Genomic DNA, 71,501 nt, shown 5'->3' on the forward strand with positions numbered 1-71,501 from the left:
ATCAAATGTGAGACTTTCACTTTATGCGGGCTAAGGCGTCCCTTCTTGGGTTTCCCCATCTCCAAAGCTGACGCAAAAATCCCTCCCAGCGAGGCCCGACTCAATACTCCGATTTCATCCCCTTGACTTATCTCTCCGACGTCCTGAGATGTGAATCCACCTGGGACGCAAAAGAAGACCGCCTCACCATCCCGGAAGCTCCTACCATCGCCGGGCTTTTGTCTTTTAGACGGCTACAATAAAGAAAACCAAACATCAGTACAGGAACTTCGTGGCACATTGGCCAAGCCCCCAACAGTTCCACTACTCACCGTCTCCTAAGAAGGCCGGGGAAGTCGGACCACACGCTTTGGCCACGCCCCGAGGCCGATACCATCACCGCAGGGTATACCTGACTTAAGAGGAGAGGAGGTGATGCGGGACTGCTGAAACTTGAGCGGACCCTCGCTCCCCCACCCTCCCTCCCCGACACGCCGCAACTCCTCGGCCGTCGCCAAAGGCTACCGGGACGGTACCTTCACATGGAAAAGGTAAAGGCTTCATCGCAGAGTCCCATGATACTTGCGGAGGACTCATGAGGGCGGCAAGACAAGCCTGTCAGCCAGGCGGCGAGGAGTTCGCTGTAATACAAGGGGACTACCTGAAACACACAAATGATAATGGATGCTTAGAGCTGTACCAGAACTTGGCACCCAAGGCATAACAAGTGGTTCTTCCCACCAGTGACTACTTACCTCATTCACTTGACCTTGACTGCTAAGATCTGGCTTTACCGCCTAAGAACAAAGACAAAGAACAATCCTGTAACACAGCCACCATTTAAGTTTGCCCTGCAAAGACAAACGGTGACCAACCTTCAGGTGGGAACCCCCTCACACGGTATGGGGTGCTCTGCCGCAGATTTAATCCGTCTGCATCTGCAAGAAAGTGATGACAAAAGTCAAAGAGCTGCATTAGAACTTCACAGCTCCAGCCATCCTGTATGAGTCTAGGAATACTATCTTGAGGCCAAACTACAACCTACACCACAAATTCCACAGCCCCAGGCCTTGTCCTATTACATCCATACTCCACAGTATGCTGCAGGGCAGAGCAGCTCTGGGCCAAACCCACTCAGGCACCCGTGACACAGAAGATGACAAACAAGGGGACATAACAAGGAGAGAAAACTCTAGGCTAGATTATCACAAGGACCGGGCAAATGAGAAGTGAGATGACCGCGGCGAGACCGACGGTGAGCCAACAAGGCTGCAAGAACCCTGGCAGAGGAGGATGATAACAGAAGGGCTTAGTCCAAGAACCGCAAAGATGGATGCCCGAGAATTGGACGGGTGGAATCCTCCAGCTATCTTCACATTCTTACAAGCCTTCATCCTCTATAATGGATCATTGCAGGGCACAGCTGACAATGCAGCTCAGAACAAGACCTGAAAAGACACCCGACTCAACCTCGCTGAAGAGAGACATGATCCTGATGCACCTCCAAGCTCACGAGTCAAATGATCAATGGTATCGGCACCACACTGAGGAGCACCAAGAACAGAGATGCTAAGAATAATGCCCAGCCTTTGCGATAAGCATCTCAAAGGGCTAAGGCAAAAGACCTGTGACACGAGATGCACAAAAGACAGAGAACGCACAATAGACAGGTGACATGTACCAGGCCTGCTCTGCCCTGCGCACCTCGGCACTGTGATCAAAAGCAAGACTTAAGCTTTATGGGGCCTAAGGGGCCCCTTCTTGGGTATCCCCACCTCCAAATCTGACTCAAAAATACCTCCTGGTGAGGCCCAACTCAACACCCCGCTTTCACCCCTACTGTGGGTCACAGGTCTCAACTTATCTCTTGGATGTCTGGGGATGTCAATCTGCCTCGGGTGCAAAAGAAGGCTGCATCACCATGCGGGAAGCTCGTGCCTTCACCGGGCTCGTTCGCTCTTAGTCAGCTACAATAAAGAAAACCAGACAAACATCAGTGCATGAACTTAGTGGCACCTCAGCCAAAACCTGTCAATTCTGCCACTCACCGTCTCCTAAAAAGGCTGGCCTCCTCAGGCCGCACGCTTTGGCCACGCTCTGAGGCCAACGCCATCGTCATCGTCACAGAGTATACCTGGGTTAAGAGGAGACGAGGTGATGCGGCATTGCCGAAACTTGAGTGGGCCCTCGCTCCTCCTTCCCTCCGCAACTCACTGCAACTACCCGGCCGTTGCCGAAGGCAACCTGGACGGCACGTTCAAATGGAAAAGGTAAAGGCTTCGTCACAGAGTCCTGTAATACTTCCGGTGGGCTAATGACAGCGGCGAGCCAGGTCCATCAGCCAGTTGGCAAGGAGTTTCACCATAATACATGGGGACTGCCTAAGCACACAAATGACAATGGATGCTTAAAGCTTAGAGTGACAGAACTTGGCTTCGAAACAATAACAACCAGTTCAGTACACCGGTCACCACTTACCTCACTAACTCGACTTTGACTGCTGAGATCTGGCTTTACCTCCTAAAAACAAAGACAAAGAACGATGCTGTAACACAGCCACCAATTACACGTGCCCCGCAAACAAACGGTGACTGACCTTCCGGCAGGAAACCCCCTCACCTGGTATGGGGCGCTCTGCCACGGATTTAATCTGTCTGCACCTGCAAGAAAGTGATGACAAAAGTCAAAGGGCTGCATGAGAACTTCACAGCTCCAGCCATCTTGGGACAATCTAGGAATATCATCTAGAGGCCAGACTACACCATACATTACGGATTTAAAGGCCTTGGGCCTTGTTCTATTACACCTATATGCCAGAGTATGCAGCAGGGCAGAGCAGCTCTGGGCCAAACCCACTCAGGCACCCGTGACACAGGAGACGACAAAAGAGGGGATGCAATGAGGAGAGAGAACTCTCGGCGAAAAGCATGACTGCAAGCACATCAAAGGGCTAAGGCAAAAGACCTGTGACAAGATGCCCAAAAGACACGGCATGCACAATAGACAAGTGACGCAACATGCACTGCGATTGCTCTGCCCTGCGCACCTCAGCATTGCGATCAAATGTGAGGCTTTCCCATTATGCAGGCTAAGGGGCCCCTTCTTGGACATCCCCATCTCCAAAGCTGACTCAAAACTCCCTCCCCGAGAGACCAAGCCCGACACCCCGCTCTCATTCCCTCCTTGGGTCATATCCCTCAACTTATCTCTCGGACATCTGGGGATGTGAATCTTCCTGGGGCGCAAAAGAAGGCGGCCTCTCGCCGGCCCAGAAGCTCCTGCCATTGCCAGGCTGTTGTCTCTCAGTCAGCTACAATAAAGACAACCAAACATCAGTATATGAGCTTAGTGGCATGTCAGCCAAAACCCAACAATTCCACTACTCACCGTCCACCAAGAGAGCCCGGGTCCTCAGGCCGCACGCTCTGGCCGCGCTCCAAGGCCGACGCCATCATCGCAGGGTACACCTGGGTTGAGTGGAGACGAGGTTATGCAGCATTGCTGAAACTTGAGTGGACCCTTGTTCCTCCTCCCTCCCCGACATGCTGCAACTCCTCGGCCATTGCTGAAGGCTACCCAGACGGTACCTTCGCATGGAAAAGGTAAAGGCTTCATCGCAGAGTCCCATGATACTTGCAGAGGACTCAGGAGGGCAGCGAGCCAGGTCCATCAGCCAGTCGGTGAGGGGTTTCAGTGTAATACAAGAGGAGCGCCTGAAACACACAAATGACAAAGGATGCTTAGAGCTGTACCAGAACTTGGCACCCAAGAAATAACAAGTGGTTCTTTCCACCAGTGACTTCTTACCTCATTCACTTGACCTTGACTGCCGAGATCTGGCTTTACCTCCTAAGAACAAAGACAAAGAACAATGCTGTAACAAAGCCACCAGTTACACTTGCTGAGGAAACACAAACAGTGACTGACCTTCCTGGGGGAACCCCCTCACCCGGTATAGGGCGCTCTGGCATGGATTTAATCTGTCTGCATCTGCAAGAAAGTGATGACAAAAGTCAAAGGGCTGCATGAAAGCTTCACAGCTCCAGGCATCTTCTGACAATCTAGAAATATCATCTAGAGGACAAACTGCACCCTACATTACAAATTTAAAGGCCTTGGGCCTTGTTCTATTACATTGATATGCCAGGGTATGCAGCAGGGCAGAGCAGCTCTGGGCCATTCCATGCAGGCACCCGTGACACAGGAGATGACAATCAAGGGGATGCAACAAAGAGAGAGAACTCTCGGCAAAAAGCATGACTGCAAGCACATCAAAGGGCTAAGGCAAAAGACCTGTGACACAAGATGCCCAAAAGACACGGCATGCACAATAGACAAGTGACGCAACATGCACTGCGATTGCTCTGCCCTGCGCACCTCAGCATTGCAATCAAATGTGAGGCTTTCCCATTATGTGGGCTAAGGGGCCCCTTCTTGGATATCCCCATCTCCAAAGCTGACTCAAAACTCCCTCCCAGCAAGCCCCGACCCGACACCCCGCTCTCATTCCCTCCGTGGGTCATATCCCTCAACTTATCTCTCGGACATCTGGGGATGTGAATCTTTCTGGGGCGCAAAAGAAGGCCGCCTCTCGCTGTCCCAGAAGCTGCTGCCATTGCCAGGCTGTTGTCTCTCAGTCAGCTACAATAAAGACAACCAAACATCAGTATATGAGCTACATGGCATGTCAGCCAAAACCCAACAATTCCACTACTCACTGTCTACTAAGAGAGCCCGGGTCCTCAGGCCGCGCTCCAAGGCCGACGCCATCATGGCAGTGTATACCGGGGTTGAGTGGAGACGAGGTATACAGCATTGCTGAAACTTGAGTGGACCCTCGTTCCTCCTCCCTCCCTGACATCCTGCAACTCCTCGGCCATTGCTGAAGGCTACCCAGACGGTTCCCTTACATGGAAAATGTAAAGGCTTCATCGCAGAGTCCCATGATACTTGCAGAGGACTCATGAGGGCAGCAAGCCAGGTCCATCAGCCAGTCGGTGAGGGGTTTCAGTGTAATACAAGGGGACCGCCTGAAACACACAAATGACAATGGATGCTTAGAGCTGTACCAGAACTTGGCACCCAAGAAATAACAAGTGGTTCTTTCCACCAGTGACTTCTTACCTCGTTCACTTGACCTTGACTGCTGAGATCTAGCTTCACCGCCTAAGAACAAAGAAAGAATAATGCTGTAACACAGCCACCATTTATGTTTGCCCTGCAAAGACAAACAGTGACCGACCTTCCTGCGGGAACCCCCTCACCCAGTATGGGGCGCTCTGCCATGGATTTAATCCGTCTGCATCTACAAGAAAGTGAAGACAAAAGTCAAAGAGCTGCATGAGAACTTCACAGCTCCAGCCATCCTGTATGAGTCTAGGAATACCATCTTGAGGCAAAACTACAACCTACACCACAAATTCCACAGCCCCAGGCCTTGTCCTATTACACCCATACTCCACAGTATGCTGCAGGGCAGAGCAGCTCTGGGCCAAACCCACTCAGGCACCCGTGACACAGAAGATGACAAACAAGGGGACACAACAAGGAGAGAGAACTCTGGGCTAGACAATCACAAGGACCGAGCAAATGAGAAATGAGATGACCGCGGCGAGACCGACGGTGAGCCAACGCGGCTGCAAGAACCCTGGCAGAGGAGGATGATAACAGAAGGGCTTATTCCAAGAACCGCAAAGATGGATGCCCAAGAACTGGACGGGTGGAATCCTCTAGCTAGCTTCACATTCTTAAAAGTCCTCATCCTCTATAATGGATCATTGCAGTGCACAGCTGACAATGCAGCTCAGAACAAGACCTGAAAAGACACCCGACTCAACATCACTGAAGAGAGATGTGGTTTTGATGCACCTCCAAGCTCACGAGTCAAAGGATCAATGGTACCGGCAACGCACTGAGGAACACCAAGAACAGAGATGCTAAGAATAATGCCCAGCATTTGCAATAAGCATCTCAAAGGGCTAAGGCAAAAGGCCTGTGACAGAAGATGCACAAAAGACAGAGAACGCACAATAGACACGTGACATGTACCAGGCCTGCTCTGCCCTGCGCACCTCGGCACTGTAGTCAAAAGCAAGACTTAAGCTTTCTGGGGCCTAAGGGGCCCCTTCTTGGGTATCCCCCCCTCCAAATCTGACTCAAAAATATCTCCCGGTGAGTCCCAACTCAACACCCAGCTTTCACTCCCTCTGTGGGTCACAGGTCTCGACTTATCTCTTGGATGTCTGAGGATGTCAATCTGCCTCGGGTGCAAAAGAAGGCCACCTCACCATGCAGGAAGCTCATGCCTTCATCGGGCTGGTTATCTCTTGGCAAACTACAATAAACAAAACGAAACAGACATCAGTGCATGAACTTAGCGGCACCTCAGCCAAAACCTGTCAATTCTGCCACTCACCATCTCCTAAAAAGGCTGGGGTCCTCGGGCTGCACGCTTTGGCCAAGCTCCAAGGCCAATGCCATCGCCATTGTCACAGGGTATACTGGGGTTAAGAGGAGACAAGGTGATGCAACACTGCCGAAACTTGAGGGGGCCCTCAATCCTCCCTCCCTCCACAACTCACTGCAACTAATTGGCCGCTGCCGAAGGCTTCCCAGACGGTGCCTTCACATGGAGAAGGTAAAGGCTTCGTTGCGGAGTCCCGTAATGCTTCTGGAGGGCTCACCAGGGCAGCAAGCTGGGTCTGTCGGCCGGTCAGCGAGAGGTTTTGATGTAATACAAGCAGAAGATCTAAAACACACAAATGACAGTGGATGCTTAGAGCTGTACCAGAACTTGGCACCCAAGGATTAACAAGTGGTTCTTTCCACCAGTGACTTCTTACCTCGTTCACTTGACCTTGACTGCTGACATCTGGCTTTACCTCCTAAGAACAAAGACAAAGAACAATGCTGTAACACAGAAACCATTTACACTTGCTCTGCAAAGACAAACAGCGACCGACCTTAATGCAGGAATCCCCTCACCTGGTATGGGGCGCTCTGGCACGGATTTAATCTGCCTGCATCTGCAAGAAAGTGATGACAAAAGTCAAAGGGCTGCATGAGAACTTCACAGCTCCAGCCATCTTGGGACAATCTAGGCATATTATCTAGAGGCAAAAATACACCCTACATTACAGATTTAAAGGCCTTGGGCCTTGTTCTATTACACCTATATGCCTGGGTATGCAGCAGGGCAGAGCAGCTCTGGGCCAAACCCATGCAGGCACCCGTGACACAGGAGAAGACACAAACAAGGGGATGCAACGAGGAGAGAGAACTCTCAGCAGAAAGCATGACTGCAAGCACATTAAAGGGCTGAGGCCAAAGACCTGTGACAAGATGCCCAAAAGACACAGCATGCACAATAGACAAGTGACACATCATGCACTCAGGTTGCTCTGCCCTGCGCACCTCAGCATTGCGATCAAGTGTGAGACTTTTCCATTATGTGGGCTAAGGCACCCCTTCCTGGGTATCCCCATCTCCAAAGATGACTCAAAACTCCCTCCCCGAGAGCCCCAACCCAACGCCCCGCTTTCATTCCCTCCGTGGGTCGCAGCCCTTCAACTTATCTCTCAGACGTCTGGGAATGTGAATCTTCCTGGGGCGCAAAAGAAGGCCACCTCTTGCCATCCCAGAAGCTGCTGCCATTGCCAGGCTGTTGTCTCTCAGTCAGCTACAATAAAGACAACCGAACATCAGTACACGAGCTTAGTGGCACGTCAGCCAAAACGCAACAATTCCACTACTCACCGACTCCTAAGAGGGCCCAGGTCCTCGGGCCGCACACTCTGGCCGCGCTCCGAGGCCAACGCCATCATCGCAGGGTATGCCTGTCTTGAGTGGAAATGCGGTTATGCAGCATTGCTGAAACTTGAGGGGATGCTCGCTCCTCCTCCCTCCCTGACTTGCCGCAACTCCTTGGCCGTTGCCGAAGGCTACCCGGATGGTACCTTCACATGGAAAAGGTAAAGGCTTCATCGCAGAGTCTCATGATACTTGCAGAGGACTCACAAGGGCGGCAAGACGGGTCCATCAGCCAGTTGGTGAGGAGTTTCAGCGTAATACAAGGGGAGCGCCTGAAACACACAAATGACAAAGGATGCTTAGAGCTGTACCAGAACTTGGCACCCAAGGAATAACAAGTGGTTCTTTCCACCAGTGACTTCTTACCTCATTCACTTGACCTTGACTGCTGACATCTGGCTTTACCTCCTAAGAACAAAGACAAAGAACAATGCTGTAACACAGAAACCATTTACACTTGCTCTGCAAACACAAACAGCGACCGACCTTAATGCAGGAACCCCCTCACCTGGTATGGGGCGCTCTGCCATGGATTTAATCCGTCTGCATCTGCAAGAAAGTGATGACAAAAGTCAAAGTGCTGCATGAGAGCTTCACAGCTCCAGCCATCTTCTGACAACCTAGAAATATCATCTAGAGGACAAACTGCACCCTACATTACAAATTTAAAGGCCTTGGGCCTTGTTCTATTACATTGATATGCCAGGGTATGCAGCAGGGCAGAGCAGCTCTGGGCCAAACCCATGCAGGCACCCGCGACACAGGAGAAGACACAAACAAGGGGATGCAACAAGGAGAGGGAACATTCCACAGAAAGCATGACTGCAAGCACATTAAAGGGCTAAGGCAAAAGACCTGTGACACAAGATGCCCAAAAGACACTGCATGCACAATAAACAAGTGACACATCATGCACTCTGATTGCTCTGCCCTGCGCACCTCAGCATTGCGATCAAATGTGAGACTTTTCCATTATGCGGGCTAAGGGGCCCCTTCTTGGGTATTCCCATCTCCAAAGCTGACTCAAAACTCCCCCCCAGCAACCCCGACCCGACACCCCGCTTTCATTCCCTCCATGGGTCGCAGCCCTCAACTTATCTCTCGGACATCTAGGGATGTGAATCTTCCTGGGACACAAAAGAAGGCCACCTCTCGCTGTCCCAGAAGCTGCTGCCATTGCCAGGCTGTTGTCTCTCAGTCAGCTACAATAAAGAAAACCAAACATCGGTTCACAGGCTTAGTGGCACATCAGCCAAAACGCAACAATTCCACTACTCACCGACTCCTAAGAGGGCCCGGATCCTCAGGCCACACTTCAAGGCTGGCGCCATCATCGCAGGGTATACCTAGGTTGAGTGGAGACACGGTTATGCGGCATTGCTGAAACTTGAGTGGACCTTTGCTCCTCCTCCCTCCCTCCCCGACTTGCCGCAACTCCTCGGCCGTTGCCAAAAGCTACCTGGATGGGTACCTTCATATGGAAAAGGTAAAGGCTTCGTCACAGAGTCCCATGATACTTGCAGAGGGCGGCAAGACGCGTCTGTCGGCCAGTCGGTGAGGGGTTCAGTGTAATACAAGAGGAGCGCCTGAAACACACAAATGTCAATGGATGCTTAGAGCTGTACCAGAACTTGGCACCCAAGGAATAACAAGTGGTTCTTTCCACCAGTGACTTCTTACCTCGTACACTTGACCTTGACTGCTGAGATCTGGCTTTACCTCCTAAGAACAAAGACAAAGAACAATGCTGTAACACAGCCACCACTTACACGTGCTCTGCAAACACAAACTGTGTCCGACCTTCCTGCGCGAACCCCCTCACCCAGTATGGGGCGCTCTGCCATGGATTTAATCCGTCTGCATCTGCAAGAAAGTGATGACAAAAGTCGAAGTGCTGCATGAGAACTTCACAGCTCCAGCCATCTTGTGTCAATCTCAGAATATCATCTAGAGGACAAACTGCACCCTACATTACAGATTTAAAGGCCTTGGGCCTTGTTTTATTACACCTATATGCCAGAGTATATGCAACAAGGCAGAGCAGCTCTGGGCCAAACCCACTCAGGCACCCGTGACACAGGAGATGACAAACAAGGGGACACAACAAGGAGGGTAAACTCTGGGCTAGATGATCACAAGGACCGAGCAAATGAGGAATGAGATGACCACGGCAAGACCGACGGTGAGCCAATGAGGCTGCACGAACCCTGGCAGCAGAGGATGGTAAGAGAAGGGCTTATTCCAAGAACCGCAAAGATGGATGCCCAAGAATTGGACGGGTGGAATCCTCTAGCTATCTTCACATTCTTAAGAGTCCTCATCCTCTATAATGGATCATTGCAGGGCACAGCTGACAATGCAGCTCAGAATAAGACCTGAAAAGACACCCGACTCAACGTCGCTGAAGAGAGACATGATCCTGATGCACCTCCAAGCTCACAAGTCAAAGGATCAATGGTATCGGCACCACACTGAGGAACACCAAGAACAGAGATGCTAAGAATAATGCCCAGCGTTTGCGATAAGCATCTCAAAGGGCTAAGGCAAAAGACCTGTGACATGAGATGCACAAAAGACAGAGAACGCACAATAGACAGGTGACATGTACCAGGACTGCTCTGCCCTGCGCACCTCGGCACTGTGATCAAAAGCAAGACTTAAGCTTTATGGGGCCTAAGGGGTCCCTTCTTGGGTATCCCCACCTCCAAATCTGACTCAAAAATACCTCCTGGTGAGTCCCAACTCAACACCCTGCTTTCACCCCCCTGTGGGTCACAGGTCTCGACTTATCTCTTGGATATCTGGGGATGTCAATCTGCCTCGGGTGCAAAAGAAGGCTGCATCACCATGCAGGAAGCTCGTGCCTTCACCAGGCTGGTTATCTCTTAGTCAGCTACAATAAAGAAAACCAGACAAACATCAGTGCATGAACTTAGCGGCACCTCAGCCAAAACCTGTCAATTCTGCCACTCACCGTCTCCTAAAAAGGCTGGGATCCTCAGTCCGCACGCTTTGGCCACGCTCTGAGGCCAACGCCATCGTCATCGTCACAGGGTATACCTGGGTTAAGAGGAGACGAGGTGATGCGGCACTGCCAAAACTTGAGGGGGCCCTCACTCTTCCCTCCCTCCGCAACTCACTGCAACTACTCGGCCGTTGCCGAAGGCAACCTGGACGGCACGTTCAAATGGAAAAGGTAAAGGCTTTGTCGCAGAGTCCCATAATACTTCCGAAGGGCTAACGACAGCAGCGAGCCAGGTCCATCAGCCAGCTGGCAAGGAGTTTCAGCATAATACAAGGGGACTGCCTAAAGCACACAAATGACAATGGATGCTTAAAGTTTAGAGTGCCAGAACTTGGCATCGAAACAGTAACAACCGGTTCAGTACACCGGTCACCACTTACCTTACTAACTTGACTTTGACTGCTGAGATCTGGCTTTACCTCCTAAGAACAAAGACAAAGAACAATGCTGTAACACAGCCACCATTTACACTTGCTCTGCAAAGACAAACAGTGACTGACCTTCCTGCAGGAACCCCCTTAACTGATACGGGGGCCCTCAGCCACGGACTTAATCCCTCGGCATCGGAAAGAAACTGAGGACAAAATTCGAAGTGCTGCATGAGAACTTAACAGCTGCAGCCATCTGTTGTCAATCTCAGAATACCATCTTGAGGCCAAACTACACCCTACATCACAAATTCCACATCCCCAGGCCTTGTCCTATTACACCCATACTCCACAGTATGCTGCAGGGCAGAGCAGCTCTGGGCCAAACCCACTCAGGCACCCGTGACACAGGAGATGACAAACAAGGGGACACAACAAGGAGGGAAAACTCTGGGCTAGATGATCACAAGGACCAAGAGAATGAGGAATGAGACAACTTAGGTGAGACCGACAGTGAGCCGACAGGGCTCCAAGAACCCTGGCAGAAGAGGATGCTAACACAAAGGCTTTATCCAAGAACCGCAAAGATGGATGCCTGAGTTGTACGGGTGGAATCCTCTAGCTATCTTCTCATTTTCACAAGTCCTCATCCCCTTTAGTGGATTGTTGTGGTGCACAGCCGTCAATGCAGCTCAGAACAAGACCTGAAAAGACACCTGACTCAACATTGCTAAAGAGATGTGATTCTGATGCAGCTGCAAGCTCACGAGTCAAAGGATCAATGGTATCGGCACCACACTGAGGAACACCAAGAACAGAGATGCTAAGAATAATGCCCAGCATTTGCAATAAGCATCTCAAAGGGCTAAGGCAAAAGACCTGATACACGAGATGCACAAAAGACAGAGAACGCACAATAGACAGGTGACATGTACCAGGCCTGCTCTGCCCAGCACATCTCAGCTCTGTGATCAAAAGCAAAACTTTTGCTTTATAGGTCCTAAGGGGCCCCTTCTTGGGTATCCCCACCTCCAAATCTGACTCAAAAATACCTCCTGGTGAGTCCCAACTCAACAACCTGATGTCACCCCCTCTGTGAGTCACAAGCCTCGACTTATCTCTCAGACGCCTGGGGATATGAATCTGCCTTGGACGCAAAAGAAGGCCGCCTTGCCATCCAGGAAGCTCCTGCCGTCACTGGGCTGTTCTCTCTCAGTCAGCTACAAAAAAAAACCAAACCCAACATCAGTACATTAGCTTAGTGGCGCCTCAGCCAAAACCCGACAATTCTGCTACTCACCGTCTCCTAATAGGGCCAGGGTCCTTGGGCCACACGCTTTGGCCATGGTCCAAGGCTGACACTGGCATTGCAGGGTTTACCTGGATTAGGAGGAGACAAGGTGATATGGCATTGCTGAGACTCGAGCAGACCCTTGTTCCTCCTCCCTCCCCAACATGCTGCAGCTCCCCAGCCATTGCTAAAGGCTGCTCAGAAAGACCCTTCAAATGGAAAAGGTGAAGGCTTGGTCAAAGAGTCCCATAATACTTTCAGAGGGCTCACAAGGGTGGCGAGCCGGGTCTGCCAGTCATGGAGGTTCGGAGAACACAAGCAGACCACCTTAAACACACAAATGACAATGGATGCTTGGAGCTGTACCAGAACTTGACACCCAAGGAATAACTTTTTCTTTCCACCGGTCACCACTTACCACGCTCACTTTACCTTGACTGCTGCTACCCAGCTTTACCTCCTAAAAATAAAGACAAAGAACAATGCTGGAACATTGCCACCATTTACACTTGCCCTGCAAACACAAACAGTGACTCACCTTCTTGCGGGAATCCCCTTCAACCGGTGGGGGACGCTCTGCCACAGATTTAACCCGTCTGCATCTGAAAAAGTGATGACAAAAGTTAAAGTGCTGCATGAGAACTTCGCACCTCCAGCCATCCTGTGTCAATCTAGGAATAACATCTAGAGGCCAAACTACACCCTACATCACAAATCTCAAGTCCCAGGGCCCTGTCCTATTACAACTATATGCCAGACTGTGCAGCCGGGCAGAGCAGCTCCAGACCAAACCCATGCAGGCACCTGTGACACAGCAGATCACAAATGAGGTGAAGGGATGAGGAGAGAAAACTCTCAGTGAGAAGAATGACTGCAAGCACATTGAAGAACTAAGACAGAAGACATGAGATGCCCAAAAGAGACAGGGCGCACAATAGACAAGTGACATGACATGCACTGGGTCTGCTCTGCCTGGCGCACCTCGACCTTGTGATCAAAAGTGAGACTTTCCTTTCATGGGGCCTAAGGGGCCCCTTCTTAGACATCCCCATCTCTGAAGCAGACTCAATATTCCCTCCCAGTGAGCCCCAATCCGACACTCCGCTTTCATCCCCTCAACTTATCTCTCAGATGTGCAGGGATGCAAATCCTCCTCGGGCACACAAAAAGGCCACCTCGCCATCCAGGAAGCTCCTGCCATCGCCAGGCTGTTCTCTCAGTCAGCTACAATAAAGAAAACCAAACCAAACATCAGTGCACGAACTTAGTGACACCTCGGCCAGAACCCAACAATTCCGCCGCTCACCATCCCCTAAGAAGGCCAGGGTTCTCAGGCCGCACGCTTTGGCCGTGCTCCAAGGCCGACGCCATCGTCGCCACATATTCCTGGGTTAAGAGGAGACAAGGTGATGCAGCATTGCTGAAATTTGAGCAGACCCTCACTCTTCCTCCCTCCCTGACTCACCACAACTACCCAGCCGTTGCTAAAGGGTGCCCGGACAGCAGCTTTGAATGGAAAAGGTAAAGGCTCCGTCGCAGAGTCCCGTAACACTTCTGGAGGGCTCACAAGGGTGGCAGACCGGGTCTGTTGGCCAGTCATGGAGGTGCTTCCGCATAATACAAGTGGACCCCCTAAAACACAGAAATGATTGTGGATGCTTAGAGGTGTACCAGAACTTGGCACCCAAGGAATAACAACTTTTTCTTTCCACCGGTCACTGCTTACCTTGCTCACTTCACTTTGACTGCTGCTATCTGGCTTTACCTCCTAAAAACAAAGACAAAGAACAATGCTGGAACATTGCCACCATTTACACTTGCCCTGCAAACACAAACAGTGACTGACCTTCCTGCGGGAACCCCCTCAACCAGTGGGGGGCACTCTGCCATGGATTTAACCCATCTGCATCTGAAAGAAAGTGATGACAAAAGTCAAAGGGCTGCATGATAACTTCACAGCTCCAGCCATCCTGTGTCAATCTAGGAATAACATCTTGAGGTCAAACTACACCCTACATAACAAATCTCAAGTCCCAGGGCCCTGTCCTATTACACCTATAGGCCAGGCTATGCAGCAGGGCAGAGCAGTTCTGGGCCAAACCCATGCAGGCACCCGTGACACAGGAGATGACAAACAAGGGGACACAACAAGGAGAGAAAACTCTCGGCAAGAAGAATGACTGCAAACACATTGAAGGGCTAAGACTAAATACATGAGACACAAGATGCCCAAACGAGACAGAACGCACAACAGACGAGTGACATAACATGCACCAGGACTGCTCTGCACACATAAGTGTTTTAATCAAAAGTGATACTTACCCTTTATGGGGCCTAAGGGGCCCCTTCTTAGACATCCCCATCTCTGAAGCTGGCTCAATGTTCCCTCCCGGCAAGCCCTGACCTGACACTCTGCTTTCACCCCCTCAACTTATCTCTTGGACATCCAGGGATGCAAATCTACCTCAGGCATAGAAGAAGGCGGCCTCACCGTCCAGGAAGCTCCTGCCATCACCGGGCTGTTCTCTCAGTCAGCTACAATAAACAAAACCAAACCAAACAACAGTGCACAAAGTTAGTGGCACCTCGGCCAGAACCCAACAATTCTGCCACTCACCGTCTCCTACGTAGGCCGGGGTTCTCGGGCCGCACACTTCAGCCACACTCCGAGGTTGACGCCATCGTTGCGGGGTATACTGGGGTTAAGAGGAGACAAGGTAATGTGGCATGGCTGAAACTTGAGCGGACCCTCAATCCTCCTCCCTCCATCCCCAACTTGCTGCAACTCCTCTGCCGTCGCCAAAGGCAACAGGATGGTAGCTTTGAATGGAAAATGTAAAGACTTCATTGCAGAGTCCTGTAATGCTTCCGGAGGATTCACGAGGGCAGCAAACTGGGTCTGTCGGCCGGTTGGTGAGGAGGTTGAGCATAATATAAGTAGACCCCCTAAAGCACACAAATAACAATGGATGCACCAGAAATTGATACCCAAGCAATAACAAGTCATTCTGTCTACCAGTCACTGCTTACCTCACCCACTTGATCTTGACTGCTGAGATCTAGCTTTCCCTCCTAAAAATAAAGACAAAGAACAATGCTGGAACACAGTCACCATTCACACTTGCCTTGCAAACACAAATGGTGACTGACCTTCCTGCAGGAACCCCCTCACCCGGTGTGGGGCACTCTGCCCCAGATTTAACCCAACTGCATCTGAAAGAAAGTGATGACAAAAGTCAAAGTGCTGCGTGAGAACTTAACAGCTCCAGGCATCCTGTGTCAATCTAGGAATATCATCTAGAGGCCAAACTACACCCTACAAAACAAATTCCACATCTCCAAGCCTTGCCCTATTACACCTATAGGCCAGACTGTGCAGTAGGGCAGAGCAGCTCCGGGCCAAATCCCATGCAGGATTTGCATGCAGCAGATGAAAAAGGAGGGGACACAACGAGAAGAGAAAACTCTCGGCAAGAAGAATGACCACAAGCACATCAAAGGGCTAAAGCAAAAGACATGAGACAAGATGCCCAAAAGACACAGAACACACAATAGAGAAGTGACACAACATGCACTGGGACTGCTCTGCCCTGCACACCTCAGCACTGTGATCAAAAGTGAGACTTTCCCTTTATGTGGCCTAAGGGGCCCCTTTGTGGGTAGCCCCGTCTCCAAAGCTGACTTAAAAATCGCTCCCAGCAACCCCCTACCCAACACCCCGCTTCCATCCCATTGACTTATCTCTCAGACATCCAGGGATGTGAATCCTCTTTGGGTGCAAAAGAGGGCCACCTTGCCATCCAGGAAGCTCCTACCATTGCCAGCCTGTTGTCTCTTAGTCAGCTACAATAAAGAAAACCAAATATCGAGGCTTCAACTTAGTGGCATGTTAGCCAAAACCCAACAATTCCACTACTCACCATCTCCTAAGAAGCCCGGGGTCCTGGGGCCACACACTTTGGCTGCGCTCCAAGGATGGCACCGTCATCGTAGGGTTAAGAGGAGACAAGGTGATGCAGCATTGCTGAGACTTGAGCAGACCCTCGCTCCTCCCCCCTCCCTCCCCAACTCGCCCCAACTTCTCGGCTGTTGCCAAAGTCTGCCCGGACGGTATCTTTGAATGGAAAAGGTAAAGGCTTCATCGCAGAGTCCCATAATGCTTTGGGAGGGCTCATGAGGGCAGCGAGCCGGGTACATCGGCCAGTTGGTGAGGGGGCTCAGCATAATACAAGTGGACCCTCTAAAACACACAAATGACAGTGGATGCTTAGAGCTGTACCAGAACTTGACACCCAAGGAATAACAACTTTTTCTTTCCACCGGTCACTGCTTACCTTGCTCACTTGACCTTGACTGCTGAGATCTAGCTTTCCCTCCTAAAAATAAAGACAAAGAACAATGCTAGAACACAGTCACCATTTACACTTGCCCTGCAAAGACAAATGGCGACTGACCTTCCTGTGCAAGCCCTCTCACCCGGTATGGGGCACTCTGCCACCGATTTAATGCATCTGCATCTGAAAGGAAGTGATGACAAAAGTTAAAGGGCTGCATGATAACTTGGGACTAGAAAACTGCAAGATGCCACCATACCACTCCCGCCGAACCCCGCACCGACCGGCCGTGGTTGCTCCATCTGAGGTGTGGCTCAGGTGGTTATGCAAAGGTAAAGGTTACCCGTAAAGCCTTCTTTCTATTCCACCTACCCCCCAGTCTATTCCACAGGGCAGAGCAGTTCCAGGCTAAACACAAACTCAAACAACACATTATGCTACAAACAGTGGGACGCAAGGATGATAAAAAAAGCTCTCTGAGAGAAGAATGACGGTGAGGACCGAGATGACGCCAAAAGAGATGACCGATGGTGTAGCGACAGTAGACGGAAGCAGCTCTAAGGAGCGGAAGAAAAGACTGTAATAGAGTGACCTATTATAAGAACTGTCAGTCACGATGATCAAGACAGCTGCAAAACAATGCTATGTTCAGAATGCTCCCTGTATCCTTACAATGTTATAAGCCCCAGGACATTACAACTCACAGCTGGAAAGGATGTATGGCAATACAGCCAGGAATGAGGCCTCAAAAGACATCTGACTCAACACTTCTGAGATGCGATTCCGAGACATGGCTGAGCCCGTCGGTAAGAGAACAAATGATATCGGTGACATGCCGAGAAGTACAAATGTTTGAGAACCTAGAGATGATGGCTGACACTTGCCATAAGGTCCTTGAGGATAAAAGGCAGACATATCTGATCCAAGGGATCCTGAAGACATGCTAGACAACACAACACACCAGACAACACAACACAGACTGGAACTGCTCTGCACTGCATACCCTACAGTTGCAATCAAATGTGGAGCCTCTCCCTTTAGCTGTCCTAAGAGGCCCCTTAGAGAGCATCCCTTACCCCTACACTAATTATTAAGGTTTTCCCAGGAATTTCCAACTCACTACCCTGCTGCCATCCCATCTCCAGGTCATAGCCCCTGACTTATCTTTCGGATGACCGGCAATATGAATCCACATTGGATGTGAAATGAGTCCTCCTCAGTTGTCTCAGAAGGCCCCATAATAGCCAGGTTAGCCTCAAAGTCACCTACAATAAAAAAAAAAAAAACACAACATCAATGCACAAATCTAGTGGCATATAGGCCAAATGCCCACAATTTGGCTACTCACCACCTCCTAAGCACATCCAGGTCCTCGGGTCTCTGGCTTCACCCAGAATCAAAAGCTGGGGCCATTATTTCAATAGACACGTAAGACAGCGAGGGGCAAAGTTATAGGGTATTTCTGTGAGTACGGTGGATGCCTTTGTGTGCTTTAAGATGCATAAATGCATCTGCTGTGCTTGGGAAAAAGCCTTAGGTAGCCCTAAATAGACACCTTTTCCCACCCTATAGCCTTCAAAACCCCTTCTGGCACTTCCTAAACCAGCTACCCTGCTCACACTCTCCCAGCTGCAATCCATAACTTACCTATTGGAAGCCACAATTTTGGGTATCATCTTTGATATGAGCAAGGTCCCTTTTATGATGCAATGAATGCACTAAAAAAATTTGAAGCTTCATACTCAATACAACCTGGAAGTTACAAAGCTCCTAAAGAAAAAAAAAAAAACAAGAGAAAACCCTGAATTTAGAAAAGCACCTTACCACCCCTGAACACTCAGGCCAAAATTACAAGCCTAAATACTCCCTGTGTTCAACACCATCTTCTTCCCAATGTCTTCAAAACCTCTGTTGCTTTAGAGACCAAAAGCATCTACTGAGGGGAAAAAAAACTGATATAAGCTGAAAGGCCCCCTTCATTGAAATGAGAGGACATCTCCCATCCCAGTCAATCCCAGGGAGGAAATGAAGCCCTTTGGCAAAGGCTGGGGTTAATATACCCCTGGCTGGGTCCGCCTCTCATTCCCATCATGCCCCAGAAAAGGGAGGAGGTAATTACCACAAGGTATAAAAGCTGTCAAAGGAGCTATAGCTGCTTGGCTCCTCTGATTTAAATTCAAAGTGAGTAAAGGGCTGGAGAGAGAAAAAAAGCTCTTCAGGGAATTGATGATACCTTCTTTTTTACTACAGCTACATCAAGTAAAAGAGCAGAGACCAGGTAACAAATAAAACTTTGTATTTTGGCAGTGTAGATAGCTAAGTGGGATAACTAGCTGTTAATTTGCACAGTTGTTCCTTAGTGATTAGCACGTAATACTTCACATGTGACTAAGTAGGGTGGAAAAGAGTAGTAATTATATGAATGGTGAAGCTCTCATTGGGACCTCTAATTAGGGCTAGATACATTATAAATAAAAATAACAAAACTAATAGACTCCTGGGTGCTGTTAGGGTTACATATGTGCTGGGCTTACTCCCATAGGAGATATTTGGTACCGGGGCATGGGTAGAAGTGCCCTGAAATGCAGATTTAAACCCTTAAAATGCTGAAAAAGGGAGCACTTCCTTTAACTGAACCCCTAAAATGAGGAGATGGGGTGTTTACTTCCACTTAAGCTAATATGATGGCAAATAAATGGCTTCTCCCCTTTAATTTAATCCCCTAAAATATTTGGAAAAGAGGGGGTTTCCTCACTTTAAATCTCACAAATGATACAGAAAGAGTAATCTTTCCCTCAGCTCAAAACCTTAAAAAGGGGGGACAACTGGGCTTCCCCCTCCATTTACACATTTGGATGATGAAAATGCAGGAGTTACCCTTAACTCAAACCCATAAAATAGCACAGTCAAGGTTTTCCCTTTCCATTTAAACTAGAAAATAATGGGAAATGGGGATTTGCTGTCAATTGATACCCCTAACAGCATAGAAGGGGTGGGGTTTCCTTCAAATGATACTATTAAAATTGTAGGGGAATGGGATTCCCCCTCAATTTTGATAGAGACAATTATGGAAAAGGAAGTCTTTTCCCTCAATTTAAGCCCCTTTTCTCCTAATAATACCTCTTTTTTCTGGGGCCTCTGGGGAGGGACTGACAAGATAAAAGGGGAAAGTTGAAAGTTTCCCTGTGGCGCCCGGCATGCTCAGGTGCCCAGGTGCATCTGGCTGCTCCCTAGCTCCTGCTAGGATGCTCCAACTGTTGTTCCTGGAGGGACACTTGGGATACCTTCATCAGCCCCTCTGAACTAGTAGCTCCCTGTGCAGGTGTGCCCGGGCAACCCTCTGAAGGCAGCTGGTCATGCCTGGACCTGCTGTGCCTTGGAGCAGGGGGTGAGGTGGAGAAAGGTCCTGCTGGTTGTTCCCTCCCATTCATGGGCCATTGTCTGTCCCTGAAACACTGGGGTGCCGGGCTTTCCTTTCTATGGAAGAGAACCGGCCTTCTCAGCCAGGTGCCTGTGGCCAAAATTGGGATTCTGCCTCCAAAACTCCCTATGTCCTAGCTTTGTAATTACTGAGGAAATTTCCCTCAGATCATAAGCGATTACAGGTAATTTTTCCTCTGCAATCATTACTGAATTGTGTTTCTGTGAAGTGTTTGACACATCCCTTGAGGGGACGAGGGTTTGGCCGGGGTTTTTATGGCTCATCCTGACAGGCCCCGACAGAACCCGAGCTCCCCATCGCTGGTCTACCCCGAATTTCTGTGAAATATTGATATAGTTTATAAATACTCCCTTTGCCTGCTACTCAGTCTTTCCCTGTCCGTCCAGGGAGCAGATTACTCCATCCTTTGCTCCTGACCGCAGCTCTCCTGCCCAAATGCCGGTTCTCACAGACAAGAACTAAGCAGAAAATTGCTACAAGTGTTGGCTTTTAAAGTAAAATTCTTATTACATCTGGCTAAATGAGCAAAATAAATACAAGTATTGATGGTCATTGGGCGAAAGCTTTTCAGAACAGAAAATAACCATTTTGATAGCACAGATCCCATTTTGACAATAATGCATTCTTTGCGTTTGGGAATCCTGCCCATATAGGGCATCTGAAAATTGGTATTTTGGAATTTGATATTTTGAAATGGGGACATGTTGATATTTTGGAACTTAATATTCTGGTATTTTGAAAGGGAATTATTTTGGTATTTTGGAACTTAATATTCTGGTATTTTGAAAGGGAATTATTTTGGTATTTTGGAACTTGGTATTCTGGTGTTTTGAAAGTAGGTTACTTTGCTATTCTGAAACTTGGTTTTCTGGTATTGCAGAACTGGATTACTTTGGCAATTTAGGACTTGGTATTCTACTGTTTTGGAACCGAATTACTTTGGTATTTCTGGACTTGGTATTTTGGAACTGGATAACTTTGGTATTTCAAAACTTGGTTTTCTGGGATTTTGAAACCTAGTTTTCTGATATTTTTTACCTTGGTTTTCTATTATTTTGGAACTAGGTTATTCTGGTATTTCGGAATCTGATTTTTTTTTTTTTTTGTATTTTTGTAGGCTGTTTTTTTGGTATTTTTGTGGGCTGGTTTTTTTTGTATTTTGTAACATGGGCTTTTAGTTTAGTATTTTTGTAACCTGGGCGGTTGCTATTTTGTAACCTGTGCTTGGCAGGGGCCTGTGGCATCCTAAGTCCAGGCTCTCGGCTTCATTTGCCTTCTTTGACAGTGATTATCCTCTCATGGGAACTGTTAAATCACAGACTGTACAATGAGACAGACTTCCCAAAACAGAAATAAATTCCAGCTATGGAAAATCTCACTGCCGCATTTAGAAACACTTCAGCAAAGACTTTGGAAAAAGCAAAGGTGATGTATGATTACCTGGGGCCCCAGAAAACTGAGGTGAAGGTGGGGAACAAGCAGACAGCAAACAGCTTCCACTGCTTCTTGCTCCAGACACTACTGCAAGTGCAGCTTCCCTGGAATTTCATGTCCAGTGTGTCTCTTCCAAGCTCAGCAGGCAAACGAACAGGTACTCCAGGATTTACTTCGTTTGTACTTCAGGCAGCACAGACCCTCCACGAGGAACTGGAATCCAAGGGTAGATCTAAAAATGGTCCTTCCTCCCACTTACCGCTCCACACTTTCTCCTTCCACAGGTAGGATGCAGGTGCCTCGCAGAGGCAAGAACACTGCCTTTCAATTCAGTACAAAACCTGCCAGAAAAAAACAGGACACCGGGACCGAGAGCCAGCAGCAATTCCTTAGTGTTTGTGTTCACAGCTGTTCTCCTGCTGCTTTTCTTGACAGGGGCTTTTCTTTCAAGGTCATTCCTGTATGGTTTTATCTTGCCAAATGTTTTAGAAAGTTGAGTTTCTTGAGAACTGTTTCATCCTGACATTTTCAGTGCTGCGCTTGCCACGATCCTTTGGATGCCCTAGCTGCGCATCCAATTCAGGGAACACCAGTTTAGCCCTGGGCTGGGAAACAAAAGACAACAAACATTTAAAAATCGTCCCTGCCTTGAGGGTGTTCAGGCCCAGGAGAAAGCCCTTCCCACCACCCTCTTGGCCTCTTCCCAGTCTGAGTAACTGGAAATGTGCATCCAAACCTGAGTTAGACAGATTGGGGTGTGTTTCGCACACCAAAGACCACAGTCCCAAGCACTGGGAGCCTAAAGATGCTCTGGATTACAGTTCACAGCCTCAGTGAACCCTGCAGAGTAAAGCCAAGTGGTTTCTCTTTTGCTGAGGGAGGAAAACGCATGACAGCAAGGGCTGTCACAGCTGACCCAGCCCTCGTGGGGTCAGCTGAACAGGATAACCCATTGAGTCTTGCTCTGCTGTTGAAAAACACTACAAACCCTGTGGCTCAAGGGTTCAAAATCTACTTTTTAGGTCAGCCAAAAGGCCTCTGGCTGAGACAATTCACTGAATTCACTGGCAGATCGCAAGATCTGTTTCCAAGTGCATAAAAACCTACACCTACAAAAAGGTCCCAAGCAAAGTGGAGTTAAAGGTGCTCTGAACACGGGTTCCTTGAACTTCAGGGAAATGATCCCGAGTCTGGCTTTGGGATGCTCCCACCTGCACCTTGTGTTCTCCACACCAGCCATCCTGCCTGGGAAGGCCAGGGGTTTTGGACGCCCTCTGGGAACCCCCAGACCCCCTGCCAGTGAGCAATGGCGCTGTCTGTGCCTGCAGCCCTCACCCCAATTTTTGTCAGTGGGTGGTTCTTGATGTGGCAGTTGGGGACAGGGGTAAGGAGTGGCCCTGGCAGTGCTGGGGCAGCAGTTGGACCTGATGGGCTCAATGGGTTTTCCAGCCTCAGGGATTCTATGGGACAGCCTGTGACTGACCCAGCTGCACAGACAGGCACAGGGAAGCTGTTACACACAGATTATATTGCCATGAGCCAGAGCACTTCAGGGCATCCTTGAGAGAGTTGCAGAGAGCAGGAAAAAAAAATACAGTTACGGCACTGATCATGCTCTGTGGTTTGCAAGTGGGGCATGATCACCATTTTGTTTTTGTCTTGATAGCTCCAAAGAAAATAACTGTTGACCTGGCAGCAAAGATGCCACCTTCCTGATACTCCTGGCCCAGAACCATGGCCCAGCAGGCAGCTGCAGCAATCTGAATTATTTGTGCAGTTCAGAAGCTGCACATCCCTAGACCAATCCCTTGGGAGCATGAACCTTCCCACAGGCATTTTGTACTTCAGTGTGTACTTTCAGCACACTGGGACCATTCAAATCAGAATGAGGTCACTTGCTGACAGCACAGCATTAGATCAGAGATATTGAGAGACTCACCAGACAACATTCACTATGGACTCTCTGTGGATGCTAAAAGGCAGGAGCAGAGAAATTTTTCAGCTCTGTAGTTTGTGAAGTTTATCCTTTCTCATCCTTTAGCAGAGAAACAGAGAAATCCAGCTTCTCACAACTTCTCTGTGAGAGCTTTCGTTCTCATGAGAACTGGATGGGTGGTAACAGTTTGTAAGAATGTAAACTATTTCTACACCTGCTATTGTTGTCAGAACACTAGAATTGTTTTCAGTCTTGTGAGAATAATATTTGGAAATGGGTCTCTTACTGCTCGGCCTATCACCTTGAGAGGTGGTGAGTGAATAAGCCAATCATGTAATTTCTTAATTGTGAACTACACTATAAAAGAGGAGAAATTCATTAAATGAGGTCTTAACTCTGCTTTGGCCATATCTTTTAACCTGGACCGATGTCGTGATTCGCTGTTCTCTGGGGATAACAGCGACAGACTCGCCATTCCCATTGTTCTGGCTGCAGCATCCTCATTTCTCACAGGTCTGTTTCAAGGACTCCCCTCAAAATATGGATTGCTGGTCCCAGTAGGGAATCCCCAAGGGCATTTTTACTCCCTGCAAACTGCAGGAATGACCAAGAACAGGTTCTGTCATAAGAAAAGCAGAGGATTGTGATGATTACACAGCTCTCCCTGTGAGGGCTTCAGTTTCTACCTGCAATTCTTGAGCAGCTCTGCCTTGGTCCCACCCGCCTGCTCCAAAATGCCTCCGTGGGGTTTAACTCCTGCTCTTTGGATCTGCCCATCCCCATGGCTCTGACAGACAGCACAGCAGGGGAACACCTGAACAGGTACAGCCAGAAGCACACCAACGCCATCAGGCCTTGCAGCACAGCTTCCTGTGCTTCAAGGCTTCCGGTTTTTTGGTACAGATTCACTGGAATTTAACATTATCTAGAAAAATCATCTGGCAAGACTTAACATTAACTCAGGAATTCCAGTGCATCCCTGCACCACTGGGATTACAACTACTGTACAAGCTGTGAGAGGCAGTGAACAAGCAGTGGATGGAAAATGATCCTCTCCTGGTCCCTGCTGGATTCCAGGAGCAGGGATCCTTGCCCTCTTTCCCCCTACCCCCCGCGGTGCCCTCCTCCCCCTCCCGCCCCACCCCACACCCTTTTCAGGCTTTGTTCCACAGCTTTTGCCTCCGGACCTCAGATCCTTTTGGTCTCCAGGAGCTCCCAGCAGCTCCACAGCCTTTCCTCTCCCATCCTGATCCTTTCTCCAGGAATGGAGCTCTGCATTTCAATTCCCTTCTCTTTTCTCCGACAATTCCCACCAACCCAGACCTAAAGCTGACACAAGGAACGCTCGGTGCCCACAAATCCAGACCTGGCCATCCCTAAACCAGCAACTCCCGGACAATTTGCGTTCATTCCAACCTAACACTGAGGACTCACCTAATCCTTCAAAATTCCCAAGAAATATCCTGTTGCCTTCAGCTCCCCAGGGATTCTGCTTTGTGCTCACACGGATTTGGGACTTCCCTGAAAAACCCGTGCAGGGCACGCTGGAATCCCCGATCCCGTGAATCCGGGGAGTGTGCAAAGCTCGGTCCAGCCTGGGCCCCCAGAAATTTTTGCCAAATATCCCCCAAGTCCTCGGGACAACAGAACTCTCTGGTACTGCATTTTTGGCATTGTAAAGCCTGGAATTACTTTATTCCTAGTGCTGGGCTCTGCATACGGCCGAGAAAATCCCGGCCTCCGCACAGACCCAGATTCCAAACTTTTTGAAACGTTTTAGCAAACCGAGAAATTCCCCTTCCCTGCTTCTTCTTAAGGGCATCCTTCTCTTCCCTTACCCGGCCTGCTCTCTCCCACTGGGCTGGGTTTTTCCCTTCCCATGCTAATTAGTCCCTACTTCTAGGAGGTTTAGGTACCTTTCTTCCCCGGCAGGGATTTCTTAACACAGCTACCGAGGCTTTGGGAGTCTTCTTTATCTTCTACTTTCTGGAAACACACCCTCTGATCCATAAATGCCACAATCCAGATGCCCAACTTCACCAAGACATCCTTTTCACCTAAAAACACTCACTCTCAACTCTTAGATCTTTTAAAGTTTTACCCCTGCAAAATTCCCCTGGTTTTCCACCGCTGAATTCCTCCGTCCTGATTCCAAGAATTTCTTGAATACCACGGGGCTTTTCTCAAGATTTACCCCCACAACCTTCCCTACGTGCCCACTGCTCACCACCTCATTTTTCCCTCAATGTCTTCGTTCTCCACCCCAGAGAGTTTGTCAAGTGTTGCCTCCAAGATGTTCCCCCTCTGTCCACTACTGAGTTCCCCATTTTGCCTTCAAAATATTCCTTCTGTCCCCTCCAGATTGCATCCACTTTTACCCCCAACATTTTACTTCCTCTACAATATTGATTAAACCTTTTCCACCCCAAAAATGTGCATTCCCTCCCTTAAACAGCACCTCAGCTTTTCCCTCAAAAATGCCCCAGAGAGAAACTCGGATTCAGCCCCCAAACTCCCATTTTCCTACACAAACAGTTCTTGTGGCCCCTCTCAATTCCCCCAGGCTTTCAGCTAAAGGAATAACTGGAAGCCTATTCCCTCATCTCTGCCCTCCTTTTGCTTTCCTGGAAAACCTTGCCATCCCACACTTTCTCCAAGAGATCTGCTGCGAGTACTGCAAGGTCTGCTCTGTCAGAGAGCCTGGGGGGTTTACAGCACTTGTTCCTCTGCATCTTCACCCTTTCATCAGCTTTCCCCTGGAACGGTGTTGTGGGAGAAGCTTGGAATTACCAGAAATGGATCAGGTTCACATTTTTTCCCCACCAGTTTTCATCTGGTTTGAAATTCCTGGAATTACCCTCAAATGTGCCCTAGAACAGTGCTGTGAAAGGATCAGTCAGAAGAACAGCCTGAAAGCAGAAAACCACCTCCAGCAGCAGCCGGAATGATCCCATTTCTGTTCTTACCTGCTCCTGCCAGAGCTCCCAACGGCCCTTCCCATTCCAAAACAAGAGCCATGCAAGACATTCCTGCTGTCCGTGAGGGTGAGGTGCCAGTTCTGGATGTTCTTTGCTGTGGAATCGGACAACAAACAGAGCGTAAAGGATCTTGGTGGCTCTTCCAAGCCAAACCACCCCGTGATTCCTTGCGTGGATCAGCACCTGTCCCAACTCCATTCCAGAAACCTCCTCCCACTAACCCAGAACTTTCCTTTTTCCGCTCAACATCAGGGATTTGCTGCCGAGTGCCCCGGGCAGGGGACGCTTCAGCATTCCCTGGGACGCCTCAGCATTCCCTGGGACGCCTCAGCATTCCCTGGGGCACCTCAGCATTCCCTGGGCTGCTGTTCCACGCCGATCCCGTGTCCAGCGCCGTTCCGGGCTGCAGTGCCGGGCTCTCCCCACAAGGCGGCAGCACCGGGAGCGAGCAGCCCCGGCCGGTCCCGCTGTCTCGGGGCAGCTGCGCCTTTAACCCGCCCGGAGCCGGCGGGGCCGTGAACACAGCGGGCAAAAACCCCACCGATCCCCTTTATTTCACCCCCAGAGGCACAGGATCGCAGCATTCCCTGGGCTGGAAGGGACCCGCAGGGAGCATCGAGTCCAAATCCTGGCCCTGCACCCCAAGAATCCCACCCTGTGCCCGAGAGCCTTGTCCAGACCCAAACTCTGCCCCCAAGATCCTGAAAACACAGTGGGACTGGGAGAAGGATGACAATGGAAGATTTTTTATATAGATCTCCTTGTACGATCGTTATATAATATCATTAGATCGCCCAGGAACCCATCCCTGTACCTGGACAGCCAGAAGTGCACAAAATCCCAGCCCCTCCCAAGATGCAGCTCCTCACACCAAACCTTGGGAGAATCCCTGGTGCTTCCAACACTGCTGCAATCCCACCTGGAGCTGAGCTTACAGGGTGCTCTGCCTAATCCACATCCAAGCCTGGATAGCCCAAAGCCTGCAAGAAAAGAGGAGGCAAAGTGAAAAGGAGAGAGGGGGAAAAAAACAGAGTTTTAGGTTTTTCCCGTGTTTGCAACAGGATTGAAGGCCAGGATGGAGAGGTTTCGTGGAAAAGAAGTACCAAAGGCTGCTTCATTCCCAGCAATTAGCGCTGCTCAGGTTGAATCCAAGAGGACCAATCCACCAGGTTTAAACAGGAGCGGCCGACAGGATGGGTTATGACACAGATCTGTGAAGCTGGAGCCTTCTTCCTTCTCCCGGGCTCTCCCAGAAATTCTCCATGTCCGGATGCGCTCCCGCTCTCCCCGCTGGGGAGGACGGACTTGGATAGCCCGGGTGACTGGTGAGCCTAAAACAATAAGTGATGCAGTGATCCAAGTGTTTTTCACAAGGAAATGACATATTCTCTGGACCTGGGATAACCCATATCCCATGGCCTTCTCCAGGAAGAGTCCCAGCTGGATAGGGTCTCCCAGAAAGGATTCCATAGGGGCTCACTTTTTGCTTGGAGCTCGGCTGAATTCCTCAGCAATGCCAGGGAATGTTGCCATTGGAGGCTTTGGGCAGATTGGGCTCATTTGCCTTTTTAGGTTTTGTTACCGTCTCTCAGACTTCCCACTGGAATGTGGTCTCCAAGGAACATGTAAATCCCATTGGATTCCTGCTCTTTCGGACAATTTTTTGTACCATTCCTGTACAAAACGAGGCCCCCTGTTCGGATGCTTTTCCCCACCGTTCCCCAGCAGTTTTATCTGCCAGTCCATTCCCTGCGCTGGTTGGGCTCTTCCCAGATCTCTGAGCTCCTTCACAAGGCAGGAGATCCATTTGGCCCAGGAACCGAACCCTCCCGAGGAATTGTCTGATGCCATCTCCACATTTCATAGCTGATCCTTGTGCTCAAAGGATCCCCCTTTCTTCCCTCCAGCCAATTCCAAGCCTCGCTGCCCCCAGCCGGGAACAGTCCCCAGGCCGATCCCTGCAGTCTTCCCTGCCAGGATCCTGCTCAGGAATCCATGGGCTACGAATGTAAGAATTAATTCTTCCCACCCCTGCCCAGTTCTAATTCCAAAGGATTTGGTGGCTGCCTTACCCGGCTGGAGCCTGCTTCCAACTCTGTTCTTGCTGCTTCTGCTGCTTTCCATTTCCCAGGAATTCCACCAACGGAGCGACAGCGTTTTCCACCTCCTCCTCCAGGATTCCCTCTGTTGCGTTCGGGTGCTGGAAGGATATCAAAACCAGGGCCTCACTATCAGGAATTATATCCCCGGATTTGTTGCTTTCCAAATGTCACCTCTTCCCAACAAAGCACTGGCCATCCAAGGAATTATAGAGAGCCATGTGCTGACCACTGCTTACTCCTCTGGAATGTCAGAGCTTGGAAAAAAAGGGCAGTTGAGGCTTTTCCTGGTGCTGCCCATGAAGTGTATTTTACCTAAGTGCCCCTGCCCATGCCTTTGCCTGTATCCACCAAAAATCCACCCGTTCATTCCCCAGCTGCTGCCTCCCTCTTTTCCTGGATCCAACAGAATTTTAACAGGTGAATATTCCCCTCTGGAAGAGCACCTTTCATTCCAAACCTAAGAACAAACAAATGAATCACTTTCCTTCGACCTTCCTTATTAGGATTCCACTGAGAGCAGTGGATGGAAAATGATCCTCTCCTGGTCCCTGCTGGATTCCAGGAGCAGGGATCCTTTCCCTCTTTCCCCCCACCCCCCGCAGTGCCCTCCTCCCCCTCCCGCCCCACCCCGCACCCTTTTCAGCCTTTCTTCCACAGCTTTTGCCTCCGGACCTCAGATCCTTTTGGTCTCCAGGAGCTCCCAGCAGCCCCACAGCCTTTCCTCTCCCATCCTGATCCTTTCTCCAGGAATGGAGCTCTGCATTGCAATTCCCTTCTCTTTTCTCCGACAATTCCCACCAACCCAGACCTAAAGCTGACACAAGGAACGCTTGGTGCCCACAAATCCAAATCCAGACCTGGCCATCCCTAAACCAGCAACTCCCGGACAATTTGCGTTCATTCCAACCTAACACTGAGGACTCACCTAATCCTTCAAAATTCCCAAGAAATATCCCGTTGCCTTCAGCTCCCAGGGGATTCTGCTTCGTGCTCACACGGATTTGGGACTTCCCTGAAAAACCCGTGCAGGGCACGCTGGAATCCCCGATCCCGTGAATCCGGGGAGTGTGCAAAGCTCGGTCCAGCCTGGGCCCCCAGAAATTTTTGCCAAATATCCCCCAAGTCCTCGGGACAACAGAACTCTCTGGTACTGCATTTTTGGCATTGTAAAGCCTGGAATTACTTTATTCCTAGTGCTGGGCTCTGGATGTGGCCGAGAAAATCCCGGCCTCCACACAGACCCAGATTCCAAACTTTTTGATACGTTTTAGCAAACCGAGAAATTCCCCTTCCCTGCTTCTTCTTAAGGGCATCCTTCTCTTCCCTTACCCGGCCTGCTCTCTCCCACTGGGCTGGGTTTTTCCCTTCCCATGCTAATTAGTCCCTACTTCTAGGAGGTTTAGGTACCTTTCTTCCCTGGCAGGGATTTCTTAACACAGCTACCGAGGCTTTGGGAGTCTTCTTTATCTTCTACTTTCTGGAAATACACCCTCTGATCCATAAATGCCACAATCCAGATGCCCAACTTCAACAAGACATCCTTTTCACCTAAAAACACTCACTCTCAACTCTTAGATCTTTTAAAGTTTTACCCCCGCAAAATTCCCCTGCTTTTCCACCGCTGAATTCCTCCGTCCTGATTCCAAGAATTTCTTGAATACCACGGGGCTTTTCTCAAGATTTACCCCCACAACCTTCCCTACGTGCCCACTGCTCACCACCTCATTTTTCCCTCAATGTCTTCGTTCTCCACCCCAGAGAGTTTGTCAAGTGTTGCCTCCAAAATGTTCCCCCTCTGTCCACTACTGAGTTCCCCATTTTGCCTTCAAAATATTCCTTCTGTCCCCTCCAGCTTGCATCCACTTTTACCCCCAACATTTTACTTCCTCTACAATATTGATTAAACCTTTTCCACCCCAAAAATGTGCATTCCCTCCCTTAAACAGCACCTCAGCTTTTCCCTCAAAAATGCCCCAGAGAGAAACTCCGATTCAGCCCCCAAACTCCCATTTTCCTACACAAACAGTTCTTGTGGCCCCTCTCAATTCCCCCAGGCTTTCAGCTAAAGGAATAACTGGAAGCCTATTCCCTCATCTCTGCCCTCCTTTTGCTTTCCTGGAAAACCTTGCCATCCCACACTTTCTCCAAGAGATCTGCTGCGAGTACTGCAAGGTCTGCTCTGTCAGAGTGCCAGGGGGGTTTACAGCACTTGCTCCTCTGCATCTTCACCCTTTCATCAGCTTTCCCCTGGAACGGTGTTGTGCGAGAAGCTTGGAATTACCAGAAATGGATCGGGTTCACATTTTTTCCCCACCAGTTTTCATCTGGTTTGAAATTCCTGGAATGACCCTCAAATGTGCCCTAGAACAGTGCTGTGAAAGGATCAGTCAGAAGAACAGCCTGAAAGCAGAAAACCACCTCCAGCAGCAGCCGGAATGATCCCATTTCTGTTCTTACCTGCTCCTGCCAGAGCTCCCAACAGCCATTCCCATTCCAAAACAACAACTATGGAAGACATTCCTGCTGTCTGTGAGGGTGAGGTGGCAGTTCTGGATGTTCTTTGCTGTGGAATCGGACAACAAACAGAGTGTAAATGATCTTGGTGGCTCTTCCAAGCCAAACCACCCCGTGATTCCTTGCGTGGATCAGCACCTGTCCCAACCCCATTCCAGAAACCTCCTCCCACTAACCCAGAACTTTCCTTTTTCCGCTCAACATCAGGGATTTGCTGCCGAGTGCCCCCGCAGGGGACGCCTCAGCATTCCCTGGGACGCCTCAGCATTCCCTGGGCTGCTGTTCCACGCCGATCCCGTGTCCAGCGCCGTTCCGGGCTGCAGTGCCGGGCTCTCCCCACAAGGCGGCAGCACCGGGAGCGAGCAGCCCCGGCCGGTCCCGCTGTCTCGGGGCAGCTGCGCCTTTAACCCGCCCGGAGCCGGCGGGGCCGTGAACACAGCGGGCAAAAACCCCACCGATCCCCTTTATTTCACCTCCATGGGCACAGGATCGCAGCATTCCCTGGGCTGGAAGGGACCCGCAGGGAGCATCGAGTCCAAATCCTGGTCCTGCACCCCAAGAATCCCACCCTGTGCCCGAGAGCCTTGTCCAGACCCAAACTCTGCCCCTAGGATCCTGAAAACACAGTGAGGCTGGGAGAAGGATGACAGTGGAAGATTTTTTATATAGATCTCCTTGTACGATCGTTATATAATATCATTAGATCGCCCAGGAACCCATCCCTGTACCTGGACAGCCAGAAGTGCACAAAATCCCAGCCCCTCCCAAGATGCAGCTCCTCACACCAAACCTTGGGAGAATCCCTGGTGCTTCCAACACTGCTGCAATCCCACCTGGAGCTGAGCTTACAGGGTGCTCTGCCTAATCCACATCCAAGCCTGGATAGCCCAAAGCCTGCAAGAAAAGAGGAGGCAAAGTGAAAAGGAGAGAGGGGGAAAAAACCAGAGTTTTAGGTTTTTCCCGTGTTTGCAACAGGATTGAAGGCCAGGATGGAGAGGTTTCGTGGAAAAGAAGTACCAAAGGCTGCTTCATTCCCAGCAATTAGCGCTGCTCAGGTTGAATCCAAGAGGACCAATCCACCAGGTTTAAACAGGAGCGGCCGACAGGATGGGTTATGACACAGATCTGTGAAGCTGGAGCCTTCTTTCTTCTCCCGGGCTCTCCCAGAAATTCTCCATGTCCGGACGCGCTCCCGCTCTCCCTGCTGGGGAGGACGGACTTGGATAGCCCGGGTGACTGGTGAGCCTAAAACAATAAGTGATGCAGTGATCCAAGTGTTTTTCACAAGGAAATGACATATTCTCTGGACCTGGGATAACCCATATCCCATGGCCTTCTCCAGGAAGAGTCCCAGCTGGATATGGTCTCCCAGAAAGGATTCCATAGGGGCTCACCTTTTGCTTGGAGCTCGGCTGAATTCCTCAGCAATGCCAGGGAATGTTGCCATTGGAGGCTTTGGGCAGATTGGGCTCATTTGCCTTTTTAGGTTTTGTTACTGTCTCTCAGACTTCCCACTGGAATGTGGTCTCCAAGGAATATGTAAATCCCATTGGATTCCTGCTCTTTCGGACAATTTTTTGTACCATTCCTGTACAAAACGAGGCCCCCTGTTCGGATGCTTTTCCCCACCGTTCCCCAGCAGTTTTATCTGCCAGTCCATTCCCTGCGCTGGTTGGGCTCTTCCCAGATCTCTGAGCTCCTTCACAAGGCAGGAGATCCATTTGGCCCAGGAACCGAACCCTCCCGAGGAATTGTCTGATGCCATCTCCACATTTCATAGCTGATCCTTGTGCTCAAAGGATCCCCCTTTCTTCCCTCCAGCCAATTCCAAGCCTCGCTGCCCCCAGCTGGGAACAGTCCCCAGGCTGATCCCTGCAGTCTTCCCTGCCGGGATCCTGCTCAGGAATCCATGGGCTACGAATGTAAGAATTAATTCTTCCCACCCCTGCCCAGTTCTAATTCCAAAGGATTTGGTGGCTGCCTTACCCGGCTGGAGCCTGCTTCCAACTCTGTTCTTGCTGCTTCTGCTGCTTTCCATTTCCCAGGAATTCCACCAACGGAGCGACAGCGTTTTCCACCTCCTCCTCCAGGATTCCCTCTGTTGCGTTCGGGTGCTGGAAGGATATCAAAACCTGGGCCTCACTATCAGGAATTATATCCCCGGATTTGTTCCTTTCCAAATGTCACCTCTTCCCAACAAAGCACTGGCCATCCAAGGAATATAGAGAGCGATGTGCTGACCACTGCTTACTCCTCTGGAATGTCAGAGCTTGGAAAAGTGGGCAGCTGGAGCTTTTCCTGGGGGTGCTGCCCATGAAGTGTATTTTACCTAAGAGCCCCTGCCCATGCCTTTGTCTGTATCCACCAAAAATCCACCCGTTCATTCCCCAGCTGGTCCTCCCTCTTTTCCTGGATCCAACAGAATTTTAACAGGTGAATATTCCCCTCTGGAAGAGCACCTTTCATTCCAAACCTAAGAACAAACAAATCATTCCCTTGGACCTTCCTTATTAGAATTCCACTGAGAACGGTGGATGCAAAATGATCCTCTCCTGGCCCCTGCTGGATTCCTGGAGCAGGGATTCTTTCCCTCTTCCCCCCCCCCCCCCCCCCCGCCCCCCCGCGGTGACCACCCTGCCCTGCCCCCTTTTCAGGCTTTGTTCCACAGCTCGTCTCCAACTCTTGCATCCTTTCCCTCACTCCAGGAGCTCCCAGCAGTTCCACACCCTCTTTTCTCCCATCCTGATCCTTTCTCCAAGAACAGAGCTCTGCATTTCAATTCCCTTCGCTTTTCTCCGACAATTCCCACCAATCCAGACCTAAAGCTGACACAAGGAACACTCGGTGCCCACAAATGCAAATCCAGACCTGGCCATGCCTAAACCAGCAAGTCTGAACACACAATCCTGCACCATCTGCATTAATTCAAACCTAACAATTAGGACACACTGAAGACTTCAACATTCCCAAGAAACACCCTGTTGCCTTCAACTCCCTGGGGTTTTTGCTTTGAACTCATACGGATTAGGGGATCAAGGGATTTCCCTGAAAAAAACCTGTGTGGTGCATGCTGGAATCCCCGATCCCGTGAATCCAGGGAGTGTTAAAAGCTTAAGTCCAACCTGGCCCACCATAAATTTTTGCCAACTATCCCCCAAATGATCAGGTTAACAGAACCCTGCTCTGGTGCTGCGTTTTTAGTATTGGAAAGCCAGGAATTACTTTATTCCCAGAGCGAGGCTCTGGATATGGGCTTGGGGAGAACAAGACCTTACCAACTTACAGAGCCAGGGGATGACGTTTGGGAACAATCCTGGGCTGCCTGGCAGCAGTTCATTGTACCTCTTGTCACCCACGAACACCTTCACCCACTCCTCCAGGAGCCCGGGCCAGCGGCTCTGCTTCTCTTGGAGCAGGAGGCATTCCCCTGCCCACGGCAGGGACCTGCAAACCATTCCGGAGTCAGCTCCGAGCCAGGGACGGGGCAACACCCCGTCCCACGGCTCCAGCGGCTCGGGCCCTCGGTAATTCCGGATCTGAGCCTCGTAATCCCTGCAGGGAAGAGGCCGGCTCAGGCCGGGATCGCAGAGGGTGGGAAGCGCCCGGGGTGGGCGGAGGCTCTGCCACCCCCACGGCCGCGGCATCCGCACAGCTCCGGGGGACGGGGCCCGCCCCGATGCCGCTCCCCGTCCCGTTATGCCGTTCCCCCGCTCCCCATCCCGTTCTCCCGCTCCTCGCTCACCGCCCGGGCCCGTCCATGCCCGCCTGTCCCCCGCCGACCGCGCCTGCCCACTCAAACTGGCCACGGCAGCCGCGCCACGCCTCCCCATTGGCCAGCCCTCGGCCCGCCACGCCTTCCTATTGGCCGCTGGCCCCGTCAATCACGCGGGAAACCCCGCCGCCCGCAGGCACCGCTCCCACGGCGGCCGCTACACGGCGGCCCGGGCGCATTCCCAGGGGAAAAGGAGAGTTGTTATCAACACTCGAACCTCCCAAGCGTTGTTATTGCTCAGAGAGCTGCGCCGGCACTGAGCTACTCCCATGCGCCTGCACGGCTTTGGGGAGGGGCAAGACCACGTCCCACTCCTGCCTGGAGAAATTTCAACGCCCTAAAAAGTCATTTCCCTTCTCTCTCTCTGACCCAGGGCCAAAGCAGCTGTGCAGAACAACCCGGGGGATTTATGGGAGGGTGATTCTCTCAGGAAAGACCCCAGACCCTGAGGAAACAAACCCACCCCAAATTTCCAGCTGAAAACACGCTGCTTCCTGAACGGCAGCGCACAAAACTCTCTATAGCCAGACAGGAGATGACAGACCGGAAAAAGCCAAAAGATGTGCTCTGCTTGCATGCACTCTCTGACTGGTAATTCCAAAGGAAATTCCCCACAGATCGTAAGCAGTCGCCTACAATTTGTCCTCTGCATTCATGACTGCCTTGGCTTTCTGTAGAAGTGTGTCAAACATCCATGCAGGCGTCAGGGCCTGGGCTGGCTCGTTTATGGCTCTTCCTGACAGGCCCAGGCCAAACCCAAGCACCCCCCTCACTGCTCCAGCCCCACTTTCAGGGAAATATTGACACGGCTTAGAAATACTCTCCTTCCCTGCAACTCACTCCCTCCCTGCGCATCCCCGGAGAGGATTTACTCCGTCCTTTGTTCCCGACAGCACCTCTCCAGCGCAAATCCCACTTCACACAGACACTGACTAAGCAGACCTAAGGCAGTGGTTCCAATCCCCAGCTGCAATCCCCAACTCCCTGTCTCCTGCACAGCTCGTCCAAGCACTCCCAGCAATCTCACCTCAGCCCAGACACTCTCTGTCCGCAGAGGGAAACACAACCCGATGGCACGCAGCTCTGGCACCACATTCCCTCTTCCCTTCTCCCTTTTTCCAGCACACCAGGCTGCTGGAAACGGCATTCCCTAGGCAGTTCATCCCAACACAGAGAAGAGGAGCCTGTCACTTATCCAAACCATGGGCAGGACAAGGGGGGCCCTAGCTGGCTTTGGCTGCTCTAATACCAAAGCTCTTGGGACGACTTCAGTGGTTTTTCCTGTCTTGAAAGAGTGCAGAAAAGCAAAGTTAATCCCACTGTGGACTCCAAGACTCCTGCATTTCCTATTTCTCCTATGATTGCTCACCATGAAATTTTATCCATGGAAAAAAAGCATGAAGAATAACACCATATCAAATAAAAAGTGCCCTTTTCCAGCATTTTTATACCAGGCATTAAAAAGATGCCCATTTCTCTTCCAGCATTGCTTCCCTCATTTTAGCAGAACCGTTTTCATCCCAGACCCCACTCATCAGCTGTTCAATCCTCTGGCACTGGATTTGGACAAAAGAAGGGACGCACCTGGATCGCAGGAAATCACAGAGAGAAACCCCTCCAAAACCTGACAGAGAAAAACAACAGGAGATGCAGGAAGACACATCCCTCATTTGCACATCCGGAGTGCTTTTCTAAAGACTTCTCTGCATCTGGATGCTCTTTGCACTTGGCAGCAAACTGCTTCCACTGCTTCCCACTCCAGCAAGGGGAACATCCCTGGAATTTCATGTCCAGTGTCTCTGCCTAAAGCAGCCCCACGGCAACACGAAGCTTCCCTCGGGCATTTCGTTTCTTTACCCCAAACATTCTCCCCACTCAGCCACAATCTAGAAAGAACAAAAGGGAAAAGAAGGAAGACCAATTAATTCTGACATAAGGAGTCTTGACTATCCCGACACACTGCCAGGTGAAAAAGCATCCCTGCCACTCTAACAAATCCCCCTGATACTGTCTCCATTCTGTATCAATTATTTAAACGTTGTATTAAGGAGCGTAAGGACACAATGCTTGGAATTCTCAAAAACGGCTCCGCCTGGCTACTCCAAGCACTTTCTCACCCGGGGAGCTGAGCTGTCCCACATTTAAACGCCACGTTTGATCCAAATCCCATAGAAATCTGATCTTGTTTGGCTCCTGAGCTTTCCCAAAAGCTGTGCAGTCAAGCCTGGAAATCCTCACTGAAGCTTTGCCATGTCACATCGGGATTTACCCTTGGGAAAACCCCACTCTGAGCACTTGGGTTTCAAGAAGTTGCACCCAATGTTACAGGCACAGAATTCCTGTGGGGTTTGGCATTTCCTGCACCTCCAAACACGTGAAAAGAATGAAGTGCAGAGTCCCGAGGCTCCATTATTGCCATTCCCCTCACATCCCTTTCCTCAGCTGCACGTGGCTTTGTGCCTCCTCTGAAGGGCTGGAAAGGAATTTGGGAACCCCCCTCAGCTTCTTCGGTTTTCAGCTTTTTCTCTGAGCCGGCCCAAAAGGCAAACAGGAAAAAAAAACCCCAGAAGTGCACAAAATCCCAGCCCCTCCCAAGATGCAGCTCCTCACACCAAACCTTGGGAGAATCCCTGGTGCTTCCAACACCGCTGCAATCCCACCTGGAGCTGAGCTTACAGGGTGCTCTGCCTAATCCACATCCAAGCCTGGATAGCCCAAAGCCTGCAAGAAAAGAGGAGGCAAAGTGAAAAGGAGAGAGGGGGAAAAAAACAGAGTTTTAGGTTTTTCCCGTGTTTGCAACAGGATTGAAGGCCAGGATGGAGAGGTTTCGTGGAAAAGAAGTACCAAAGGCTGCTTCATTCCCAGCAATTAGCGCTGCTCAGGTTGAATCCAAGAGGACCAATCCACCAGGTTTAAACAGGAGCGGCCGACAGGATGGGTTATGACACAGATCTGTGAAGCTGGAGCCTTCTTCCTTCTCCCGGGCTCTCCCAGAAATTCTCCATGTCCGGACGCGCTCCCGCTCTCCCTGCTGGGGAGGACAGACTTGGATAGCCCAGGTGACTGGTGAGCCTAAAACAATAAGTGATGCAGTGATCCAAGTGTTTTTCACAAGGAAATGACATATTCTCTGGACCTGGGATAACCCATATCCCATGGCCTTCTCCAGGAAGAGTCCCAGCTGGATATGGTCTCCCAGAAAGGATTCCATAGGGGCTCACCTTTTGCTTGGAGCTCGGCTGAATTCCTCAGCAATGCCAGGGAATGTTGCCATTGGAGGCTTTGGGCAGATTGGGCTCATTTGCCTTTTTAGGTTTTGTTACTGTCTCTCAGACTTCCCACTGGAATGTGGTCTCCAAGGAATATGTAAATCCCATTGGATTCCTGCTCTTTCGGACAATTTTTTGTACCATTCCTGTACAAAACGAGGCCCCCTGTTCGGATGCTTTTCCCCACCGTTCCCCAGCAGTTTTATCTGCCAGTCCTTTCCCTGCGCTGGTTGGGCTCTTCCCAGATCTCTGAGCTCCTTCACAAGGCAGGAGATCCATTTGGCCCAGGAACCGAACCCTCCCGAGGAATTGTCTGATGCCATCTCCACATTTCATAGCTCATCCTTGTGCTCAAAGGATCCCCCTTTCTTCCCTCCAGCCAATTCCAAGCCTCGCTGCCCCCAGCTGGGAACAGTCCCCAGGCTGATCCCTGCAGTCTTCCCTGCCGGGATCCTGCTCAGGAATCCATGGGCTACGAATGTAAGAATTAATTCTTCCCACCCCTGCCCAGTTCTAATTCCAAAGGATTTGGTGGCTGCCTTACCCGGCTGGAGCCTGCTTCCAACTCTGTTCTTGCTGCTTCTGCTGCTTTCCATTTCCCAGGAATTCCACCAACGGAGCGACAGCGTTTTCCACCTCCTCCTCCAGGATTCCCTCTGTTGCGTTCGGGTGCTGGAAGGATATCAAAACCTGGGCCTCACTATCAGGAATTATATCCCCGGATTTGTTCCTTTCCAAATGTCACCTCTTCCCAACAAAGCACTGGCCATCCAAGGAATATAGAGAGCGATGTGCTGACCACTGCTTACTCCTCTGGAATGTCAGAGCTTGGAAAAGTGGGCAGCTGGAGCTTTTCCTGGGGGTGCTGCCCATGAAGTGTATTTTACCTAAGAGCCCCTGCCCATGCCTTTGTCTGTATCCACCAAAAATCCACCCGTTCATTCCCCAGCTGGTCCTCCCTCTTTTCCTGGATCCAACAGAATTTTAACAGGTGAATATTCCCCTCTGGAAGAGCACCTTTCATTCCAAACCTAAGAACAAACAAATCATTCCCTTGGACCTTCCTTATTTGAATTCCACTGAGAACGGTGGATGCAAAATGATCCTCTCCTGGCCCCTGCTGGATTCCTGGAGCAGGGATTCTTTCCCTCTTCCCCCCCCCCCCCCCCGCCCCCCCGCGGTGACCACCCTGCCCTGCCCCCTTTTCAGGCTTTGTTCCACAGCTCGTCTCCAACTCTTGCATCCTTTCCCTCACTCCAGGAGCTCCCAGCAGTTCCACACCCTCTTTTCTCCCATCCTGATCCTTTCTCCAAGAACAGAGCTCTGCATTTCAATTCCCTTCGCTTTTCTCCGACAATTCCCACCAATCCAGACCTAAAGCTGACACAAGGAACACTCGGTGCCCACAAATGCAAATCCAGACCTGGCCATGCCTAAACCAGCAAGTCTGAACACACAATCCTGCACCATCTGCATTAATTCAAACCTAACAATTAGGACACACTGAAGACTTCAACATTCCCAAGAAACACCCTGTTGCCTTCAACTCCCTGGGGTTTTTGCTTTGAACTCATACGGATTAGGGGATCAAGGGATTTCCCTGAAAAAAACCTGTGTGGTGCATGCTGGAATCCCCGATCCCGTGAATCCAGGGAGTGTTAAAAGCTTAAGTCCAACCTGGCCCACCATAAATTTTTGCCAACTATCCCCCAAATGATCAGGTTAACAGAACCCTGCTCTGGTGCTGCGTTTTTAGTATTGGAAAGCCAGGAATTACTTTATTCCCAGAGCGAGGCTCTGGATATGGGCTTGGGGAGAACAAGACCTTACCAACTTACAGAGCCAGGGGATGACGTTTGGGAACAATCCTGGGCTGCCTGGCAGCAGTTCATTGTACCTCTTGTCACCCACGAACACCTTCACCCACTCCTCCAGGAGCCCGGGCCAGCGGCTCTGCTTCTCTTGGAGCAGGAGGCATTCCCCTGCCCACGGCAGGGACCTGCAAACCATTCCGGAGTCAGCTCCGAGCCAGGGACGGGGCAACACCCCGTCCCACGGCTCCAGCGGCTCGGGCCCTCGGTAATTCCGGATCTGAGCCTCGTAATCCCTGCAGGGAAGAGGCCGGCTCAGGCCGGGATCGCAGAGGGTGGGAAGCGCCCGGGGTGGGCGGAGGCTCTGCCACCCCCACGGCCGCGGCATCCGCACAGCTCCGGGGGACGGGGCCCGCCCCGATGCCGCTCCCCGTCCCGTTATGCCGTTCCCCCGCTCCCCATCCCGTTCTCCCGCTCCTCGCTCACCGCCCGGGCCCGTCCATGCCCGCCTGTCCCCCGCCGACCGCGCCTGCCCACTCAAACTGGCCGCGGCAGCCGCGCCACGCCTCCCCATTGGCCAGCCCTCGGCCCGCCACGCCTTCCTATTGGCCGCTGGCCCCGTCAATCACGCGGGAAACCCCGCCGCCCGCAGGCACCGCTCCCACGGCGGCCGCTACACGGCGGCCCGGGCGCATTCCCAGGGGAAAAGGAGAGTTGTTATCAACACTCGAACCTCCCAAGCGTTGTTATTGCTCAGAGAGCTGCGCCGGCACTGAGCTACTCCCATGCGCCTGCACGGCTTTGGGGAGGGGCAAGACCACGTCCCACTCCTGCCTGGAGAAATTTCAACGCCCTAAAAAGTCATTTCCCTTCTCTCTCTCTGACCCAGGGCCAAAGCAGCTGTGCAGAACAACCCGGGGGATTTATGGGAGGGTGATTCTCTCAGGAAAGACCCCAGACCCTGAGGAAACAAACCCACCCCAAATTTCCAGCTGAAAACACGCTGCTTCCTGAACGGCAGCGCACAAAACTCTCTATAGCCAGACAGGAGATGACAGACCGGAAAAAGCCAAAAGATGTGCTCTGCTTGCATGCACTCTCTGACTGGTAATTCCAAAGGAAATTCCCCACAGATCGTAAGCAGTCGCCTACAATTTGTCCTCTGCATTCATGACTGCCTTGGCTTTCTGTAGAAGTGTGTCAAACATCCATGCAGGCGTCAGGGCCTGGGCTGGCTCGTTTATGGCTCTTCCTGACAGGCCCAGGCCAAACCCAAGCACCCCCCTCACTGCTCCAGCCCCACTTTCAGGGAAATATTGACACGGCTTAGAAATACTCTCCTTCCCTGCAACTCACTCCCTCCCTGCGCATCCCCGGAGAGGATTTACTCCGTCCTTTGTTCCCGACAGCACCTCTCCAGCGCAAATCCCACTTCACACAGACACTGACTAAGCAGACCTAAGGCAGTGGTTCCAATCCCCAGCTGCAATCCCCAACTCCCTGTCTCCTGCACAGCTCGTCCAAGCACTCCCAGCAATCTCACCTCAGCCCAGACACTCTCTGTCCGCAGAGGGAAACACAACCCGATGGCACGCAGCTCTGGCACCACATTCCCTCTTCCCTTCTCCCTTTTTCCAGCACACCAGGCTGCTGGAAACGGCATTCCCTAGGCAGTTCATCCCAACACAGAGAAGAGGAGCCTGTCACTTATCCAAACCATGGGCAGGACAAGGGGGGCCCTAGCTGGCTTTGGCTGCTCTAATACCAAAGCTCTTGGGACGACTTCAGTGGTTTTTCCTGTCTTGAAAGAGTGCAGAAAAGCAAAGTTAATCCCACTGTGGACTCCAAGACTCCTGCATTTCCTATTTCTCCTATGATTGCTCACCATGAAATTTTATCCATGGAAAAAAAGCATGAAGAATAACACCATATCAAATAAAAAGTGCCCTTTTCCAGCATTTTTATACCAGGCATTAAAAAGATGCCCATTTCTCTTCCAGCATTGCTTCCCTCATTTTAGCAGAACCGTTTTCATCCCAGACCCCACTCATCAGCTGTTCAATCCTCTGGCACTGGATTTGGACAAAAGAAGGGACGCACCTGGATCGCAGGAAATCACAGAGAGAAACCCCTCCAAAACCTGACAGAGAAAAACAACAGGAGATGCAGGAAGACACATCCCTCATTTGCACATCCGGAGTGCTTTTCTAAAGACTTCTCTGCATCTGGATGCTCTTTGCACTTGGCAGCAAACTGCTTCCACTGCTTCCCACTCCAGCAAGGGGAACATCCCTGGAATTTCATGTCCAGTGTCTCTGCCTAAAGCAGCCCCACGGCAACACGAAGCTTCCCTCGGGCATTTCGTTTCTTTACCCCAAACATTCTCCCCACTCAGCCACAATCTAGAAAGAACAAAAGGGAAAAGAAGGAAGACCAATTAATTCTGACATAAGGAGTCTTGACTATCCCGACACACTGCCAGGTGAAAAAGCATCCCTGCCACTCTAACAAATCCCCCTGATACTGTCTCCATTCTGTATCAATTATTTAAACGTTGTATTAAGGAGCGTAAGGACACAATGCTTGGAATTCTCAAAAACGGCTCCGCCTGGCTACTCCAAGCACTTTCTCACCCGGGGAGCTGAGCTGTCCCACATTTAAACGCCACGTTTGATCCAAATCCCATAGAAATCTGATCTTGTTTGGCTCCTGAGCTTTCCCAAAAGCTGTGCAGTCAAGCCTGGAAATCCTCACTGAAGCTTTGCCATGTCACATCGGGATTTACCCTTGGGAAAACCCCACTCTGAGCACTTGGGTTTCAAGAAGTTGCACCCAATGTTACAGGCACAGAATTCCTGTGGGGTTTGGCATTTCCTGCACCTCCAAACACGTGAAAAGAATGAAGTGCAGAGTCCCGAGGCTCCATTATTGCCATTCCCCTCACATCCCTTTCCTCAGCTGCACGTGGCTTTGTGCCTCCTCTGAAGGGCTGGAAAGGAATTTGGGAACCCCCCTCAGCTTCTTCGGTTTTCAGCTTTTTCTCTGAGCCAGCCCAAAAGGCAAACAGGAAAAAAAAACCCCAGAAGTGCACAAAATCCCAGCCCCTCCCAAGATGCAGCTCCTCACACCAAACCTTGGGAGAATCCCTGGTGCTTCCAACACCGCTGCAATCCCACCTGGAGCTGAGCTTACAGGGTGCTCTGCCTAATCCACATCCAAGCCTGGATAGCCCAAAGCCTGCAAGAAAAGAGGAGGCAAAGTGAAGGGGAGAGGGGGGGGAAAAACGGAGTTTTAGGTTTTTCCCATGTTTGCAACAGGATTGAAGGGCAGGATGGAGAGGTTTTGTGGAAAAGAAGTACCAAAGGCTGCTTCATTCCCAGCAATTAGCGCTGCTCAATCCAAGAGGCCCAATCCACCAGGTTTAAACAGGAGCGGCCGACAGGATGGGTTATGACACAGATCTGTGAAGCTGGAGCCTTCTTCCTTCTCCCGGGCTCTCCCAGAAATTCTCCATGTCCGGACATGCTCCCGCTCTCCCCGCTGGGGAGGACGGACTTGGATAGCCCGGGTGACTGGTGAGCCTAAAACAATAAGTGATGCAGTGATCCAAGTGTTTTTCCCCAGGAAATGACATATTCTCTGGACCTGGGATAACCCATATCCCATGGCCTTCTCCAGGAAGAGTCCCAGCTGGATATGGTCTCCCAGAAAGGATTCCATAGGGGCTCACCTTTTGCTTGGAGCTCGGCTGAATTCCTCAGCAATGCCAGGGAATGTGGCCATTGGAGGCTTTGAGCAGATTAGGCTCATTTGCCTTTTGAGGTTTTGTTACCATCTCTCAGACTTCCCACTGGATTGTGGTCTCCAAGGAACATGTAAATCCCATTGGATTCCTGCTCTTTGGATATTTTTTGTACCATTCCTGTACAAAACGAGGCCCCCTGTTCGGATGCTTTTCCCCACCGTTCCCCAGCAGTTTTATCTGCCAGTCCATTCCCTGTGTTGGTTGGGCTCTTCCCAGATCTCTGAGCTCCTTCACAAGGCAGGAGGTCCATTTGGCCCAGGAACCGAACCCTCCCGAGGAATTGTCTGATGCCATCTCCACATTTCACAGCTGATCCTTGTGCTCAAAGGATCCCCCTTTCTTCCCTCCAGCCAATTCCAAGCCTCGCTGCCCCAAGCCGGGAACAGTCCCCAGGCCGATCCCTGCAGTCTTCCCTGCCAGGATCCTGCTCAGGAATCCATGGGAATGTAAGAATTAATTCTTCCCACCCCTGCTCAGTTCTAATTCCAAAGGATTTGGTGTCTGCCTTACCTGGCTGGAGCCTGCTTCCAACTCTGTTCTTGCTGCTTCTGCTGCTTTCCATTTCCCAGGAATTCCACCAACGGAGCGACAGCGTTTTCCACCTCCTCCTCCAGGATTCCCTCTGTTGCGTTCGGGTGCTGGAAGGATATCAAAACCTGGGCCTCACTATCAGGAATTATATCCCCGGATTTGTTCCTTTCCAAATGTCACCTCTTCCCAACAAAGCACTGGCCATCCAAGGAATTATAGAGAGCCATGTGCTGACCACTGCTTACTCCTCTGGAATGTCAGAGCTTGGAAAAAAAGGGCAGTTGAGGCTTTTCCTGGTGCTGCCCATCAAGTGTATTTTACCTAAGTGCCCCTGCCCATGCCTTTGTCTGTATCCACCAAAAATCCACCCGTTCATTCCCCAGCTGCTGCCTCCCTCTTTTCCTGGATCCAACAGAATTTTAACAGGTGAATATTCCCCTCTGGAAGAGCACCTTTCATTCCAAACCTAAGAACAAACAAATCATTCCCTTGGACCTTCCTTATTAGAATTCCACTGAGAACGGTGGATGCAAAATGATCCTCTCCTGGCCCCTGCTGGATTCCTGGAGCAGGGATCCTTTCCCTCTTTCCCCCCACCCCCCGCGGTGCCCTCCTCCCCCTCCTGCCCCACCCCGCACCCTTTTCAGCCTTTGTTCCACAGCTTTTGCCTCCGGACCTCAGATCCTTTTGGTCTCCAGGAGCTCCCAGCAGCCCCACAGCCTTTCCTCTCCCATCCTGATCCTTTCTCCAGGAATGGAGCTCTGCATTGCAATTCCCTTCTCTTTTCTCCGACAATTCCCACCAACCCAGACCTAGAGCTGACACAAGGAACGCTTGGTGCCCACAAATCCAAATCCAGACCTGGCCATCCCTAAACCAGCAACTCCCGGACAATTTGCGTTCATTCCAACCTAACACTGAGGACTCACCTAATCCTTCAAAATTCCCAAGAAATATCCCGTTGCCTTCAGCTCCCAGGGGATTCTGCTTCGTGCTCACACGGATTTGGGACTTCCCTGAAAAACCCGTGCAGGGCACGCTGGAATCCCCGATCCCGTGAATCTGGGGAGTGTGAAAAGCTCGGTCCAGCCTGGGCCCCCAGAAATTTTTGCCAAATATCCCCCAAGTCCTCGGGACAACAGAACTCTCTGGTATGGCATTTTTGGCGTTGTAAAGCCTGGAATTACTTTATTCCTAGTGCTGGGCTCTGGATATGGCCGAGAAAATCCCGGCCTCCACACAGACCCAGATTCCAAACTTTTTGATACGTTTTAGCAAACCGAGAAATTCCCCTTCCCTGCTTCTTCTTAAGGGCATCCTTCTCTTCCCTTACCCGGCCTGCTCTCTCCCACTGGGCTGGGTTTTTCCCTTCCCATGCTAATTAGTCCCTACTTCTAGGAGGTTTAGGTACCTTTCTTCCCTGGCAGGGATTTCTTAACACAGCTACCGAGGCTTTGGGAGTCTTCTTTGTCTTCTACTTTCTGGAAACACACCCTCTGATCCATAAATGCCACAATCCAGATGCCCAACTTCAACAAGACATCCTTTTCACCTAAAAACACTCATTCCCAACTCTTTTAAAGTTTTACCCCCGCAAAATTCCCCTGGTTTTCCACCGCTGAATTCCTCCGTCCTGATTCCAAGAATTTCTTGAATACCACGGGGCTTTTCTCAAGATTTACCCCCACAACCTTCCCTACGTGCCCACTGCTCACCACCTCATTTTTCCCTCAATGTCTTCGTTCTCCACCCCAGAGAGTTTGTCAAGTGTTGCCTCCAAGATGTTCCCCCTCTGTCCACTACTGAGTTCCCCATTTTGCCTTCAAAATATTCCTTCTGTCCCCTCCAGATTGCATCCACTTTTACCCCCAACATTTTACTTCCTCTACAATATTGATTAAACCTTTTCCACCCCAAAAATGTGCATTCCCTCCCTTAAACAGCACCTCAGCTTTTCCCTCAAAAATGCCCCAGAGAGAAACTCGGATTCAGCCCCCAAACTCCCATTTTCCTACACAAACAGTTCTTGTGGCCCCTCTCAATTCCCCCAGGCTTTCAGCTAAAGGAATAACTGGAAGCCTATTCCCTCATCTCTGCCCTCCTTTTGCTTTCCTGGAAAACCTTGCCATCCCACACTTTCTCCAAGAGATCTGCTGCGAGTACTGCAAGGTCTGCTCTGTCAGAGTGCCAGGGGGGTTTACAGCACTTGTTCCTCTGCATCTTCACCCTTTCATCAGCTTTCCCCTGGAACGGTGTTGTGGGAGAAGCTTGGAATTACCAGAAATGGATCAGGTTCACATTTTTTCCCCACCAGTTTTCATCTGGTTTGAAATTCCTGGAATTACCCTCAAATGTGCCCTAGAACAGTGCTGTGAAAGGATCAGTCAGAAGAACAGCCTGAAAGCAGAAAACCACCTCCAGCAGCAGCCGGAATGATCCCATTTCTGTTCTTACCTGGTCCTGCCAGAGCTCCCAACGGCCCTTCCCATTCCAAAACAAGAGCCATGCAAGACATTCCTGCTGTCCGTGAGGGTGAGGTGCCAGTTCTGGATGTTCTTTGCTGTGGAATCGGACAACAAACAGAGCGTAAATGATCTTGGTGGCTCTTCCAAGCCAAACCACCCCGTGATTCCTTGCGTGGATCAGCACCTGTCCCAACTCCATTCCAGAAACCTCCTCCCACTAACCCAGAACTTTCCTTTTTCCGCTCAACATCAGGGATTTGCTGCCGAGTGCCCCGGGCAGGGGACGCCTCAGCCTTCCCTGGGACGCCTCAGCATTCCAGCATTTTTATTCCAGGCATTAAAAGGATGCTCATTTCTCTTCCAGCATTGTTTTCATCCCAGACCCCCCTCGTCAGCTGTTCAATCCTCTGGCACTGGATTTGGACAAAAGAAGGGACGCACCTGGACTGCGGGAAATCACGGAGAGAAACCCCTCCAAAACCTGACAGAGAAAAACAACGGGAGGTGCAGGAAGACATATCCCTCATTTGCACGTCTGGAATGCTTTTCTAAAGACTTCTCCGCATCTGGATGCTCTTTGCTCTTGGCTTTCTTTACAGGAATGCATTTGCTGCTAAACACATCTCAGGCCCTTGTTTGATCAGGATAAGGCGGGATGGAGATGAAGACGCACACAGGGAATAGCCAGGGAGATTCCCAGATCTCTGAACTCCTTCACAAGGCAGGAGATCCATTTGGCCCAGGAACCGAACCCTCCCGAGGAATTGTCTGATGCCATCTCCACATTTCATAGCTGATCCTTGTGCTCAAAGGATCCCCCTTTCTTCCCTCCAGCCAATTCCAAGCCTCGCTGCCCCCAGCTGGGAACAGTCCCCAGGCTGATCCCTGCAGTCTTCCCTGCCGGGATCCTGCTCAGGAATCCATGGGCTACGAATGTAAGAATTAATTCTTCCCACCCCTGCCCAGTTCTAATTCCAAAGGATTTGGTGGCTGCCTTACCCGGCTGAAGCCTGCTTCCAACTCTGTTCTTGCTGCTTCTGCTGCTTTCCATTTCCCAGGAATTCCACCAACGGAGCAACAGCGTTTTCCACCTCCTCCTCCAGGATTCCCTCTGTTGCGTTCGGGTGCTGGAAGGATATCAAAACCTGGGCCTCACTATCAGGAATTATATCCCCGGATTTGTTCCTTTCCACATGTCACCTCTTCCCAACAAAGCACTGGCCATCCAAGGAATATAGAGAGCGATGTGCTGACCACTGCTTACTCCTCTGGAATGTCAGAGCTTGGAAAAGTGGGCAGCTGGAGCTTTTCCTGGGGGTGCTGCCCATGCAGTGTATTTTACCTAAGAGCCCCTGCCCATGCCTTTGTCTGTATCCACCAAAAATCCACCCGTTCATTCCCCAGCTGCTGCCTCCCTCTTTTCCTGGATCCAACAGAATTTTAACAGGTGAATATTCCCCTCTGGAAGAGCACCTTTCATTCCAAACCTAAGAACAAACAAATCATTCCCTTGGACCTTCCTTATTTGAATTCCACTGAGAACGGTGGATGCAAAATGATCCTCTCCTGGCCCCTGCTGGATTCCTGGAGCAGGGATTCTTTCCCTCTTCCCCCCCCCCCCCCCCCGCCCCCCCGCGGTGACCACCCTGCCCTGCCCCCTTTTCAGGCTTTGTTCCACAGCTCGTCTCCAACTCTTGCATCCTTTCCCTCACTCCAGGAGCTCCCAGCAGTTCCACACCCTCTTTTCTCCCATCCTGATCCTTTCTCCAAGAACAGAGCTCTGCATTTCAATTCCCTTCGCTTTTCTCCGACAATTCCCACCAATCCAGACCTAAAGCTGACACAAGGAACACTCGGTGCCCACAAATGCAAATCCAGACCTGGCCATGCCTAAACCAGCAAGTCTGAACACACAATCCTGCACCATCTGCATTAATTCAAACCTAACAATTAGGACACACTGAAGACTTCAACATTCCCAAGAAACACCCTGTTGCCTTCAACTCCCTGGGGTTTTTGCTTTGAACTCATACGGATTAGGGGATCAAGGGATTTCCCTGAAAAAAACCTGTGTGGTGCATGCTGGAATCCCCGATCCCGTGAATCCAGGGAGTGTTAAAAGCTTAAGTCCAACCTGGCCCACCATAAATTTTTGCCAACTATCCCCCAAATGATCAGGTTAACAGAACCCTGCTGCGTTTTTAGTATTGGAAAGCCAGGAATTACTTTATTCCCAGAGCGAGGCTCTGGATATGGGCTTGGGGAGAACAAGACCTTACCAACTTACAGAGCCAGGGGATGACGTTTGGGAACAATCCTGGGCTGCCTGGCAGCAGTTCATTGTACCTCTTGTCACCCACGAACACCTTCACCCACTCCTCCAGGAGCCCGGGCCAGCGGCTCTGCTTCTCTTGGAGCAGGAGGCATTCCCCTGCCCACGGCAGGGACCTGCAAACCATTCCGGAGTCAGCTCCGAGCCAGGGACGGGGCAACACCCCGTCCCACGGCTCCAGCGGCTCGGGCCCTCGGTAATTCCGGATCTGAGCCTCGTAATCCCTGCAGGGAAGAGGCCGGCTCAGGCCGGGATCGCAGAGGGTGGGAAGCGCCCGGGGTGGGCGGAGGCTCTGCCACCCCCACGGCCGCGGCATCCGCACAGCTCCGGGGGACGGGGCCCGCCCCGATGCCGCTCCCCGTCCCGTTATGCCGTTCCCCCGCTCCCCATCCCGTTCTCCCGCTCCTCGCTCACCGCCCGGGCCCGTCCATGCCCGCCTGTCCCCCGCCGACCGCGCCTGCCCACTCAAACTGGCCACGGCAGCCGCGCCACGCCTCCCCATTGGCCAGCCCTCGGCCCGCCACGCCTTCCTATTGGCCGCTGGCCCCGTCAATCACGCGGGAAACCCCGCCGCCCGCAGGCACCGCTCCCACGGCGGCCGCTACACGGCGGCCCGGGCGCATTCCCAGGGGAAAAGGAGAGTTGTTATCAACACTCGAACCTCCCAAGCGTTGTTATTGCTCAGAGAGCTGCGCCGGCACTGAGCTACTCCCATGCGCCTGCACGGCTTTGGGGAGGGGCAAGACCACGTCCCACTCCTGCCTGGAGAAATTTCAACGCCCTAAAAAGTCATTTCCCTTCTCTCTCTCTGACCCAGGGCCAAAGCAGCTGTGCAGAACAACCCGGGGGATTTATGGGAGGGTGATTCTCTCAGGAAAGACCCCAGACCCTGAGGAAACAAACCCACCCCAAATTTCCAGCTGAAAACACGCTGCTTCCTGAACGGCAGCGCACAAAACTCTCTATAGCCAGACAGGAGATGACAGACCGGAAAAAGCCAAAAGATGTGCTCTGCTTGCATGCACTCTCTGACTGGTAATTCCAAAGGAAATTCCCCACAGATCGTAAGCAGTCGCCTACAATTTGTCCTCTGCATTCATGACTGCCTTGGCTTTCTGTAGAAGTGTGTCAAACATCCATGCAGGCGTCAGGGCCTGGGCTGGCTCGTTTATGGCTCTTCCTGACAGGCCCAGGCCAAACCCAAGCACCCCCCTCACTGCTCCAGCCCCACTTTCAGGGAAATATTGACACGGCTTAGAAATACTCTCCTTCCCTGCAACTCACTCCCTCCCTGCGCATCCCCGGAGAGGATTTACTCCGTCCTTTGTTCCCGACAGCACCTCTCCAGCGCAAATCCCACTTCACACAGACACTGACTAAGCAGACCTAAGGCAGTGGTTCCAATCCCCAGCTGCAATCCCCAACTCCCTGTCTCCTGCACAGCTCGTCCAAGCACTCCCAGCAATCTCACCTCAGCCCAGACACTCTCTGTCCGCAGAGGGAAACACAACCCGATGGCACGCAGCTCTGGCACCACATTCCCTCTTCCCTTCTCCCTTTTTCCAGCACACCAGGCTGCTGGAAACGGCATTCCCTAGGCAGTTCATCCCAACACAGAGAAGAGGAGCCTGTCACTTATCCAAACCATGGGCAGGACAAGGGGGGCCCTAGCTGGCTTTGGCTGCTCTAATACCAAAGCTCTTGGGACGACTTCAGTGGTTTTTCCTGTCTTGAAAGAGTGCAGAAAAGCAAAGTTAATCCCACTGTGGACTCCAAGACTCCTGCATTTCCTATTTCTCCTATGATTGCTCACCATGAAATTTTATCCATGGAAAAAAAGCATGAAGAATAACACCATATCAAATAAAAAGTGCCCTTTTCCAGCATTTTTATACCAGGCATTAAAAAGATGCCCATTTCTCTTCCAGCATTGCTTCCCTCATTTTAGCAGAACCGTTTTCATCCCAGACCCCACTCATCAGCTGTTCAATCCTCTGGCACTGGATTTGGACAAAAGAAGGGACGCACCTGGATCGCAGGAAATCACAGAGAGAAACCCCTCCAAAACCTGACAGAGAAAAACAACAGGAGATGCAGGAAGACACATCCCTCATTTGCACATCCAGAGTGCTTTTCTAAAGACTTCTCTGCATCTGGATGCTCTTTGCACTTGGCAGCAAACTGCTTCCACTGCTTCCCACTCCAGCAAGGGGAACATCCCTGGAATTTCATGTCCAGTGTCTCTGCCTAAAGCAGCCCCACGGCAACACGAAGCTTCCCTCGGGCATTTCGTTTCTTTATCCCAAACATTCTCCCCACTCAGCCACAATCTAGAAAGAACAAAAGGGAAAAGAAGGAAGACCAATTAATTCTGACATAAGGAGTCTTGACTATCCCGACACACTGCCAGGTGAAAAAGCATCCCTGCCACTCTAACAAATCCCCCTGATACTGTCTCCATTCTGTATCAATTATTTAAACGTTGTATTAAGGAGCGTAAGGACACAATGCTTGGAATTCTCAAAAACGGCTCCGCCTGGCTACTCCAAGCACTTTCTCACCCGGGGAGCTGAGCTGTCCCACATTTAAACGCCACGTTTGATCCAAATCCCATAGAAATCTGATATTGTTTGGCTCCTGAGCTTTCCCAAAAGCTGTGCAGTCAAGCCTGGAAATCCTCACTGAAGCTTTGCCATGTCACATCGGGATTTACCCTTGGGAAAACCCCACTCTGAGCACTTGGGTTTCAAGAAGTTGCACCCAATGTTACGGACACAGAATTCCTGTGGGGTTTGGCATTTCCTGCACCTCCAAACATGTGAAAAGAATGAAGTGCAGAGTCCCGAGGCTCCATTATTGCCATTCCCCTCACATCCCTTTCCTCAGCTGCACGTGGCTTTGTGCCTCCTCTGAAGGGCTGGAAAGGAATTTGGGAACCCCCCTCAGCTTCTTCGGTTTTCAGCTTTTTCTCGGAGCCGGCCCAAAAGGCAAACAGGAAAAAAAAACCCCAAAAGTGCACAAAATCCCAGCCCCTCCCAAGATGCAGCTCCTCACACCAAACCTTGGGAGAATCCCTGGTGCTTCCAACACCGCTGCAATCCCACCTGGAGCTGAGCTTACAGGGTGCTCTGCCTAATCCACATCCAAGCCTGGATAGCCCAAAGCCTGCAAGAAAAGAGGAGGCAAAGTGAAGGGGAGAGGGGGGGAAAAACGGAGTTTTAGGTTTTTCCCCTGTTTGCAACAGGATTGAAGGGCAGGATGGAGAGGTTTTGTGGAAAAGAAGTACCAAAGGCTGCTTCATTCCCAGCAATTAGCGCTGCTCAATCCACCAGGTTTAAACAGGAGCGGCCGACAGGATGGGTTATGACACAGATCTGTGAAGCTGGAGCCTTCTTTCTTCTCCCGGGCTCTCCCAGAAATTCTCCATGTCCGGACATGCTCCCGCTCTCCCCGCTGGGGAGGACGGACTTGGATAGCCCGGGTGACTGGTGAGCCTAAAACAATAAGTGATGCAGTGATCCAAGTGTTTTTCCCCAGGAAATGACATATTCTCTGGACCTGGGATAACCCATATCCCATGGCCTTCTCCAGGAAGAGTCCCAGCTGGATATGGTCTCCCAGAAAGGATTCCATAGGGGCTCACCTTTTGCTTGGAGCTCGGCTGAATTCCTCAGCAATGCCAGGGAATGTGGCCATTGGAGGCTTTGAGCAGATTAGGCTCATTTGCCTTTTTAGGTTTTGTTACCATCTCTCAGACTTCCCACTGGATTGTGGTCTCCAAGGAACATGTAAATCCCATTGGATTCCTGCTCTTTGGATATTTTTTGTACCATTCCTGTACAAAACGAGGCCCCCTGTTCGGATGCTTTTCCCCACCGTTCCCCAGCAGTTTTATCTGCCAGTCCATTCCCTGTGTTGGTTGGGCTCTTCCCAGATCTCTGAGCTCCTTCACAAGGCAGGAGGTCCATTTGGCCCAGGAACTGAACCCTCCCGAGGAATTGTCTGATGCCATCTCCACATTTCACAGCTGATCCTTGTGCTCAAAGGATCCCTCTTTCTTCCCTCCAGCCAATTCCAAGCCTCGCTGCCCCAAGCCGGGAACAGTCCCCAGGCCGATCCCTGCAGTCTTCCCTGCCAGGATCCTGCTCAGGAATCCATGGGAATGTAAGAATTAATTCTTCCCACCCCTGCTCAGTTCTAATTCCAAAGGATTTGGTGTCTGCCTTACCTGGCTGGAGCCTGCTTCCAACTCTGTTCTTGCTGCTTCTGCTGCTTTCCATTTCCCAGGAATTCCACCAACGGAGCGACAGCGTTTTCCACCTCCTCCTCCAGGATTCCCTCTGTTGCGTTCGGGTGCTGGAAGGATATCAAAACCTGGGCCTCACTATCAGGAATTATATCCCCGGATTTGTTCCTTTCCAAATGTCACCTCTTCCCAACAAAGCACTGGCCATCCAAGGAATTATAGAGAGCCATGTGCTGACCACTGGTTACTCCTCTGGAATGTCAGAGCTTGGAAAAAAAGGGCAGTTGAGGCTTTTCCTGGTGCTGCCCATCAAGTGTATTTTACCTAAGTGCCCCTGCCCATGCCTTTGCCTGTATCCACCAAAAATCCACCCGTTCATTCCCCAGCTGCTGCCTCCCTCTTTTCCTGGATCCAACAGAATTTTAACAGGTGAATATTCCACTCTGGAAGAGCACCTTTCATTCCAAACCTAAGAACAAACAAATGAATCACTTTCCTTCGACCTTCCTTATTAGGATTCCACTGAGAGCAGTGGATGGAAAATGATCCTCTCCTGGTCCCTGCTGGATTCCAGGAGCAGGGATCCTTTCCCTCTTTCCCCCCACCCCCCGCAGTGCCCTCCTCCCCCTCCCGCCCCACCCCGCACCCTTTTCAGCCTTTGTTCCACAGCTTTTGCCTCCGGACCTCAGATCCTTTTGGTCTCCAGGAGCTCCCAGCAGCCCCACAGCCTTTCCTCTCCCATCCTGATCCTTTCTCCAGGAATGGAGCTCTGCATTGCAATTCCCTTCTCTTTTCTCCGACAATTCCCACCAACCCAGACCTAAAGCTGACACAAGGAACGCTCGGTGCCCACAAATCCAAATCCAGACCTGGCCATCCCTAAACCAGCAACTCCCGGACAATTTGCGTTCATTCCAACCTAACACTGAGGACTCACCTAATCCTTCAAAATTCCCAAGAAATATCCCGTTGCCTTCAGCTCCCAGGGGATTCTGCTTCGTGCTCACACGGATTTGGGACTTCCCTGAAAAACCCGTGCAGGGCACGCTGGAATCCCCGATCCCGTGAATCCGGGGAGTGTGCAAAGCTCGGTCCAGCCTGGGCCCCCAGAAATTTTTGCCAAATATCCCCCAAGTCCTCGGGACAACAGAACTCTCTGGTACTGCATTTTTGGCATTGTAAAGCCTGGAATTACTTTATTCCTAGTGCTGGGCTCTGGATGTGGCCGAGAAAATCCCGGCCTCCACACAGACCCAGATTCCAAACTTTTTGATACATTTGAGCAAACCGAGAAATTCCCCTTCCCTGCTTCTTCTTAAGGGCATCCTTCTCTTCTTCCCTTACCCGGCCTGCTCTCTCCCACTGGGCTGGGTTTTTCCCTTCCCATGCTAATTAGTCCCTACTTCTAGGAGGTTTAGGTACCTTTCTTCCCCGGCAGGGATTTCTTAACACAGCTACCGAGGCTTTGGGAGTCTTCTTTATCTTCTACTTTCTGGAAACACACCCTCTGATCCATAAATGCCACAATCCAGATGCCCAACTTCAACAAGACATCCTTTTCACCTAAAAACACTCACTCTCAACTCTTAGATCTTTTAAAGTTTTACCCCCGCAAAATTCCCCTGCTTTTCCACCGCTGAATTCCTCCGTCCTGATTCCAAGAATTTCTTGAATACCACGGGGCTTTTCTCAAGATTTACCCCCACAACCTTCCCTACGTGCCCACTGCTCACCACCTCATTTTTCCCTCAATGTCTTCGTTCTCCACCCCAGAGAGTTTGTCAAGTGTTGCCTCCAAGATGTTCCCCCTCTGTCCACTACTGAGTTCCCCATTTTGCCTTCAAAATATTCCTTCTGTCCCCTCCAGATTGCATCCACTTTTACCCCCAACATTTTACTTCCTCTACAATATTGATTAAACCTTTTCCACCCCAAAAATGTGCATTCCCTCCCTTAAACAGCACCTCAGCTTTTCCCTCAAAAATGCCCCAGAGAGAAACTCCGATTCAGCCCCCAAACTCCCATTTTCCTACACAAACAGTTCTTGTGGCCCCTCTCAATTCCCCCAGGCTTTCAGCTAAAGGAATAACTGGAAGCCTATTCCCTCATCTCTGCCCTCCTTTTGCTTTCCTGGAAAACCTTGCCATCCCACACTTTCTCCAAGAGATCTGCTGCGAGTACTGCAAGGTCTGCTCTGTCAGAGAGCCTGGGGGGTTTACAGCACTTGTTCCTCTGCATCTGTACCCTTTCATCAGGTTTCCCCTGGAACGGTGTTGTGGGAGAAGCTTGGAATTACCAGAAATGGATCAGGTTCACATTTTTTCCCCACCAGTTTTCATCTGGTTTGAAATTCCTGGAATGACCCTCAAATGTGCCCTAGAACAGTGCTGTGAAAGGATCAATCAGAAGAACAGCCTGAAAGCAGAAAACCACCTCCAGCAGCAGCCGGAATGATCCCATTTCTGTTCTTACCTGCTCCTGCCAGAGCTCCCAACGGCCCTTCCCATTCCAAAACAAGAGCCATGCAAGACATTCCTGCTGTCCGTGAGGGTGAGGTGCCAGTTCTGGATGTTCTTTGCTGTGGAATCGGACAACAAACAGAGCGTAAAGGATCTTGGTGGCTCTTCCAAGCCAAACCACCCCGTGATTCCTTGCGTGGATCAGCACCTGTCCCAACTCCATTCCAGAAACCTCCTCCCACTAACCCAGAACTTTCCTTTTTCCGCTCAACATCAGGGATTTGCTGCCGAGTGCCCCGGGCAGGGGACGCCTCAGCCTTCCCTGGGACGCCTCAGCATTCCAGCATTTTTATTCCAGGCATTAAAAGGATGCTCATTTCTCTTCCAGCATTGTTTTCATCCCAGACCCCCCTCGTCAGCTGTTCAATCCTCTGGCACTGGATTTGGACAAAAGAAGGGACGCACCTGGACTGCGGGAAATCACGGAGAGAAACCCCTCCAAAACCTGACAGAGAAAAACAACGGGAGATGCAGGAAGACATATCCCTCATTTGCACGTCTGGAATGCTTTTCTAAAGACTTCTCCGCATCTGGATGCTCTTTGCTCTTGGCTTTCTTTACAGGAATGCATTTGCTGCTAAACACATCTCAGGCCCTTGTTTGATCAGGATAAGGCGGGATGGAGATGAAGACGCACACAGGGAATAGCCAGGGAGATTCCCAGATCTCTGAACTCCTTCACAAGGCAGGAGATCCATTTGGCCCAGGAACCGAACCCTCCCGAGGAATTGTCTGATGCCATCTCCACATTTCATAGCTGATCCTTGTGCTCAAAGGATCCCCCTTTCTTCCCTCCAGCCAATTCCAAGCCTCGCTGCCCCCAGCTGGGAACAGTCCCCAGGCTGATCCCTGCAGTCTTCCCTGCCGGGATCCTGCTCAGGAATCCATGGGCTACGAATGTAAGAATTAATTCTTCCCACCCCTGCCCAGTTCTAATTCCAAAGGATTTGGTGGCTGCCTTACCCGGCTGAAGCCTGCTTCCAACTCTGTTCTTGCTGCTTCTGCTGCTTTCCATTTCCCAGGAATTCCACCAACGGAGCAACAGCGTTTTCCACCTCCTCCTCCAGGATTCCCTCTGTTGCGTTCGGGTGCTGGAAGGATATCAAAACCTGGGCCTCACTATCAGGAATTATATCCCCGGATTTGTTCCTTTCCACATGTCACCTCTTCCCAACAAAGCACTGGCCATCCAAGGAATATAGAGAGCGATGTGCTGACCACTGCTTACTCCTCTGGAATGTCAGAGCTTGGAAAAGTGGGCAGCTGGAGCTTTTCCTGGGGGTGCTGCCCATGCAGTGTATTTTACCTAAGAGCCCCTGCCCATGCCTTTGTCTGTATCCACCAAAAATCCACCCGTTCATTCCCCAGCTGCTGCCTCCCTCTTTTCCTGGATCCAACAGAATTTTAACAGGTGAATATTCCCCTCTGGAAGAGCACCTTTCATTCCAAACCTAAGAACAAACAAATCATTCCCTTGGACCTTCCTTATTTGAATTCCACTGAGAACGGTGGATGCAAAATGATCCTCTCCTGGCCCCTGCTGGATTCCTGGAGCAGGGATTCTTTCCCTCTTCCCCCCCCCCCCCCCCCGCCCCCCCGCGGTGACCACCCTGCCCTGCCCCCTTTTCAGGCTTTGTTCCACAGCTCGTCTCCAACTCTTGCATCCTTTCCCTCACTCCAGGAGCTCCCAGCAGTTCCACACCCTCTTTTCTCCCATCCTGATCCTTTCTCCAAGAACAGAGCTCTGCATTTCAATTCCCTTCGCTTTTCTCCGACAATTCCCACCAATCCAGACCTAAAGCTGACACAAGGAACACTCGGTGCCCACAAATGCAAATCCAGACCTGGCCATGCCTAAACCAGCAAGTCTGAACACACAATCCTGCACCATCTGCATTAATTCAAACCTAACAATTAGGACACACTGAAGACTTCAACATTCCCAAGAAACACCCTGTTGCCTTCAACTCCCTGGGGTTTTTGCTTTGAACTCATACGGATTAGGGGATCAAGGGATTTCCCTGAAAAAAACCTGTGTGGTGCATGCTGGAATCCCCGATCCCGTGAATCCAGGGAGTGTTAAAAGCTTAAGTCCAACCTGGCCCACCATAAATTTTTGCCAACTATCCCCCAAATGATCAGGTTAACAGAACCCTGCTGCGTTTTTAGTATTGGAAAGCCAGGAATTACTTTATTCCCAGAGCGAGGCTCTGGATATGGGCTTGGGGAGAACAAGACCTTACCAACTTACAGAGCCAGGGGATGACGTTTGGGAACAATCCTGGGCTGCCTGGCAGCAGTTCATTGTACCTCTTGTCACCCACGAACACCTTCACCCACTCCTCCAGGAGCCCGGGCCAGCGGCTCTGCTTCTCTTGGAGCAGGAGGCATTCCCCTGCCCACGGCAGGGACCTGCAAACCATTCCGGAGTCAGCTCCGAGCCAGGGACGGGGCAACACCCCGTCCCACGGCTCCAGCGGCTCGGGCCCTCGGTAATTCCGGATCTGAGCCTCGTAATCCCTGCAGGGAAGAGGCCGGCTCAGGCCGGGATCGCAGAGGGTGGGAAGCGCCCGGGGTGGGCGGAGGCTCTGCCACCCCCACGGCCGCGGCATCCGCACAGCTCCGGGGGACGGGGCCCGCCCCGATGCCGCTCCCCGTCCCGTTATGCCGTTCCCCCGCTCCCCATCCCGTTCTCCCGCTCCTCGCTCACCGCCCGGGCCCGTCCATGCCCGCCTGTCCCCCGCCGACCGCGCCTGCCCACTCAAACTGGCCACGGCAGCCGCGCCACGCCTCCCCATTGGCCAGCCCTCGGCCCGCCACGCCTTCCTATTGGCCGCTGGCCCCGTCAATCACGCGGGAAACCCCGCCGCCCGCAGGCACCGCTCCCACGGCGGCCGCTACACGGCGGCCCGGGCGCATTCCCAGGGGAAAAGGAGAGTTGTTATCAACACTCGAACCTCCCAAGCGTTGTTATTGCTCAGAGAGCTGCGCCGGCACTGAGCTACTCCCATGCGCCTGCACGGCTTTGGGGAGGGGCAAGACCACGTCCCACTCCTGCCTGGAGAAATTTCAACGCCCTAAAAAGTCATTTCCCTTCTCTCTCTCTGACCCAGGGCCAAAGCAGCTGTGCAGAACAACCCGGGGGATTTATGGGAGGGTGATTCTCTCAGGAAAGACCCCAGACCCTGAGGAAACAAACCCACCCCAAATTTCCAGCTGAAAACACGCTGCTTCCTGAACGGCAGCGCACAAAACTCTCTATAGCCAGACAGGAGATGACAGACCGGAAAAAGCCAAAAGATGTGCTCTGCTTGCATGCACTCTCTGACTGGTAATTCCAAAGGAAATTCCCCACAGATCGTAAGCAGTCGCCTACAATTTGTCCTCTGCATTCATGACTGCCTTGGCTTTCTGTAGAAGTGTGTCAAACATCCATGCAGGCGTCAGGGCCTGGGCTGGCTCGTTTATGGCTCTTCCTGACAGGCCCAGGCCAAACCCAAGCACCCCCCTCACTGCTCCAGCCCCACTTTCAGGGAAATATTGACACGGCTTAGAAATACTCTCCTTCCCTGCAACTCACTCCCTCCCTGCGCATCCCCGGAGAGGATTTACTCCGTCCTTTGTTCCCGACAGCACCTCTCCAGCGCAAATCCCACTTCACACAGACACTGACTAAGCAGACCTAAGGCAGTGGTTCCAATCCCCAGCTGCAATCCCCAACTCCCTGTCTCCTGCACAGCTCGTCCAAGCACTCCCAGCAATCTCACCTCAGCCCAGACACTCTCTGTCCGCAGAGGGAAACACAACCCGATGGCACGCAGCTCTGGCACCACATTCCCTCTTCCCTTCTCCCTTTTTCCAGCACACCAGGCTGCTGGAAACGGCATTCCCTAGGCAGTTCATCCCAACACAGAGAAGAGGAGCCTGTCACTTATCCAAACCATGGGCAGGACAAGGGGGGCCCTAGCTGGCTTTGGCTGCTCTAATACCAAAGCTCTTGGGACGACTTCAGTGGTTTTTCCTGTCTTGAAAGAGTGCAGAAAAGCAAAGTTAATCCCACTGTGGACTCCAAGACTCCTGCATTTCCTATTTCTCCTATGATTGCTCACCATGAAATTTTATCCATGGAAAAAAAGCATGAAGAATAACACCATATCAAATAAAAAGTGCCCTTTTCCAGCATTTTTATACCAGGCATTAAAAAGATGCCCATTTCTCTTCCAGCATTGCTTCCCTCATTTTAGCAGAACCGTTTTCATCCCAGACCCCACTCATCAGCTGTTCAATCCTCTGGCACTGGATTTGGACAAAAGAAGGGACGCACCTGGATCGCAGGAAATCACAGAGAGAAACCCCTCCAAAACCTGACAGAGAAAAACAACAGGAGATGCAGGAAGACACATCCCTCATTTGCACATCCAGAGTGCTTTTCTAAAGACTTCTCTGCATCTGGATGCTCTTTGCACTTGGCAGCAAACTGCTTCCACTGCTTCCCACTCCAGCAAGGGGAACATCCCTGGAATTTCATGTCCAGTGTCTCTGCCTAAAGCAGCCCCACGGCAACACGAAGCTTCCCTCGGGCATTTCGTTTCTTTATCCCAAACATTCTCCCCACTCAGCCACAATCTAGAAAGAACAAAAGGGAAAAGAAGGAAGACCAATTAATTCTGACATAAGGAGTCTTGACTATCCCGACACACTGCCAGGTGAAAAAGCATCCCTGCCACTCTAACAAATCCCCCTGATACTGTCTCCATTCTGTATCAATTATTTAAACGTTGTATTAAGGAGCGTAAGGACACAATGCTTGGAATTCTCAAAAATGGCTCCGCCTGGCTACTCCAAGCACTTTCTCACCCGGGGAGCTGAGCTGTCCCACATTTAAACGCCACGTTTGATCCAAATCCCATAGAAATCTGATATTGTTTGGCTCCTGAGCTTTCCCAAAAGCTGTGCAGTCAAGCCTGGAAATCCTCACTGAAGCTTTGCCATGTCACATCGGGATTTACCCTTGGGAAAACCCCACTCTGAGCACTTGGGTTTCAAGAAGTTGCACCCAATGTTACGGACACAGAATTCCTGTGGGGTTTGGCATTTCCTGCACCTCCAAACATGTGAAAAGAATGAAGTGCAGAGTCCCGAGGCTCCATTATTGCCATTCCCCTCACATCCCTTTCCTCAGCTGCACGTGGCTTTGTGCCTCCTCTGAAGGGCTGGAAAGGAATTTGGGAACCCCCCTCAGCTTCTTCGGTTTTCAGCTTTTTCTCGGAGCCGGCCCAAAAGGCAAACAGGAAAAAAAAACCCCAAAAGTGCACAAAATCCCAGCCCCTCCCAAGATGCAGCTCCTCACACCAAACCTTGGGAGAATCCCTGGTGCTTCCAACACCGCTGCAATCCCACCTGGAGCTGAGCTTACAGGGTGCTCTGCCTAATCCACATCCAAGCCTGGATAGCCCAAAGCCTGCAAGAAAAGAGGAGGCAAAGTGAAGGGGAGAGGGGGGGAAAAACGGAGTTTTAGGTTTTTCCCCTGTTTGCAACAGGATTGAAGGGCAGGATGGAGAGGTTTTGTGGAAAAGAAGTACCAAAGGCTGCTTCATTCCCAGCAATTAGCGCTGCTCAATCCACCAGGTTTAAACAGGAGCGGCCGACAGGATGGGTTATGACACAGATCTGTGAAGCTGGAGCCTTCTTTCTTCTCCCGGGCTCTCCCAGAAATTCTCCATGTCCGGACATGCTCCCGCTCTCCCCGCTGGGGAGGACGGACTTGGATAGCCCGGGTGACTGGTGAGCCTAAAACAATAAGTGATGCAGTGATCCAAGTGTTTTTCCCCAGGAAATGACATATTCTCTGGACCTGGGATAACCCATATCCCATGGCCTTCTCCAGGAAGAGTCCCAGCTGGATATGGTCTCCCAGAAAGGATTCCATAGGGGCTCACCTTTTGCTTGGAGCTCGGCTGAATTCCTCAGCAATGCCAGGGAATGTGGCCATTGGAGGCTTTGAGCAGATTAGGCTCATTTGCCTTTTTAGGTTTTGTTACCATCTCTCAGACTTCCCACTGGATTGTGGTCTCCAAGGAACATGTAAATCCCATTGGATTCCTGCTCTTTGGATATTTTTTGTACCATTCCTGTACAAAACGAGGCCCCCTGTTCGGATGCTTTTCCCCACCGTTCCCCAGCAGTTTTATCTGCCAGTCCATTCCCTGTGTTGGTTGGGCTCTTCCCAGATCTCTGAGCTCCTTCACAAGGCAGGAGGTCCATTTGGCCCAGGAACTGAACCCTCCCGAGGAATTGTCTGATGCCATCTCCACATTTCACAGCTGATCCTTGTGCTCAAAGGATCCCTCTTTCTTCCCTCCAGCCAATTCCAAGCCTCGCTGCCCCAAGCCGGGAACAGTCCCCAGGCCGATCCCTGCAGTCTTCCCTGCCAGGATCCTGCTCAGGAATCCATGGGAATGTAAGAATTAATTCTTCCCACCCCTGCTCAGTTCTAATTCCAAAGGATTTGGTGTCTGCCTTACCTGGCTGGAGCCTGCTTCCAACTCTGTTCTTGCTGCTTCTGCTGCTTTCCATTTCCCAGGAATTCCACCAACGGAGCGACAGCGTTTTCCACCTCCTCCTCCAGGATTCCCTCTGTTGCGTTCGGGTGCTGGAAGGATATCAAAACCTGGGCCTCACTATCAGGAATTATATCCCCGGATTTGTTCCTTTCCAAATGTCACCTCTTCCCAACAAAGCACTGGCCATCCAAGGAATTATAGAGAGCCATGTGCTGACCACTGGTTACTCCTCTGGAATGTCAGAGCTTGGAAAAAAAGGGCAGTTGAGGCTTTTCCTGGTGCTGCCCATCAAGTGTATTTTACCTAAGTGCCCCTGCCCATGCCTTTGCCTGTATCCACCAAAAATCCACCCGTTCATTCCCCAGCTGCTGCCTCCCTCTTTTCCTGGATCCAACAGAATTTTAACAGGTGAATATTCCACTCTGGAAGAGCACCTTTCATTCCAAACCTAAGAACAAACAAATGAATCACTTTCCTTCGACCTTCCTTATTAGGATTCCACTGAGAGCAGTGGATGGAAAATGATCCTCTCCTGGTCCCTGCTGGATTCCAGGAGCAGGGATCCTTTCCCTCTTTCCCCCCACCCCCCGCAGTGCCCTCCTCCCCCTCCCGCCCCACCCCGCACCCTTTTCAGCCTTTGTTCCACAGCTTTTGCCTCCGGACCTCAGATCCTTTTGGTCTCCAGGAGCTCCCAGCAGCCCCACAGCCTTTCCTCTCCCATCCTGATCCTTTCTCCAGGAATGGAGCTCTGCATTGCAATTCCCTTCTCTTTTCTCCGACAATTCCCACCAACCCAGACCTAAAGCTGACACAAGGAACGCTCGGTGCCCACAAATCCAAATCCAGACCTGGCCATCCCTAAACCAGCAACTCCCGGACAATTTGCGTTCATTCCAACCTAACACTGAGGACTCACCTAATCCTTCAAAATTCCCAAGAAATATCCCGTTGCCTTCAGCTCCCAGGGGATTCTGCTTCGTGCTCACACGGATTTGGGACTTCCCTGAAAAACCCGTGCAGGGCACGCTGGAATCCCCGATCCCGTGAATCCGGGGAGTGTGCAAAGCTCGGTCCAGCCTGGGCCCCCAGAAATTTTTGCCAAATATCCCCCAAGTCCTCGGGACAACAGAACTCTCTGGTACTGCATTTTTGGCATTGTAAAGCCTGGAATTACTTTATTCCTAGTGCTGGGCTCTGGATGTGGCCGAGAAAATCCCGGCCTCCACACAGACCCAGATTCCAAACTTTTTGATACATTTGAGCAAACCGAGAAATTCCCCTTCCCTGCTTCTTCTTAAGGGCATCCTTCTCTTCTTCCCTTACCCGGCCTGCTCTCTCCCACTGGGCTGGGTTTTTCCCTTCCCATGCTAATTAGTCCCTACTTCTAGGAGGTTTAGGTACCTTTCTTCCCTGGCAGGGATTTCTTAACACAGCTACCGAGGCTTTGGGAGTCTTCTTTATCTTCTACTTTCTGGAAACACACCCTCTGATCCATAAATGCCACAATCCAGATGCCCAACTTCAACAAGACATCCTTTTCACCTAAAAACACTCACTCTCAACTCTTAGATCTTTTAAAGTTTTACCCCCGCAAAATTCCCCTGCTTTTCCACCGCTGAATTCCTCCGTCCTGATTCCAAGAATTTCTTGAATACCACGGGGCTTTTCTCAAGATTTACCCCCACAACCTTCCCTACGTGCCCACTGCTCACCACCTCATTTTTCCCTCAATGTCTTCGTTCTCCACCCCAGAGAGTTTGTCAAGTGTTGCCTCCAAGATGTTCCCCCTCTGTCCACTACTGAGTTCCCCATTTTGCCTTCAAAATATTCCTTCTGTCCCCTCCAGCTTGCATCCACTTTTACCCCCAACATTTTACTTCCTCTACAATATTGATTAAACCTTTTCCACCCCAAAAATGTGCATTCCCTCCCTTAAACAGCACCTCAGCTTTTCCCTCAAAAATGCCCCAGAGAGAAACTCCGATTCAGCCCCCAAACTCCCATTTTCCTACACAAACAGTTCTTGTGGCCCCTCTCAATTCCCCCAGGCTTTCAGCTAAAGGAATAACTGGAAGCCTATTCCCTCATCTCTGCCCTCCTTTTGCTTTCCTGGAAAACCTTGCCATCCCACACTTTCTCCAAGAGATCTGCTGCGAGTACTGCAAGGTCTGCTCTGTCAGAGAGCCTGGGGGGTTTACAGCACTTGTTCCTCTGCATCTGTACCCTTTCATCAGGTTTCCCCTGGAACGGTGTTGTGGGAGAAGCTTGGAATTACCAGAAATGGATCAGGTTCACATTTTTTCCCCACCAGTTTTCATCTGGTTTGAAATTCCTGGAATGACCCTCAAATGTGCCCTAGAACAGTGCTGTGAAAGGATCAATCAGAAGAACAGCCTGAAAGCAGAAAACCACCTCCAGCAGCAGCCGGAATGATCCCATTTCTGTTCTTACCTGCTCCTGCCAGAGCTCCCAACGGCCCTTCCCATTCCAAAACAAGAGCCATGCAAGACATTCCTGCTGTCCGTGAGGGTGAGGTGCCAGTTCTGGATGTTCTTTGCTGTGGAATCGGACAACAAACAGAGCGTAAAGGATCTTGGTGGCTCTTCCAAGCCAAACCACCCCGTGATTCCTTGCGTGGATCAGCACCTGTCCCAACTCCATTCCAGAAACCTCCTCCCACTAACCCAGAACTTTCCTTTTTCCGCTCAACATCAGGGATTTGCTGCCGAGTGCCCCGGGCAGGGGACGCCTCAGCCTTCCCTGGGACGCCTCAGCATTCCAGCATTTTTATTCCAGGCATTAAAAGGATGCTCATTTCTCTTCCAGCATTGTTTTCATCCCAGACCCCCCTCGTCAGCTGTTCAATCCTCTGGCACTGGATTTGGACAAAAGAAGGGACGCACCTGGACTGCGGGAAATCACGGAGAGAAACCCCTCCAAAACCTGACAGAGAAAAACAACGGGAGATGCAGGAAGACATATCCCTCATTTGCACGTCTGGAATGCTTTTCTAAAGACTTCTCCGCATCTGGATGCTCTTTGCTCTTGGCTTTCTTTACAGGAATGCATTTGCTGCTAAACACATCTCAGGCCCTTGTTTGATCAGGATAAGGCGGGATGGAGATGAAGACGCACACAGGGAATAGCCAGGGAGATTCCCAGATCTCTGAACTCCTTCACAAGGCAGGAGATCCATTTGGCCCAGGAACCGAACCCTCCCGAGGAATTGTCTGATGCCATCTCCACATTTCATAGCTGATCCTTGTGCTCAAAGGATCCCCCTTTCTTCCCTCCAGCCAATTCCAAGCCTCGCTGCCCCCAGCTGGGAACAGTCCCCAGGCTGATCCCTGCAGTCTTCCCTGCCGGGATCCTGCTCAGGAATCCATGGGCTACGAATGTAAGAATTAATTCTTCCCACCCCTGCCCAGTTCTAATTCCAAAGGATTTGGTGGCTGCCTTACCCGGCTGAAGCCTGCTTCCAACTCTGTTCTTGCTGCTTCTGCTGCTTTCCATTTCCCAGGAATTCCACCAACGGAGCAACAGCGTTTTCCACCTCCTCCTCCAGGATTCCCTCTGTTGCGTTCGGGTGCTGGAAGGATATCAAAACCTGGGCCTCACTATCAGGAATTATATCCCCGGATTTGTTCCTTTCCACATGTCACCTCTTCCCAACAAAGCACTGGCCATCCAAGGAATATAGAGAGCGATGTGCTGACCACTGCTTACTCCTCTGGAATGTCAGAGCTTGGAAAAGTGGGCAGCTGGAGCTTTTCCTGGGGGTGCTGCCCATGCAGTGTATTTTACCTAAGAGCCCCTGCCCATGCCTTTGTCTGTATCCACCAAAAATCCACCCGTTCATTCCCCAGCTGCTGCCTCCCTCTTTTCCTGGATCCAACAGAATTTTAACAGGTGAATATTCCCCTCTGGAAGAGCACCTTTCATTCCAAACCTAAGAACAAACAAATCATTCCCTTGGACCTTCCTTATTTGAATTCCACTGAGAACGGTGGATGCAAAATGATCCTCTCCTGGCCCCTGCTGGATTCCTGGAGCAGGGATTCTTTCCCTCTTCCCCCCCCCCCCCCCCCGCCCCCCCGCGGTGACCACCCTGCCCTGCCCCCTTTTCAGGCTTTGTTCCACAGCTCGTCTCCAACTCTTGCATCCTTTCCCTCACTCCAGGAGCTCCCAGCAGTTCCACACCCTCTTTTCTCCCATCCTGATCCTTTCTCCAAGAACAGAGCTCTGCATTTCAATTCCCTTCGCTTTTCTCCGACAATTCCCACCAATCCAGACCTAAAGCTGACACAAGGAACACTCGGTGCCCACAAATGCAAATCCAGACCTGGCCATGCCTAAACCAGCAAGTCTGAACACACAATCCTGCACCATCTGCATTAATTCAAACCTAACAATTAGGACACACTGAAGACTTCAACATTCCCAAGAAACACCCTGTTGCCTTCAACTCCCTGGGGTTTTTGCTTTGAACTCATACGGATTAGGGGATCAAGGGATTTCCCTGAAAAAAACCTGTGTGGTGCATGCTGGAATCCCCGATCCCGTGAATCCAGGGAGTGTTAAAAGCTTAAGTCCAACCTGGCCCACCATAAATTTTTGCCAACTATCCCCCAAATGATCAGGTTAACAGAACCCTGCTGCGTTTTTAGTATTGGAAAGCCAGGAATTACTTTATTCCCAGAGCGAGGCTCTGGATATGGGCTTGGGGAGAACAAGACCTTACCAACTTACAGAGCCAGGGGATGACGTTTGGGAACAATCCTGGGCTGCCTGGCAGCAGTTCATTGTACCTCTTGTCACCCACGAACACCTTCACCCACTCCTCCAGGAGCCCGGGCCAGCGGCTCTGCTTCTCTTGGAGCAGGAGGCATTCCCCTGCCCACGGCAGGGACCTGCAAACCATTCCGGAGTCAGCTCCGAGCCAGGGACGGGGCAACACCCCGTCCCACGGCTCCAGCGGCTCGGGCCCTCGGTAATTCCGGATCTGAGCCTCGTAATCCCTGCAGGGAAGAGGCCGGCTCAGGCCGGGATCGCAGAGGGTGGGAAGCGCCCGGGGTGGGCGGAGGCTCTGCCACCCCCACGGCCGCGGCATCCGCACAGCTCCGGGGGACGGGGCCCGCCCCGATGCCGCTCCCCGTCCCGTTATGCCGTTCCCCCGCTCCCCATCCCGTTCTCCCGCTCCTCGCTCACCGCCCGGGCCCGTCCATGCCCGCCTGTCCCCCGCCGACCGCGCCTGCCCACTCAAACTGGCCACGGCAGCCGCGCCACGCCTCCCCATTGGCCAGCCCTCGGCCCGCCACGCCTTCCTATTGGCCGCTGGCCCCGTCAATCACGCGGGAAACCCCGCCGCCCGCAGGCACCGCTCCCACGGCGGCCGCTACACGGCGGCCCGGGCGCATTCCCAGGGGAAAAGGAGAGTTGTTATCAACACTCGAACCTCCCAAGCGTTGTTATTGCTCAGAGAGCTGCGCCGGCACTGAGCTACTCCCATGCGCCTGCACGGCTTTGGGGAGGGGCAAGACCACGTCCCACTCCTGCCTGGAGAAATTTCAACGCCCTAAAAAGTCATTTCCCTTCTCTCTCTCTGACCCAGGGCCAAAGCAGCTGTGCAGAACAACCCGGGGGATTTATGGGAGGGTGATTCTCTCAGGAAAGACCCCAGACCCTGAGGAAACAAACCCACCCCAAATTTCCAGCTGAAAACACGCTGCTTCCTGAACGGCAGCGCACAAAACTCTCTATAGCCAGACAGGAGATGACAGACCGGAAAAAGCCAAAAGATGTGCTCTGCTTGCATGCACTCTCTGACTGGTAATTCCAAAGGAAATTCCCCACAGATCGTAAGCAGTCGCCTACAATTTGTCCTCTGCATTCATGACTGCCTTGGCTTTCTGTAGAAGTGTGTCAAACATCCATGCAGGCGTCAGGGCCTGGGCTGGCTCGTTTATGGCTCTTCCTGACAGGCCCAGGCCAAACCCAAGCACCCCCCTCACTGCTCCAGCCCCACTTTCAGGGAAATATTGACACGGCTTAGAAATACTCTCCTTCCCTGCAACTCACTCCCTCCCTGCGCATCCCCGGAGAGGATTTACTCCGTCCTTTGTTCCCGACAGCACCTCTCCAGCGCAAATCCCACTTCACACAGACACTGACTAAGCAGACCTAAGGCAGTGGTTCCAATCCCCAGCTGCAATCCCCAACTCCCTGTCTCCTGCACAGCTCGTCCAAGCACTCCCAGCAATCTCACCTCAGCCCAGACACTCTCTGTCCGCAGAGGGAAACACAACCCGATGGCACGCAGCTCTGGCACCACATTCCCTCTTCCCTTCTCCCTTTTTCCAGCACACCAGGCTGCTGGAAACGGCATTCCCTAGGCAGTTCATCCCAACACAGAGAAGAGGAGCCTGTCACTTATCCAAACCATGGGCAGGACAAGGGGGGCCCTAGCTGGCTTTGGCTGCTCTAATACCAAAGCTCTTGGGACGACTTCAGTGGTTTTTCCTGTCTTGAAAGAGTGCAGAAAAGCAAAGTTAATCCCACTGTGGACTCCAAGACTCCTGCATTTCCTATTTCTCCTATGATTGCTCACCATGAAATTTTATCCATGGAAAAAAAGCATGAAGAATAACACCATATCAAATAAAAAGTGCCCTTTTCCAGCATTTTTATACCAGGCATTAAAAAGATGCCCATTTCTCTTCCAGCATTGCTTCCCTCATTTTAGCAGAACCGTTTTCATCCCAGACCCCACTCATCAGCTGTTCAATCCTCTGGCACTGGATTTGGACAAAAGAAGGGACGCACCTGGATCGCAGGAAATCACAGAGAGAAACCCCTCCAAAACCTGACAGAGAAAAACAACAGGAGATGCAGGAAGACACATCCCTCATTTGCACATCCAGAGTGCTTTTCTAAAGACTTCTCTGCATCTGGATGCTCTTTGCACTTGGCAGCAAACTGCTTCCACTGCTTCCCACTCCAGCAAGGGGAACATCCCTGGAATTTCATGTCCAGTGTCTCTGCCTAAAGCAGCCCCACGGCAACACGAAGCTTCCCTCGGGCATTTCGTTTCTTTATCCCAAACATTCTCCCCACTCAGCCACAATCTAGAAAGAACAAAAGGGAAAAGAAGGAAGACCAATTAATTCTGACATAAGGAGTCTTGACTATCCCGACACACTGCCAGGTGAAAAAGCATCCCTGCCACTCTAACAAATCCCCCTGATACTGTCTCCATTCTGTATCAATTATTTAAACGTTGTATTAAGGAGCGTAAGGACACAATGCTTGGAATTCTCAAAAACGGCTCCGCCTGGCTACTCCAAGCACTTTCTCACCCGGGGAGCTGAGCTGTCCCACATTTAAACGCCACGTTTGATCCAAATCCCATAGAAATCTGATATTGTTTGGCTCCTGAGCTTTCCCAAAAGCTGTGCAGTCAAGCCTGGAAATCCTCACTGAAGCTTTGCCATGTCACATCGGGATTTACCCTTGGGAAAACCCCACTCTGAGCACTTGGGTTTCAAGAAGTTGCACCCAATGTTACGGACACAGAATTCCTGTGGGGTTTGGCATTTCCTGCACCTCCAAACATGTGAAAAGAATGAAGTGCAGAGTCCCGAGGCTCCATTATTGCCATTCCCCTCACATCCCTTTCCTCAGCTGCACGTGGCTTTGTGCCTCCTCTGAAGGGCTGGAAAGGAATTTGGGAACCCCCCTCAGCTTCTTCGGTTTTCAGCTTTTTCTCGGAGCCGGCCCAAAAGGCAAACAGGAAAAAAAAACCCCAAAAGTGCACAAAATCCCAGCCCCTCCCAAGATGCAGCTCCTCACACCAAACCTTGGGAGAATCCCTGGTGCTTCCAACACCGCTGCAATCCCACCTGGAGCTGAGCTTACAGGGTGCTCTGCCTAATCCACATCCAAGCCTGGATAGCCCAAAGCCTGCAAGAAAAGAGGAGGCAAAGTGAAGGGGAGAGGGGGGGAAAAACGGAGTTTTAGGTTTTTCCCCTGTTTGCAACAGGATTGAAGGGCAGGATGGAGAGGTTTTGTGGAAAAGAAGTACCAAAGGCTGCTTCATTCCCAGCAATTAGCGCTGCTCAATCCACCAGGTTTAAACAGGAGCGGCCGACAGGATGGGTTATGACACAGATCTGTGAAGCTGGAGCCTTCTTTCTTCTCCCGGGCTCTCCCAGAAATTCTCCATGTCCGGACATGCTCCCGCTCTCCCCGCTGGGGAGGACGGACTTGGATAGCCCGGGTGACTGGTGAGCCTAAAACAATAAGTGATGCAGTGATCCAAGTGTTTTTCCCCAGGAAATGACATATTCTCTGGACCTGGGATAACCCATATCCCATGGCCTTCTCCAGGAAGAGTCCCAGCTGGATATGGTCTCCCAGAAAGGATTCCATAGGGGCTCACCTTTTGCTTGGAGCTCGGCTGAATTCCTCAGCAATGCCAGGGAATGTGGCCATTGGAGGCTTTGAGCAGATTAGGCTCATTTGCCTTTTTAGGTTTTGTTACCATCTCTCAGACTTCCCACTGGATTGTGGTCTCCAAGGAACATGTAAATCCCATTGGATTCCTGCTCTTTGGATATTTTTTGTACCATTCCTGTACAAAACGAGGCCCCCTGTTCGGATGCTTTTCCCCACCGTTCCCCAGCAGTTTTATCTGCCAGTCCATTCCCTGTGTTGGTTGGGCTCTTCCCAGATCTCTGAGCTCCTTCACAAGGCAGGAGGTCCATTTGGCCCAGGAACTGAACCCTCCCGAGGAATTGTCTGATGCCATCTCCACATTTCACAGCTGATCCTTGTGCTCAAAGGATCCCTCTTTCTTCCCTCCAGCCAATTCCAAGCCTCGCTGCCCCAAGCCGGGAACAGTCCCCAGGCCGATCCCTGCAGTCTTCCCTGCCAGGATCCTGCTCAGGAATCCATGGGAATGTAAGAATTAATTCTTCC

General features: G+C 51.2%; 3 long non-coding RNA genes across 3 annotated transcripts; all 3 read right to left on the reverse strand.

Annotated features, from left to right (window-relative positions):
* Positions 1-6,216: 6,216 nt before the first annotated feature.
* LOC138104496 (uncharacterized) lies at positions 6,217-6,865 on the reverse strand. The gene is made up of 4 exons (XR_011148086.1): positions 6,822-6,865; positions 6,561-6,727; positions 6,395-6,479; positions 6,217-6,313 (listed from the first exon to the last, which is right to left on the reverse strand). It is a non-coding gene; the product is annotated as an uncharacterized lncRNA (long non-coding RNA).
* A 6,708-nt stretch (positions 6,866-13,573) lies between these two features.
* Positions 13,574-15,236, reverse strand: LOC138104497 (uncharacterized). Its single transcript, XR_011148087.1, has 6 exons — positions 15,090-15,236; positions 14,319-14,381; positions 14,199-14,240; positions 13,938-14,104; positions 13,779-13,858; positions 13,574-13,696 (listed from the first exon to the last, which is right to left on the reverse strand). It is a non-coding gene; the product is annotated as an uncharacterized lncRNA (long non-coding RNA).
* A 1,353-nt stretch (positions 15,237-16,589) lies between these two features.
* Positions 16,590-18,570, reverse strand: LOC138104498 (uncharacterized). The gene is made up of 4 exons (XR_011148088.1): positions 18,454-18,570; positions 16,927-16,989; positions 16,807-16,848; positions 16,590-16,712 (listed from the first exon to the last, which is right to left on the reverse strand). It is a non-coding gene; the product is annotated as an uncharacterized lncRNA (long non-coding RNA).
* Between the last annotated feature and the right edge of the window lie 52,931 nt (positions 18,571-71,501).

Source organism: Aphelocoma coerulescens, chromosome 1A (assembly GCF_041296385.1).
Source record: "Aphelocoma coerulescens isolate FSJ_1873_10779 chromosome 1A, UR_Acoe_1.0, whole genome shotgun sequence".
Classification (NCBI taxonomy): domain Eukaryota; kingdom Metazoa; phylum Chordata; class Aves; order Passeriformes; family Corvidae; genus Aphelocoma; species Aphelocoma coerulescens.